A 72089-nucleotide genomic window follows, 5' to 3' on the forward strand; every position below is an offset into this window, starting at 1 on the left:
ACCTGTCATTGTTCCCCTCGTCAGAGTTTAGTGTTAGTTCATCCTTCATTTGTTCCCCAGCGTTTGGATTCTCCTGTTTTTTTTTATGTTTCCTGTAAAGACCAAAAGAGTTTGAGTTTTCCCTTCATCTGCATATTGTTATATTTCGCTGTTTGGAGTTTACTCACCTGCTGTTCGTGTCATACCTGTGTCTGGATTGCCTCACCTGTCTGTTACTCCTCTTGTCCATTCCCTTGCGATTGAGTCCATCCTTCTGCCTCCGTGAGTTTCTCCGTGACTTTGAGAGACCTGCATTCAGTTTCATTTGTTGCACTGCATCAAGCTTGTTTTTAGTCATAAACAATTGTAGTTCTGGAGAAGTTTATGTTGCAAAGAGGACTTCATGTGACTGTTACACTGTTTTCACCCATCAAATTTTCAACGATTAATACACCTAAACCAATGTTTTTTCCCTTTTGCTCTGGTGTGGTGAGGTGCCACCATGTTGTTAAGAATGTTGGCTATGATGCTTACATAAATACCCACTATTGCAACAAACTGACTTTGTAAAGGTCACCTCACTGGGCAAAGGACGGTATCTGATAGATTGGTGAAGATATCCGCACCTTCAACTTTTCTGGCACTTATATTTGAAGCGTCTTAATTTGGGTTAGTTTAGAATGAATGTTAGTCCATTATTCATTTAATCAATTATTATTGATAATTATTTCAGATTTTATCTAAATTTTGATACTTGATTATTTTAGTTAATTCTATACTTTAAATTGCACTGGTTCATCCCTAATCCTGTTGCTTAGGGTCTCGGCCGAGTACACATCAGTTTGAGTTTGTAGGTAAATGACTAATACCATTCAGAATGATTTCAACCTCAGCTTATCTATTTCTAAAGAGTAGTTTAACTTAGCTCTATAGATATGTATATACACTTAATGTAATATTATCTCTAGACAGAGGTAAACGACTAATGATATTTGGAAAAGCCTGACCAAAACATTAGTTTTATTGAGTTCTATAGTTTTCAATTACACTAAACTACAGTAATACTAGCATTAAACAGATGTCATGACCTATAATATTTGGATGGGTCAATCAACAGTATATTGTCCCAAATAGTACTTTCTTTAAGCCTTTACGGTCTATTACACTTTGATAAAGCCAAATGGTTAGCTAGGAAGCTAAGATCCCAGTTGATGTGCTCCATGCTCCATCAAATACTGCTTCTTAGTATGTACTAACTCTGACAGCAGTTTTGCGGTAACATGGATTTTATGTAATCTACTTAAGCCGATGGAAGTCCGAATAGAATCAAGTTTAACAATTTATTAGTTGGGTAAATATGTATCATGCCAATTACATCATTCATAAATTCATAAATAATCAATACACAACCTCCAACCCTTAAGAGTAAAATATGCATACTTGACGTACAATACACAGTGTTGTATGTTCGAAACACACAACATTATGGGGCAGGGCCGTGCAGAGACCTTTGGAGGGGCAGGTGCTCAAAGTATAAAAGGGGCACATGGAACAAGGCTTTAAATAGCGCGGTGCTCAAAATATCAATACAGTAATATATCGTAACACATTCCTTGCTGATTTGCGTATCGGTACGGATGATTCTGTATTGATACGGCAGCAAATGCTGTGATGCAGTTTTGGAAAAGAAACAGAACAGAAAAGACAATTTTAAGTTTAAAAATTAAAAAAATATTTTCTGTCCAGAATAATTAGAAACTGAAGTGTCTTAAGTTGTACCAACCTGATGGCTTTTTCTTCTCTGTTATACAGAATAATTAAGAACAGCCGTTATAGTAAAAACTATAGTAAACGTTATAGTAAAATCAACGTGGCCCATGTTTCGTACAGTATAGTTTTATTTAATGCCATGTCAGCATTTGTGGCTATTTTGATGGCAAAAACTGAATTACAAAAATACAAGAGTACCATTAATATAATAAAAACAAAAACAAAGCAAACAGAAAAAATACAGAAATTTTATTTTACAGCAAATACAACAGATCTTTTACATTAATGTGATACCTGTTCTGGTAAAATCTTACTAAATTCCTTGAGTATGCATGCTGCCTTTGCTGTTGTTGTTGCTGCTGCTAATACTGGAGTTGATCTGAGAGACTGTAGACATTAAAACAACAAACATATAGGAGATATATTAGCTGATTAAACAATTGTTATGTTACCATGACAAGATGTAAAGATTGCCGAGAGTGTTTGGAACTGGCTCACTGACCTGCCAAGGCTGACTGCTCCAAGAAAATAGGAGATGCTCACAGAGCTGCTGCACACAAGAGCTGCAGGTAGAAAATAAGATACCAGATTCAAGAAAGTAAATTATCTGAGAGAAAAAACATTAATGGGGATAGGATGGTGGCCATGGCAGGGGTGAGAGTAAGACACAAACATCTACATAGACAGAGGTGTGTGTGCGCTTGTGTGTCTACAGTACACAATACTGTGATCATGATTTCAAGTTGCATTGTGACTGAGATGTAGTTGGATTTTGATTATTTATATTTTTGATTAGACATAATCAAAGAAACTAAACGTTTGGTTACGTATGTAACCTCCGTTCCCCGAGGGAGGGAACGACACGTTGTGTCGGAGAAGCGACACTAGGGGTCTCTCTTGAGCGCCGATATTCACCTCTGATCTTATTGAAAAGGGCCAATGGGAGTCGGCAGTCAGTATTTGCATACCCCGCCCCCGGACATACGGGTATTTAAGCGGGGAAAATACAGGAGTTCATTCAGGATTTTTCTGAGGAGCCGGAAATGGTCCGGCCACAACAGTGGCTCGGTTCAGCGACATGGCGGAGGAAAGACACAACTTGTCATTCCCTCCCTTGGGGAACGGAGGTTACATACGTAACCAAACGTTCCCCTTCTGTCGCTCTCTCCACGTTGTGTCGGAGAAGCGACACTAGGGGACCCATTCCAATCTTGCCATGCGCTGAACCTTGTACGTGGACCGCCGATACAGAGGCAGGCAGGGATTTCATCCAGTGCCACGCATCATCTGTACCTGGCTGCACGTACCCTTCCCCAATGCCCCATAAGAACATCGGAGTCCTTCTAGTTACCCTGGGAGGGAACAAGGCGATGTTTGCCAACATGGGAACGGGCCAGCCTGGCTGGGCCTCTTTTCTCTCTATGTTTCTCGCATAGAGCAATCACGGCCGGGGCCCTTACACGCATATAGGGAAGGGGGTCTTACCCAGACCCTGCAGAGACCACACCTGCCCTTTTTCTTGGGGAGAAAAAGTGGTAGACACGTCACATGGCCGTCTTAGGGCTCGTGTGGAAAGTATGGTGCGGTGGTAGATCCAGCCTCGAAAGGGGGGAGTTGCTACAGCACAGCGACCGAGGGAGCTGTAACTGCCTAAGGGAGACACGGCGGTCCGCTCGTAAGGGGACAGAACCGTGGAATTACACACAGGGGGAGTCCGAACAGGAGGCCTTCTTATTTTACCTGTGGAGCCCCTATACCAGTACGGGGTGGCCATCAGGGTACCCTCAGTGGCTTGGGTCGGCGAGTTCCTCCGCTGAACCGCGGACCCGGAGGGCTGGGGAGGAATCGACCAGGGGCCCGACTCGGAGTGGGGCGCCCTGGGAAGAAGGCGCACTACTTTACCTTGACGTCAGGAAAAGGGCTGGGTGCAAGCGATCCACCCGGCTGGTTGGTCTCACGTGTTACCCGAGTTCTCACGGGCTCGGACCTGAGAAAACACGAGACGCAACCGACTCAACGCGGAGGTTGTAAAACCTCGCAAAGGTGTTGGGTGTTGCCCAACCCGCGGCTCTACAGATGTCTGCTAGGGAGGTGCCCTTGGCCAGTGCCCACGAGTACGCAACACCCCTTGTTGAGTGAGTTCGGACCCGTAAGGGTAGGGGCACGGCCTGGGTGTGATAAGCCAGTGTGATGGCATCGACAACCCAGTGGGCGAGCCTCTGTTTGGAGACGGCATTTCCTTTCTGCCGTCCCCCAAAGCAGACAAAGAGCTGCTCAGAGCGTCTGGTGCTCTGTGTGCGGTCCAGGTAAATGCGCAGGGCGTGCACTGGACACAGCAACGAAAGGGCTGGGTCTGCCTCCTCCCGGGGCAGCGCTTGCAGGTTCACTACCTGATCTCGGAATGGTGTGGTAGGAACCTTGGGCACATAGCCCGGTCGCGGTCTTAGGATCACACACGTATCTGCCGGACTGAACTCCAGGCAAGTGTCGCTGACAGAGAACGCTTGCAGGTCCCCGACCCTCTTAATGGAGGCGAGCGCGATCAGCAGGGCCATCTTAAGAGAGAGGGCCCTGAGTCCAATTGATTCGAGCAGCTCAAAGGGAGGTCTCTGGAGTCCTGCCAAGACTACCGAGAGATCCCAGGAGGGAACTAGGCCTGGTCGGGAGGGATTCAACCTCCGGGCGCCCCTCAGGAACCTGATGATCAGGTCGTGCTTACCCAAAGACTTGCCGTCTACAGGATCGTGGTGGGCGGCGATAGCGGCAACATACACCTTGAGGGTGGATGGGGACAGCCTCCTGTCCAGCCTCTCCTGTAGGAACAGAAGCACTGACCTAATCGCGCATCTCTGCGGGTCTTCGGCTCGGGAAGAACACCAATCTGCGAACAAGCGCCACTTCAGGGCGTAAAGGTGCCTGGTAGAGGGAGCTCTGGCTTGGTTGATGGTATTCACAACGGTCGCCGGTAAGCCGGCTAGCTCTTCCGCGTCCTGTCCAGGGACCAGACGTGGAGGTTCCAGAGGTCTGGGCACGGGTGCCAGAGCATGCCCCGTCCCTGAGAGAGGAGGTCCTTTCTCAGGGGAATTCGCCAGGGAGGAGCTGTCGTGAGAAGCCTGAGTTCCGAGAACCAAGTCCGAGTGGGCCAGTAGGGGGCCACCAATGTGACTTGCTCCTCGTCCTCCCTGACCTTGCACAGCACCGGTGCAAGAAGGCTCACTCGGGGAAATGCATATTTGCGCAGCCCCGAGGGCCAGCTGTGTGCCAGTGCGTCTGTCCCGAGGGGAGCCTCTGTTAGGGCGTACCAGAGCGGGCAGTGGGAGGTTTCCTGGGCGGCGAACAGGTCTACCTGGGCCTTGCCAAACCGTTCCCAAATCAGCTGGACCGACTGGGGGTGAAGCCTCCACTCCCCACCGGGCAGGCGTTGTCGTGATAGCGCGTCCACTACGACGTTGAGCTTGCTGGGGATGTGAGTGGCACGCAGACTTGAGTCGCTGCTGGCTCCATAGGAGGAGACGGCGGGCGAGTTGTGACATGTGGCGGGAGCGTACGCCGCCTTGGCGATTTATGTACGCCACCACCGTGGTGCTGTCCGATCTCACGAGGACATGTTTGTCCCGAACTAACGGGAGGAACTTCCTGAGAGCAAGAAGGATGGTCAGCAACTCCAGGCAATTGATGTGCCAACGCAGCGGGGCCCCTTTCCAATGGCCCACTGCTGCGTGCCCGCTGCACACGGCACCCCACCCGGACCGGGAGGCATCGGTTGTGACCAGGACGCGTCGGGACACCTGCTGCAGGGGCACTCCTGCCCGTAAAAAGCAGAGGTCTGTCCAGGGTCGGAGTGTTTTGAGGCAGGCGGGGGTGATCCTTACCCAATGCGTGCCGCGGTGCCATGCTTGTCTCGGGACTCGAGTCTGGAGCCAGTGCTGGAGTGGTCTCATATGCATCAACCCCAGTGGCGAGACCCCCCCGGAGGACGCCATATGCCCCAGGAGCCTCTGGAAAAGTTTTAGAGGGACCACTGTGCCTGGCTTGAAGGAAGCGAGGCAGTCCAGCACCGACTGAGCACGCTCGCTCGTGAGACGTGCTGTCATTGAGACTGAGTCTAACTCCAACCCGAGAAAAGAGATGCTCTGAACCGGAGTGAGCTTGCTCTTTTCCCAGTTGACCTGAAGCCCCAAGCGGCTGAGGTGCCGGAGCACCTGGTCTCTGTGTGTGCATAGTAACTCTCGAGAGTGTGCTAGGATGAGCCAGTCGTCGAGGTAGTTGAGAATGCGGATGCCGGCTACTCGTAGCGGGGCAAGGGCCGCCTCTGCGACTTTCGTGAAGACGCGAGGGGACAGAGACAGGCCGAAGGGGAGGACTTTGTACTGAAACGCCTGGCCGTCAAACGCGAATTGTAGGAAGGGTCGGTGTCATGGCAGAATTGAGACGTGGAAGTACATGTCCTTCAGGTCCACCGCTGCGAACCAATCTAGATGCTGAACGCCAGCCAGAATATTTCTCTGCGTAAGCATTTTGAACGGGAGTTTTAACAAGGCCCGATTGAAAACTCGCAAGTCCAGGATTGGTCGTAAGCCGCCGCCTTTCTTGGGTACAGTGAAGTAAGGGCTGTAGAAACCCTTCCTCATTTCGGTTGGAGGGACGGGCTCTACCGCGCCCTTGGCTAAGAGGGTCGTGATTTCCGTGCGCAGGGAACTGGCGTGCTCGCCATGTACTGCATAAAAGCGGACGCCCCTGAAGGGGGGTGGGAACCGGGCAAACTGAATTGCGTAACCGAGTCGAATGGTCCGGTGCAGCCAGCGTAATGCGTTGGGAAGCGAAAGCCACGCTTCCCAGCTCTGCGCTAGGGGCACCAAAGGGCCGAGTATTTTGGACGTACCGGCGGGGCCTCGCAGCTGGGCGGAACAGGTAATGCAGCGTCGGGCGGCCGTTGCGGCCTGAGGCTGAGGTGCTGAGAATAGACTCAAAGCACTTACCTTGCTCAGCGCCCGGCAGGGGTGGGTTCTTGACTGAGGAGGAGGTCTGATGTTGGCGTCCTCTGGACTCGTCTGAACCGGCCGGCCGGGGACAGTCGTGGGCAGGCGGAAGGCGGGATCGCCGCGTCCGGTGTACCGGGACTGTTGTGATCTGAAAGCACATTGCCGTGAAAGCGGCATTTGCGAGCCAGGTGACCCAGAGGCAAAGGAAATAGCTCTTTTATTGAGAATGTGGGTACCACAGCCCCGTCAGGGGTGTGGCAAATGAAAAAACAAAGGATTCTCCTCCCGGCCCTCCACCGGGGGCGGAGCGGTCTTACCACCTCGGAGCTAACGTCTTCGGCTCGGGTCGGCTGTCTCAGGAACGCTTGGGAGCCTTCCAGGTCCTGGAGGGGTTCGTGAGACAGGAGGCGTCGCCGCCTCGTGAGTGCTCAACGCTGGGGCTGAGAGCTGGGCCCGGGTTGAGGCGGAGCAGGAGCTGGTTTCTCGCAGGGGGACGCCCTCGGCGAGCAGACGGGGCAGGGCCCGTAGCGGCAGGTCTGGCGGCGGGGCATGATGTGCTGAAATGGCCTCCGTCTGCTTCTTCACCACGGAGAACTGTTGGGCGAAGTCCTCGACGGTGTCACCGAAAAGGCCAATCTGGGAGACAGGTGCATCCAGGAAGCGGTTTTTGTCAGCCTCACGCATCTCGACCAGGTTGAGCCAAAGATGGCGTTCCTGGACCACTAGGGTGGCCATCGTCTGTCCGAGTGCCTGCGCTGAGGCCTTCGTCGCTCTCAGGGTGAGGTCGGTCGCTGAGCGCAGTTCCTGCAGCACATCAGGATCAGGTCCACCCCCGTGCATGTTTCTGAGAGCTTTGGCCTGGTGGACTTGCAGGAGGGCCATCGCATGCAGGGCGGAAGCAGCGCGTCCAGCCGTAGTGTAGGTGATGTTGTCCTACAGGGCTTGGATGGGAGTACGGGGCGACCCCGCCAGGAGGTAGGGCTACCGGGGCATAGATGGTGCGCAACTGCCCTATCAACCTGGGGAATCGCGTCGTACCCGTGGCGCTCTCCGCCGTCGAGGGCGGAGAGAGTGGAGCGGGTGGCACCTAGACGAGCGGAGAGCGGGTCTCTCCACGTAGACGTCAGCTCATCATGCACCTCCGGGAAGAAAGGGACCAGGGGATGCGAGGCCGCGAACAGCGCGCTGCCCCCAGGAACCAATCATCCAACCGAGAAGGCTGTGGGGAGGATGGAGGGTTCCAGTCCAACCCCACGCTCAAGGCGGCCCGAAAGCGGCAGTCCAGGGGAGTCCTCGGCATCAGACACCGCACTCTCCGATGCAGCGGCGAGCTCATCTGCTTCGGAGCTGGGCCGTGAGGCGAGCCGCTATCGCCGCGAGCGTGGACGGAGACCAGCGAGCGTGTCGGGGAACGGGAGGTTCGCGGGGGGCTACCCGGCGAAACTGCACCCACTGCCGCCCCCAAAACGCCCCCAGCGCCAACCACACTGTCCTTAATCCCGTGAGAAGGAGGAGCAATGCGGGGTGCAGCTGGGGTGGCTTGCTTTCTGTTGAAAGCGAGCCGCGACCGCAACGTGGTCATGGTCATGTTCTCGCAGTGAGAACATGAACCATCCACAAACGCCGCCTCGGTGTGATCGCGGCCCAAACACACGAGACAGAACCTGTGGCCGTCTGAAGCAGAGAGCACTCTACCGCATCCAGGAACGACACAGGGGCGGAAAGGCATCTTGAAAAAGACGCGTCCTTAAAAGGACGTTCAACGCCGCTGTGTTTGCTCTTTTAGAGAAAATTACTCTTTTAGTAAAAACTCTTTTAATACACAGTGTGTGTGTATGCGTGTCTGCGCTGTCGAGCGCTCAGGGGCAACAATGCACGCCGTGCACTGAGAAGGAGAAAGCCGCTGTTGTGCGCCGTCAAGATCCAACAGCATGCAGATCGTCAGAGGAAAACAAGAACGTTTAAGTGCCGTGTAACTCGCAGCAAACTGCAGACAGACCATCGGCTCCGAAGAAATTTTCTGAATGAACTCCCGTATTTGCCCCGCTTAAATACCCGTATGTCCGGGGGCGGGGTATGCAAATACTGACTGCCAACTCCCATTGGCCCTTTTCAATAAGATCAGAGGTGAATATTGGCGCTCAAGAGAGAGACCCCTAGTGTCGCTTAGTGTCGCTTCTCCGACACAGCGTGGAGAGAGCGACAGAAGGGGAAATGTGTATGTGTGTTCATTCTGTTGGCACCTACTAAAAATCACAGTGTAGCATTAGTATACCAATAAGTGGAGGATGAGTTGTTGTAGACTTTTATAACAGAAATTTCCTGTTGGCCATGTCCCTAAAAATGTTAATTACATTACTGTCATTTATTGGAATGTCCCTCTCAATGGCCAACAGAAGAAGGTCAGACAATCTCTCCTCTTTGCAAAGGCTGCGAAGTTTGGTTTTCACAAGCTTCAGTTTTGAGAAGGAACTTATTCTTACCTGTTGTGCTCTTCATAAACCAGCTGGATAGGGATCCACTGCCTTTTGCTGACTCAAGCAGCTCCTTCTTTTTTTGTTTTTTTATCCTCTCCTTGCGAGGCATCTTTGCACTGCAGAACACACACACAAACACAAAAGGAGATTTCATACCTTTTCCTGAAATCTATAGGGTCACATCTCCTTCACACTGCACTTTGATGTCAGGTCAGGTATATTATTCATTTTATATGGACATTGATATTTTTACATGTATTTCCACAGAGATATTATTGAGTTTACAGGCTATAGTGGTCTTTGCTGTTGTAGAAAGAAAATATTTTTGTCATTTAAAATATAATTATATTTTAATCCTGTTCTGAATTGTTTTATTTTTATAATGATAATTCAGAGAATGAGAAAATCAGTAAGCCTCATCAGTGTTGTTGTGATAATTATTTTAAGGCACTCTACATTTTTTTTACAATAAATACTGAAATAATAATAATAATTTAGTCAAAAGGCATAAAAAAGACAAGACCCCTCGACGCCTGTGACTGTGAGTGAAACTTTTCTCCCTCAAACAGCAAGCTAACGTAACGTTACTTCTACAGGCTACACACAGCAATATATACAACATATCTGCATGCTCTCTTCACATCGTTCTTGTAAAATAATAATAATAAGTAAATAAACATCAAAATCACTTCACTGGGAATGAATCCCCACTTACCAGCTGCCGCGGTCGCGGTGTTGAAAATATCTTCCGGTAATTAAAAAATGCGCGTGCTGCGGCCGTGAGGCGTGAGGAATAGTCCCGGTCGGATGAGGACGTCGTCGTCAGGTGAAAGGTCATCATCTGGATCATTTTATTTAAGGCTAAATTATTAATCATACATTTTACTAATATTTAGATTTGGCATAGGCAGGCATTCACAAAAGGGCCTTTAATAAATAAAAAAAATTAGAGGAATTTTTTCTTTGACAAAAGGGCACTTTGGGCACCAAGGGGCAAAGGGGCAGGTGCTCATGTCCAAATAAACAAACAGATAAGTCATCTAATCCGCAAATAATCGAGCAACACGTTGGGAAAAATAATGTTCTTGTTCCTGCTGTTGAAACAGCACCTAAAGAAAACACTGATGTAGGCTTAAGAGACGTAGAAAATCATGATACGGGTGAGGAGATTGTAAATCTAGCAAGTGTAGAAAAATCCACTCTGACTATAAATGAAGAGGACAAACAATCAGAAAGAGAGCAAACAGTTATAGAAGATGATAAAGCAGAAAATGAAAGAGAGGAAGAAAGTTATACCCAGATGTCCATTGTGAGTTCAGGATATGCTATTTCTGAAAATGATTCAGATCAGGATCTTGAGAGTATAGATAGCCTTTCTGATGAAGATGATGCTGAAAGATCAGAGTCTTTTGGCTCTAGATTGTACACAGTAAAGCAAATCAATGACTTTCTAGATAGTACTAAGGGAGCTCGCAAACCACAAATTGAGACGTTTTTCCCTGATTTGAAGCAATTTTTGGTGTCATGTAAAATGGCAATGAACAAAGCAACCTTTGAAGAACTAAGTAGACAGAAGCGTTATCGCCTTAAGAAAATAATAACAAAGGTAAAAAATACGGTAAACCGTAATGTAAAGAAGGTTTGAAAATTATTTTTATTAATAGTCAGCATTATAGCATCCTTAAACTTTGGATCTTTGAATGTTAATGGGTGTCGTGGTACTGAAAAAAGGTGTGCTTTGTTTGATTTTTTTAATTGGAAAAAATCAGGTATAGTTTTTCTGCAAGAAACACACACAGATTTGAATAATCAGGTGCAATGGCTAAGTGAGTGGAAAGGTAAAACTTTCCTTAGCCACGGTTCAAATGTTAGTGCCGGTGTAGCAGTTCTTATTTCTGCAGATGTACAAGTACATGATAGCAGAGCTGAAGAAGTTATACCTGGCAGAATGCAAATTATAGAATTTAAGTTATATGAGTTATATTTTTCTCTTATTAACATTTATGCTCCTAATGATGGTGTAAAAAGACTTTATTTTTTCAAAAAATTAAAAAATGTTATTTCAAAAATTCCAAATAATAGAATAATAATTTTAGCTGGCGATTTTAATCGTACTCTTGATTATACTATGGATCGGAATCATGTTGAACCTAATCGCAGTTCGTCTGAAACTCTCAAAACTGTTATTCAGTTTCACAATCTTGTAGATGTTTGGAGAGAAGCCTTCCCTAGAGATATACAATATACATGGTTGAAAATTAATTCTAACACAGTCTCTGGTGCTAGACTTGATAGATTTTATGTTCAAAAGAATAATAGAGGAAGGTTTTTTAATAGTAAAATTGTGCCAACATCATTTTCTGATCATCATTATATTGCGGTAACTATGACCATAACACAGAGCTCTTCCTACCACCATATTTGGCGTTTTAACAATAGATTATTGCAAGATAAGTCCTTTGTACAATTTTTTACTCTGTTTTGGAGAGAGTGGAGAGAGAGAAAGTCACAGTATAAAAGTTTAGGCCAGTGGTGGGATACTGGAAAAGTACAGATCCAGCTCTTTTGTCAGCAGTATACAAGAAGCCGTACGATGGAACTGAAAGAAAAGGTCCTGTTCTTAGAAGAGCAAATTCTCCAGTTAAGCAGCTCCATCAGTGATGGTGAAGAGACAGAAACTGCAAACATGCTTAAAGAGTACAATTTGATTTTAAAGAATTTGTATGAAGAAAAAAGTCGTTGTGCATCTATACGGGGAAAATATCTTCAGCTAAACAGCATGGATTCTTCAACAACTTTCTTTTTTTCATTGGAGAAGAATATTAGAGAGAAGAACAATATAAATTATCTTAAATCGCCAAATGGAAAAGAAATAATTGAAAAGAAAGAAATTATTTCACAAACTTTACTTTTTTATGAAGATTTATATACAGCACAACCTTGAAGCAACAAACCAGCTTTTAGATGGACTTCCACATCTTAAAAAAGAAGATAAAGCTGAATTAGACAAAGCCTTTTCTTTTCACGAGCTAACTGAGGCTGTTCAGCAGCAATCTTCAGGAAAATCTCCAGGGTTAGATGGTTTGACTTCTGATTTCCACAAAGCCTTCTGGTCCCTCATCGGACAGGATCTGTATGCTGTATTTTGTGAAAGTTTTGAATCAAAAATCTTACCCCTGAGTTGCAGAAGAGCTGTAATCACCTTACCCAAGAAAGGAGATCTTGGCCTATTAAAAAACTGCCGACCAGTTTCTCTTTTGGGAACCGATTATAAAATATTATCTAAAGCTCTGACAAATCGTCTCAAGGAATTTTTAGCATCCATTATTCACGAAGATCAGTCCTATTGTGTACCAAAGCGGTCTATATTTGACAATCTTTTTCTTGTACGGGACATGTTGTATTTAACCGAACTGCATAAGTTTGATCTTGGTCTTGTTTGTTTGGACCAGGAGAAGGCCTTCGATAAAGTTGACCATGAATATCTGTTCAAAATACTTGAAGGCTTTGGCTTTGGAAAGCAGTTTACTTCATGGATAAGACTTCTGTATGAAGATGTCTATAGCATGTTGAAAATTAATGGAATTCTGACAAGACCTTTTTCTGTACAAAGAGGAGTGAGACAAGGTTGTAGTTTATCTGGTCTCTTGTACACAATTTCCATTGAACCAATGTTGAGGATGTTGAGAGAGAAGCTGCAAGGATTGACAGTTCCATCATCTTGCCTCTCGAATACTCCATCAGTTAAACTAACAGCTTATGCTGACGACATCACAGTGATCATTAGATCTGAAGATGACGTTAAACATCTAATCTCATGCCTCAACATCTATTAGAGTGCTTCTTCGGCACGTGTCAATTGGGAAAAAACGGACACTTTATTATCAGGTCTTTGGTTGAATCAGAATCCACCGCAACTTCCACATCAGCGCCTTTGGAATAAAGAAGGTGTAAAGATACTTGGACTGTTCTTTGGGACTGAACAGTATATGAAAAAGAATTGGGAAGGTCTTCTAGAAAAAGTGACAGGCAAGCTCCAGAGATGGAAATGGATTCAAGCCCAGCTTTCTTACAGAGGCAGAGTGTTAGTAGTGAACAATCTAGCCGCCTCAATGCTATGGCATCGTCTAACAGTGTTGGACCCTCCGAAAGAGCTTTTATAGCAACTTCAAAAAGCCTTTGTTGACTTCTTTTGGGGAGGCCATTATTGGCTCCCTCCAGGGGTTCTGTGTCTTCCAGTTATTGAGGGTGGTCAAGGACTAATTCATCTAGCCTCTAAGGTGAAAACCATGAGATTACAGACTGCCCAAAAACTGCTTTATTCTTCAGACTCTGTACCGTGGATCAGTTTTGGTCTTGCCATTTTACGAGAGAAAAACAAGATCGGGTTTTATAAACAAATGTTTCTGAGCTCAGAAAATGTTGTAAAGGACATGTTTGAGATCAAGTTCTATGGATCTGTGTTTGAAGCTTGGAGTTATTTTAAGCCAGAGCGAAAAGAACATTTTGGCTTTAATGAACCACTTTTTCACAATCCTTGGTTTTCCCATACTTTTATTATGTCGAGCACTGATATTTCTAGCTTTGGTTTAGCTGGTGTAACTAAAGTTGGAGATTTGATTGATTTGACTGATAGAGAGTGGGTTTCAGTACAACTTTTAACCACAAAGATTGGAGGTAGATCAGAGAGAATTGTTGGAAATATATTGAAAAATTTGAAAACATCTTTTCCTACAATTTTGTGGGAATATATAACCAATTTTATGTTTGGTAATATTTATTCAGAAGTTCTTTTTGCTGAAGTGTATATAACACCACAGGTAGACCAACATGAGAATAATGACGATAGTGTGAACTTGCTTCTCTCTTTTAAAGGTTTACAAAGCCTTCCTTTTTCTGTAGTGAGCAAACAAAATTTATATAATGTTTGTGTAAAGTCTTTCTTTGCTGGACAGTTAAGAGAGAGGAGAGATACAAAATGGAGATCTCATCTCTCAGTGACAGAGAATAAATCACCTTCATGGCGGTTACTGTATAAAAACCCCCTACCAAAAAGGTCTGGTGATTTACAGTGGCGGATTTTGCATTGTGCTTTACCAACAAGAGTTTTTTTGTTTAAATGTGAATATTCAGATTCTTCTTTTGTACTTTGTGTAATGAACTTGACACAGTCTTTCATGTTTTCTGTGAATGTTGTAAATTATCTCCACTTTTTAATGTTTTGGATAGATTTTTGAGTAGTTTAGGGATAATTTTTTCAAAAACAGTGTTTATTTTTGGTTGTAAGTATCCTCGCGATAAGTGGGAAATTTGTACTTTTTCTAATTTTTTGGTTGGTCAAGCAAAATTAGCCATTTGGAAAGCTTATAGAATTGAATTGGAAGGACAAAAAGTTAATATGGTTAATTTATTCAAGGCCTTGGTTGAATCCAGGATAAGATTAGAATATGAATTTAATAAAATGAATGGTAATCTCCTAATGTTTGAGAAGAAATGGTGTGTAAACAAAAGTTAAATTTTTATAGAAGGTGATTTCCATTCTTTTTTAAATGGTGATGTTTTGATAAAAAAAAATATATATATATATATATATATATATATATATATATATATATATATATATATATGTTTTTTAGATGTTAAAAAGTTTTTTTTCTAAATGATGGAATAAATTGCTGTCAAAAGTCAAAAGTCTCTCTCTCTCTCTCTCTCTCTCTCTCTCTCTATCTCTCTCTCTCTCTCTCTCTCTCCTATCTATCATCCATCCATCCATCCATCCATCTATCTATCTATCTATCTCACTCTCTTACTGTCTCTCTCTCTCTCGTGCGCATGTGAGTCGAGTGTGAATTGGAGCGTGACTGTGGAGTCCTTTTCTATTTCAAAGGTCTGTTTACTTAAGTGTTGTTTCTCTCACTGCCTTATTTATTTATTTTTACTGTGTATGGTCACAAAGCACTGAAAATGTTGTGGTGAGAACGGGGAGGTTGTGTCAGTCAGTGACACTGCCATGGCGAGTGTGGAGATGGCGAGTTATGAGCAACTCACCCGGCAGCATGGAATAAAAGTGCCGGTTGGAGTCGAGTGCTCAGCTGAAGGAAGTGTGTTAGCGGTAGGAGAGGTGGTTGGTCACAGTAGCATTTGTTACGGAAAAATTCAGTATTATTATATTTATTTGTTCCCAAACTGTTAATTTCAGTTAATCATGTGTTTCTGTGAGGGCGTCCAGCAGCTGAAGCAGGACAGGAAAGAACAAACGTAATAAAACCAGATGGGCCAGGAAGATAGACACCTAGAGCCCGAGAAGTGACCTTTTCAGCAGAATACAGGGGGTCGTTTAGTAATAAAATGAAGTCCCATGCCCCCCTCCTGAGAGAAGCAGGAGGTAATTTAGGTCGTAAATGAAGGCCTTTTTGGCTTCTCAGGGACAAAGAATAGTTTGACCTGCCCTGGGGGGGTAGAAACCATCCCAAACCAGTTTAAAGATATGGGATATCTAGAAACTGGGTGGGAGGGGTTACAATGTCAGAGAACTGTATAAAATATCTATGTTTTGTTGAGTCTAACAGGCATTCTGTTTCGAAACTGGGTAGCTGCGGTTTGTGAAAAGAATCCTCAGAAGAATAAACCTTTTCTCTTTATTACAATTTGCCTCCTGAAAGTTTTCTTACTCTTTTGATGCTGTTTTTATTAACCTCTGAAAATTGCTATTACAATTGGTGTCAGAAGTGGGATCCCGTGCGGAATCTTCTTCTCCTGGTCCTGAGAACGGATCTGACGGAAGTGCACAACCCCGGCGGCACCAGGCGGCCGGTCTCATACCTCGACAGTTTGAGATAGAACTCAACAGGTTAAGGGAGAGAGAGCCAATACCCGCATTCAGGACCAAGGGAAGAACTCCCACCAGGATCAAAAAGAATCCGTGGCAATTACAGAAAAGCATCTCTGGGTAAGAAACGGCAAATGGTTTCATTGATGTTAAGTGTAATTTGATAATTGTGAGTGAACGTGAACCATATTGGCTGAATTTGTCTTTTTGGTACGAGCAGAGAAAGTTTTGAATAAAACTAACTCTTAGGTGGGCGGAAGTACCACAGTTGCTCGTTAAAGCGGACGGAAGAGCCGCAGCGGACGGAAGAGCCGCAGTGGACGGAAGCGCCACACAGTGAACGGAAGAGTCACACAGTGAACGGAAGAGTCACGACTGATTAATTGGTTTACTCAAAATCTTTAACTGTAACCTGAGAAAGTCTCGTTAAAATGGACGGAAGAGCCTTTGGCCTGATTAATTAGGTGAACCAGAATGAGAATTTTTGAGTAAACCATAATTAACAGAGCATATTTGCTAAAACCCGGCCGATTTTGGGTAAAGAAAGTCGGATCTGTCGAAGACGTTTGACAGATTAGTAGGACGCGCGTCAAAAGTAAAAATCCAAGAAGGGAGATTCAGCCAAGATGGGGTCACCTAACAGTAAATTAGACCATTTTTACACACCTACTTTCTGTCAAATGAGAAATAATTATGGGGGTAAATGTATGGTTGACATACAAAAACTGATCAAATATCACGGTTTCCCTGAGGGGGGAACCTTGAGTAAGATAAGACTTAATGTCGTAAAAGAATCAATAGAAAAGAACGAGGAAATACAGAATGGTTGCTGCGTGTATGTTAAACATGTATGCAAGGGATGTGAACAAACTATAATGTTGTGGGTAGAAGAGGCTGACAGGCGAGAACGAAAACAGATACAAAAAGAACTACTAGGTAACAGCGAGAAAGATGTAAAGAATGTTGTATGTGTGAAAACAGTTCCACTGGAACAGAATGCTACTAATGAACCGAATGTATGTGTTTCCCCACATGTGACCGAGATGGCAACGGCTCCGCCGCCTGCCTACAACACAAATCATTATCCCGTAGCAGAGATAATGGCCCTCAAGCTGGACCTCGATCTGGACCGCTCTCCACCACCCCTGAGAACCATACAAGAACTGGAGCAGGACAGACAACAAATTGAATTAACACTGACAGTCCAAAGAGCAGCGCAGGCAGAGGCAGATGCAAGAGCAGCGCGAGCGAAGGCAGAAGCCGCAGAACGAGTGGCAAAAAGACTAACAGAACAGCTTCGAGCACAACTACCAACACCGCCAGTACGGCAGGGGGAGACAGACTCCTCAACACGGGTCGCGACAAGCAGCGAAGAAGACGAGGGAGGACCGGGACCAAGCAGGCAGCAAATGTTGACAAGATCACAAGTCATGCCAGAAAAGGTCAGTTTTACAGCCGCAAAAGTCAAAATGTCGAATGTGACGGCTCCGATGGTTGAAGTTGCTGGCACGGACGGGCCAATACTAGTCTTCAGAGCCTGGACATTGTCTGATATGAAGGACGCTATGGCACATCTACCAGACCCACAAGACGCGGGTGAACAGTTTGCAAGTGAACTGCTTGCAATATGCAGAGAATTCAGCCCGACCACACAAGAATTGAAACGACTGCTTGCTGTAAAAATGGGCGCTGTGAAGTGGGGCAGAGTGGCCGGAAAGCTGGCAAAAACAGACGTGAGAAGGGTGCACGCAGACTGGGACCATGAAAGCAACAACTCATACAAGAAAGAAGTGGAAAATTTCTCCACCGATAGGGGAACGAAAACAAGTACTTGGGAGAGTCATTTGATGGGATATTTTCTGCGAGGACTGAGACCCGAAGTCAAGAGAGGGACAAAGTCAAGTTATGTGGAGTGGAAGAACGGCCGTTTGACTTCAGTGCTGCAGCACGCTATTCACGCTGAAGAGGAGCTAGAGGAAAAGAAAGAAAAGAAAAACCCCCTCACAATGGTAGTTGTGCAACAACAACAACAACAACCTAACAAACCTGCGTTTTTCCATTCAAACCATGCTAATCGAAAAGGACAGAGAGGAAAAGCTGCTGGAGGACAATGGAACTGTTATGTTTGCTCGACAAATGCACACGCGCTCCGAGACTGTACAAAATGCAGAGTGTGCAGGAAGGACGGACACTGGAGCAGCGCGTGTCCGAACATAAAGTCTGATTGAACCGAGAGGGCAGGAGAGCGGGACGGAGGGGGTTCAGCTCTGGGAAGTCAATCTCTGGCTACAGCAAAGGGAAGTGAAAATATTTTTTACTAACACACACAAACACGACGCACAAAAAAACACATACACTGATTTACTTTCTGCTACCTGCAATGAAGAATCTGCTTGCAAATCTTTGTGTGTTCTGAGAAATGTTGTGAATGATGAAAATTTTAGCAATGTTTGAAAATGTACAAAAGCACAGGGTTTTCTGAAATGCCAATTTATCCGATATTAGTCAATGGGGTAGTAATCGATTTTCTTGTGGATTCAGGAGCCTGTCAGTCCACGTTACGACCATGTGATTTACCATGTGTTCCGAAGTTAACCGGAAAAGTGTATGAAAGCACGTCAGCCTCGGGACATTTGATCTCTGACCGGTTAACAGAACCATTAGAGTGCGAGACAGAAAGCGGTCGCTTTTTCAACCACGAGTTCGTGTGGTCCCCTAACTGTCCAGCACCTCTGATGGCTCGTGATTTAATGTGCAAATTAAATTTGTCCCTCTGTGCTGATCCCTATGGGATCAACATTCAGGAAACACCACAAATTACTTGTTCTAAATTTGAGCCGAAATGGGCATATGAGTGGCAGGTAACAGATGTTGATTGGGCAGAGAAGATTTTGAAATTGGCAAAAAGTCGAACAAACCCAGTCAACACAGAGTTTATGACAAAGGATAAAATGCATTGTACATCACATGTCGTGACAGAGCGAGATTCAGACTTTGAAAAGATGTGGTTTAATTCTGTGGAGAATGAAAGAGTGAAATTTGACAAGATTTTCTGGAAAGAAAATGTGTGTGCGCTGTCTGCAGTGTTGAATGAGAGTCAGAAAGATTGTTATCTCATGACAGAGAACACGGTATGCCATTTATCTGTGTCAAAGACCATAAGCCAGCAGTGGAGAGATGTGGGCCTTTTTGTGAAAGAATGTTTATCAGCCACAGACTGGGTGAAAGTTGATTCACAGACAACAGAAAGTGAGAGTGTGAGGGCATATAAATCAAACTGTGACCTTGAGGTTGGGGTCCTGAGAAATGTGACTGCTATTGGGAGAAACGTGACAGCACAGGGGGATATTTCTGCTTCAGAAATTGATATTTCTTTGGCACAAATATCACCGAAATTGTGGGCAAAAAACAAATATGATGTGGGGCTTATAAAAGGATGTGAGCCAGTGGTAATCATACCAAAATCTGATTTCAGACCATGTAAAGCACAATACCCCCTGAAACGTGAAGCATTAGAGGGCATAAAACCAGTGTTCGATGCTTTATTGAAGGAGGGAATAATTATACCATGCAATAATTCACCAGTACGCACACCAATTTTCCCTGTAAAGAAGATCAGAGATAAGGGTCAGCCAACAGAGTGGCGATTTGTGCAGGATTTACAGGCTGTAAATTCAGCTGTCATTGCCAGGGCAGCACGAGTGCCAAACCCTTATACTATTTTGTCACAAATTCCGCAAGATGCAACGTATTTCACTGTGGTGGATTTGGCTAATGCATTCTTTAGCGTCCCAGTGGAAGAGAAAAGCCAATTTTGGTTTGCGTTTGATTTCAATAATAGAGGTTATACATTTACGAGATTGTGTCAGGGATACTGTGAATCCCCAACTATTTATAACGAGGCCCTTCGGAGAAGTATTGAGCCTCTGACTTTGATGGCTGGAACGGCTTTATTACAATACGTTGATGATTTATTAATTTGTGCCAAAGATAAAACTACCTGCATTTCTGACACTGTGACTCTCCTGAAGCATTTGGAGCAGGAGGGGCACAGAGTCAGTCTTTCAAAGCTGCAGTTTGTGAAACAGGAAGTGACATTCCTGGCATGTTATCAAACCTAATAGCAAAGCACTGTCTGAGAAACGGGTGCGGGCCATAAAAGAGGTGCCAAAACCAGTTACAAAGAAACAAATGCTGTCATTCTTGGGGATGTGCGCTTACTGCCGTACGTTCATTCCTAATTATGCCATTTTTGAACAGCCCTTGCGAGCCCTAACGACAGGGAAAGGGCTGAGGTCATGTGACAAACTTGTTTGGACAAGTGAGGCTGAGAAAGCGTTTGATAACATGAAAGTGCAATTGACTATGGCTCCAACGTTAGGCCTTCCTGTCATAAACCGCCCGTTTGTACAGATGGTCGATGAAAAGAATAATTTTATGACTTCTGTTCTCTTGCAGACTCATGGTGACAGACTGCGACCTGTGGGTTATTTCTCAACAAAACTTGATCCGGTAGCTGCAGGACTTCCGCATTGCCTCAGGGCAGTGGCAGCAGCTGAGCTGGCTGTGATGGCCTCCAGAGAATTTGTAGGATATTCTGATTTAACTTTAATGGTACCACACGCAGTCTCCATGATTCTGCAAGAGCAGAGAACATCATATTTGTCTACAGCCCGATGGCTGAGGTATCATACAATTTTGTTGGACATGCCAAACATAACTGTGAAAAGATGCACAACTTTGAACCCTGCCACCCTCCTGCCCACACAGGAGGACGGCGAGGAACATCATTGTTGTCTATCAGCGCTCGAACAGGTGTGCACACCACGTCCAGACCTTCTAGACGTACCGTTAGATAATTGCGACAATGTCCTGTTTGTTGATGGATCTGCGTCAAAAGATCAACAAACGGGACAGAATAACGTAGGCTACGCTGTAATGACTGAATTTGAAACTATGAAATCTGGCAAATTACCATGTCATTACTCCGCACAGGCAGCTGAATTAGTTGCTTTGACTGAAGCATGTAAACTGATGACGGATAAGTGTGTGACGATTTACACAGACTCGCGTTATGCTTTTGGAGTCACGCATGACTTTGGTGCTTTGTGGAAGCACAGACAATTTTTAAAGTCAGACGGACGACCAATACTGAACGCTTCATTGGTATCTGACCTTTTAGAGGCCATTTTGCTACCAGGCAAGATTGCAATTTGTAAATGCGCAGCGCATACTAATGATAAAAGTTCCATATCAACAGGCAACGCCAGAGCTGATATGGCTGCGAAAGCAGCGGCAGCAAAGCAGACTGAAGCTCATAACAGTGGCGCCACTTGCGCACAAGTTGACATTAACCTTAACAATGACATTTCTCCTTGTTTGCAGAGCATGCAGTCTTTTTCCACAGGAGCTGAGAAAAACAAATGGAAGGCGTCAGGCTGCAGCCTTGTTGATGGTGTATGGAGATCTGTCGATGGAAAGCCATGTTTGCCTAGCCATTTTTTCCCGCATTATGCTAAATTAATGCACGGGTTGGACCATGCATCAAAAGGAGGAATGATTATGTACATGAGAGAATTGTGGTTTACCAAAGGTTTCACAATATACGCTGAGAATTTTTGCAAAAGATGTGTGATTTGCACCACATATAACATTGCACGAGGCATTAAAACACCACTGGCAAGTCAGCCAGCCCCAGAGGGGCCATTTGAATATTTAATGATCGATTTCATTGAATTAACCCCGCGTGGGAAGCAAAAATATTGTTTGGTAATGGTAGACATGTGGTCGAAATGGGTCGAGGCCTTCCCAACCTCGAAACAAGACGCCGCAGCAGTAGCCAAAGCTCTGCTAACCGAGATTGTTCCTAGATGGGGAATTCCAAGAAAAATCAGTTCTGACAACGGAACACACTTTGTCAATGAGACAATCAAACAGGTGGGTCAGTTCTTAGGAATTGATATGAGAACACATTGTGCATACCACGCTGATAGCGGGGCGCTATTGAGCGTGAAAACCAGACAGTAAAGAACAAATTGGCAAAATGCTGTGAGGAAACTGGACTTTCGTGGGTAAAAGCACTCCCCACCGTGTTGATGTACATGAGAATGAGAAAAGAGTCAAAACAAATTTGAGCCCATTTGAAATTCTCTTTGGTAGACCACCATTTATGGGTATACAAGGGGAAAAAAGGAGGCTTCCATCGACAGATGTGTGTGAAAATGAAATGTTGAATTATTGCAAAGAAATGTCGTGTCTGTTATCCAACATTTCTGTGCAGGTCAAAGCTGCACAGGGGAAGGTTGCTGAGACATTCCTGCATAAGATCAGGCCTGGTGATTACGTGGTGATCCGTGACATCAGGAGAAAGAACTGGAGGGCAAAACGGTGGCTAGGACCGTTCCAAGTCTTGTTGATCACGCATACGGCGGTGAAGGTCGGAGAACGAGCCACGTGGGTGCATGCCAATCACTGCAGGAGAGTTCCACCCATATCGGAAGAGCAACAGGAGGAGGAGCCCCAAGGACGACGACAAGCTCAACAATAAGCCTGAAAAGAAAGAACGCCAAGTGCAGGTGCAAAGTCACTCACGGGGAGTGGTGAGACCAGTGTGCAGACAGCAGTGACGAGCAGAGTGAAAATACGAGCTGAAGAGAGGAAGCTGGGAAAAGAAGACAGTTCCGATTGCACGATCAGTGTCAGGCTATACACTGTATATCAACAAACACTGACAAAACTCTGAGCGTTTCAAAAAAGGTATTCTCTGGCACAACACAGTTGCAGTACTGTACAAGATGGATCATTCAAAGCCATGGCATCTATCCAGACTATCAGGAATGTGTGAACTTTGTAAGACTACATCCATTTTAACCTTGATATCAGTGACTATTTATTTGATAAATGTGTGCTCCACTGAGGGCTTGAAAGTATGGCCCGCAAAAAACCACACCAACCGGACTGAAACATCTGTGCTGAACAGCACCATCAGACAACGTGATAAAAGAGACACATTCACGGAAGTGGAGCCGGTGAGAGGACTGCACGGAAGCATCATCACGATAGAGGAAGGATCAAGTGTGATTTTTAAGTGCAACCCATTCGAAAAGAACTGTCTCGGGTGCAATGGACATACTGAAGAACACGCACATTTCTATTTCTGCGAAAGCCCATGTAAGTGGACCGACGTAAAAGCATACGCTTATCACCACAAGACGGAATACGATGAAAGATTTCAGGTGCAAGCTGAAGATGAAATGAGTAACAACAGATACGGGATGAGAGTAAAATTGAAACATGCGACACGTGCGGACCAAGGCAGGTATTACTGTGCCCTGGACTTGACTGAAACTGACTGGTATGAGACAATAGATATTATGGTAATCGAGGCAACCAGACCACGAACAGCAACGACGACGACACCTTTCTTGTCACCTGTGCCACCCGAGGTCAAACAGGCTACTGAGGAGGAACTGGCCTGGATGGGAAACGGAGACATAAGCAAAGGTCAAATAAATCCTGAAGTGCGGAAAGCCATGATGAAATGCCAAGGGAACAAAGCCTGCGCACTGGCAATGCTACAGAAAGAGGAACTGGAGATCAAAACGAGTTGCTGGATGTATCTGCAAATATCTCATGCCTGGAAAGCTGTCCCTCTGACGACAACAACAATCAACGAAACTAAGTGTCTTATTCCTCAACAAATGACTGATGTGCTAAAAACTGTTGTGGACCTGGAAGAAGGAAGAACACCAACGAAACAGCCTGCTGACAACTGTGAACATATACGGCAGTACAACAACACTGACATAGCAATTCCACCTTTAAGAGTAACGCATGTCCAGGGTGACGCTTATGCCTGTTTCAACAGACCAAGACTGTTAAGGACTGGATGGTCTGACTGCAGGATCAAAATCAACGTACATGACAGAACAATGGACAATTGTACAGCGGTCATCAATAACAAAGAAATCAACTTCACATGCCCATTCAACAAACCGAACGAAAGTTCACCAGCTGCGGTGTGGGTGTGTGGCGACAGAGCTTATCACCGTTTGCCAAAAAAAGACTGGTCAGGTTGCTGTTATCCAGCTTTAATGAATGTGGGAACTTCTGTGTATTTGCCAAACAAAGTAGGTAAAAGGGAGAAACGAGATGTTAAGATCTTGCCTGAGGCTTTGCCAAATCATTATGCGGGGTATACATTAACTGACCCATGGACAACACCGGGAGCAAATATAGGTTGGTCAATTTTCTTAGGGGTGGGTACAGCGGTAACGATTAACAAAATTAATGGGTTAGCATGGACAGTATTAGCGATAGCCAATAGCACAGAAAATGCTTTGACATTAATAAGCGAGGAAATGCGTCAACTGAGAGAATCAGTTATTCAAAACCGCTTAGTCTTAGATACTCTTACGGCAGAAAGGGGCGGAGTCTGTAAAATGCTGGGGGTATCATGTTGTTTTAACATTCCTGATTACAGTGATAACATAACCAATATCATTGATCACATGAGAGAAGCCGTAAAGGAGCCCTCCCCAGCTACTGGTAGTCAGTGGGAGGGGTGGCTGATATCTATGTGGTCAGGCTGGTTCTACCGGATAATTCAAACTCTCTTGCCAATTGCTGGTATGGGGTTATTAATTCTGTTCTGTTTACCATGTATTATGAAGTGCATTTCCAGCTCAGTACAGAGACTGATCAGGGCGGGGACAGTTAGCAGAATAACGTCAGTTCAAGCAGTGAAACTGACCAGGTACCAAGCAACTGATGAAGAGCAGTGTGATGATTATGACAGCGATGACATATACACAGAGATGTGATAAACTCTCTCCTTGCCTTTCTGAGGAACATGAAAGGGATTTTCTAAACTTTGTTTGATTGTTTACATTTTGCTAATATTGATTTACTGTTTTTATTTACTGTTTCTTTTTATTTATTTATTTTTATTATTTTTTTTTTTATTATTTTTATTTTTTTAGGTTGTTGAATCAACCGTGGGGTGATGAATTGATATGTTTTTTCCTACTAATGTGATCTATAAAAATGTATTTGCTTGCTAAGTAATTAAGGGCCTATCCTTACGAAAACAGCCTAAGTTTTTCCTTCTAAATTTTTCAATAAAGTCCAAGTAAAATGATCAGCTATACGAAAATCAGACATGAAGGGTATAACTGTGATGTAAAGACTTGAATTAATTCTATTCTTAAGATTTAACAGTACAATGGGTTTGACTAAAATTAGGAAAACAAGGCTGAATTTTTATATATATATAGTTTATCAAGTGAAATGATAAAGAAGAGGAAACTTACGGAAAAATTCAGTATTATTATATTTATTTGTTCCCAAACTGTTAATTTCAGTTAATCATGTGTTTCTGTGAGGGCGTCCAGCAGCTGAAGCAGGACAGGAAAGAACAAACGTAATAAAACCAGATGGGCCAGGAAGATAGACACCTAGAGCCCGAGAAGTGACCTTTTCAGCAGAATACAGGGGGTCGTTTAGTAATAAAATGAAGTCCCATGCCCCCTCCTGAGAGAAGCAGGAGGTAATTTAGGTCGTAAATGAAGGCCTTTTGGCTTCTCAGGGACAAAGAATAGTTTGACCTGCCCTGGGGGTAGAAACCATCCCAAACCAGTTTAAAGATATGGGATATCTAGAAACTGGGTGGGAGGGGTTACAATGTCAGAGAACTGTATAAAATATCTATGTTTTGTTGAGTCTAACAGGCATTCTGTTTCGAAACTGGGTAGCTGCGGTTTGTGAAAAGAATCCTCAGAAGAATAAACCTTTTCTCTTTATTACAATTTGCCTCCTGAAAGTTTTCTTACTCTTTTGATGCTGTTTTTATTAACCTCTGAAAATTGCTATTACACATTCGTTCGGCGTCGCGAATGAACGGTGCTGTGGTGTTATTCTTGGATAAAGTGAACGTTATAGTTGAAAATGGGATAGTTCTCAATAATAGTTTGATTAAAGTTTTTCCACTTGTTAATCCAGCGAGAAAGGTTTTGATTTCTAACGTGCCCCCATTTATTAGTGATGAAGCGTTGCAACGCAAATTATCTTGTTATGGACAGTTGGATTCTGCGATTATGAAAATCCCTCTAGGATGCAAATCCCTGTTGTTGAAGCACGTTGTGTCTTTCAGAAGACAAGTACATATGGTTTTGAGGAGTGATATTGATGAACTGAATATTACTTTTAAATTCAAAGTCGATAGCTTTGATTATGTAATCTTTGCAACAACTGAGAGCATGAAATGCTTTGGATGTGGGAAAGTGGGGCACTTGGTACGTGCTTGTCCTGATACAAGTACTTCAAATGGTACAGAAGATGAACGCCTGTCTCAAAGTCACAATGAAGAGAGGTATAAGACAAGGCTGTCCATTATCAGGACAGTTGTACTCTATAGCAATTGAACCTTTACTTTACCAACTGAGGAAGAAATTGAAGGGGTTTCTAGTTGAGGGTTTTGAAAATAGTCCAATCACTCTCTCGGCCTATGCTGATGATGTTACTGTTTTTATAAGAAGCGATAAAGATGTTTTGAATTTAATACAATTTTTAAATATTTATGAAAAGGCTTCATCAGCTAAAGTAAATTGGGAGAAAAGTGAAGGATATTTAATAGGTGATTGGCAGAGGAGGACCCCTCCAGTGCTCCCAGAGGGAGTGGAATGGGGAAGAGAGGGTTTGAAGATGTTGGGAGTGTTTTTAGGAACGGAGCAATTCAGACAGAAAAACTGGGAGTGTATGGTGGAGAAATTGTGTGACCGGTTGTCTTGATGGTCATGGGTGCTACCTCAGCTATCTTATAGGGGTAGGGTATTGGTCACAAACAATCTGGCTGCCTCTGCATTATGGCATAAAATTAATGTTCTGGAACCCCCAGATAGTGTTGTTCAAGAACTACAAAGAAAGTTAATTGATTTTTTCTGGGCTGGACAGCATTGGATAAAATCTGCTGTACTCTTCCTGCCTATTCAAGAGGGAGGACAAGGACTCATGGACATTAAAAACAGAATAAAGACTTTTAGACTTCAAGAAGCACAGAAATTGCTGTATTCAGAACCGTGCTGGGCTGACACAGCTTGTGCTTTGTTGAGAAAAATTTATGTTTTCAAATATGATGTGCAATTGATTTTGATTAAACTGACTAACATGGACTTGAGCGATGTTTCCCCATTCTATAAAGCAATATTGAGAGCATGGTTTTCAGTTCTTAAAGGTAAGAGGAACCTCTCAAACCTCGGACTTTGGACAGAAAATGAACCTCTTTTTAATAACCCGTTGATACAAGCACAGGTACTGGAGCCCGGAAGTACACAAAATTTAATGGTAAGAGCGGGGTATATGAAAATTGCTGACCTAAAGAATGGTGCTAATTGGAATAGTCCAGAGGACATGTGCAACTCAACTGTCATCAAATCTATAAGGGTAATGAAGAGAATAATTGAGAGAATCGTCTCCGCTTTACCTTCTGTCTTCAGACAAGGCCCAAAGGAAATTGAAATTCCTGGACAGATCACAGGGAGTCAAAAAAGTTTCCCCCAAGTAGAGATTTCAGCAGCGGTGGAGGTAGAGCCTGAGGAAGGTTCACTCCTGAACTTCAGGACACCTGAGTTGGATAGTTTTGAGAATGCTTCAAAAAAAGGCACTATACATCATTTGTGTGAAAATATCTCACTGCAACATACTCAAAGACTGTAAGGAGTCAAAGTCGTCAGATTTGTTTGGGCCAGACTCATCCCCTAAAGGCTATTGGAGGTCCCAGGGCAAACTTCCTATAGAGAAACACACTGCGGATCTCCAGTGGAGGGTTGTTCACTGGGCGACAGCTACAAACAGACATGTGGCACACATTGACCCCACTGTAGGGAAGGAATGTCCTTTTTGCGGTTCTGAAGAGTCAATAGATCATTTGTTTTTAAATTGTCTCAGGTTAAGAGAATTGTTTCAGATCTTAGAGGGGTGGGTTAGAGAATTGGGTTTAGGCTTTAACAAAGAGTTGTTTATTTTTGGACCCAAATATGTTGCATCAGATAGGAAAAAAATCTTGTTAATCAATTTTGTAGTGGGAGAAGCAAAGCTGGCAATACAGAAAAGGAAATTGAATGTAGAGGGTATAGTAAACCCTCAGACGGTTTTAAAGGCTCTTATTGCAGCTAGGATTAGGGCAGAGTTTGGGTATTTTAAACTGACATAACTGTAATTGTCAAAAATAAGATTTGTAAAATGTTATTTATTTATTAATGTATTTTTTAACCGTTTATTGTGTTTTTTAATGTGTGTGTAAATGCATTCTCCATATAAACATATGTATATGTTTAAAGGGTTCTTTTTTACAGTTAGGAAAAAATTATGTAAATCAGTAAAATGTAAATAAAGGTGTGTTAAAGGTCTCTCTCTCTCTCTCTCTCTCTCTCTCTCTCTCTCTCTCTCTCTCTCTCTCTCTCTATTTTAAATTGTTTTGTGGTTGGTATATATTTAACTGTTTTGTAAATATTAATTATTATTCAGTTATTTTATTTATTTGTATATTGATATAGTTTTGTATGTGATGATGTTGTTAATTGCAAAATAATGTTTTAGAGGGGAAAAAACTATTTGTTTAAATAAAGAGGTATAAACGTCAAAACATCTCTCTCTCTCTCTCTCTCTCTCTCTCTCTCTCTCTCTATCTATCTATCTATCTATCTATCTCTCACACACACACACACACACACACATTCTGACACAAATAATATCATCACGATTCTCTACATGAATCATTTTTATTTAATGGAAGGTGTTTGTACATGATGTTTATTAATATATTGCATCCTAAAGTGTGATTTCATGAGTTCTGCAGCAGTTAAAATGTTTAATCATATTCATCGTTCTGTTGTGATATCTACTGGGATGTGGAGTTGGGGTGGGGTGGAAATTAGTTGTCGTCTTAGCGCAAATGATACAAAATATAAAATATTATATAATAATAATAATAACAATCATCATAATAACAATGTCCATTTGTTTGAACTAATCCTTTACCATTCAACATCATAACCACACAATAACATCAAGTACAAGAGGCAGGGTCATGGGATGAGATGGCGTAGTCGATGGCATTGACGTCCAGGAGGCGGGGTTTAGATAATGCCATATTTGGCCAGATCGCTGAGCTCCATATCACCAAATGCCTCCCATGGGCAAACCACAGTGATATCTGTGACGGGACGAACAAACATAGTATGTGTGAGTGAGTGAGTGTGTGTGTGTGTGTGTGTGTGTGTGTGTGTGTGTGTGTGTGAGAGAGAGAGTGTGTGTGTGTGTGTGTGTGTGTGTGTGTATGTGTGGGCATGTTTATGTGGTTTACGAGGACAATTTTTTAGGTTACAAACTGGTAATTACAAGGGTATTATACTATAAATGTGGTTTATGAGGACAATTCTAGTATCCCCATAATTTAAATAGCTTAAAAAACATATTAAACAGTGTTTTATTGAAAATTTTTGAAAGAAAGTAATAATGTAAGAAAGTTTTAGGTTAGATTTAGGGTGTGTGTTGGGTTTAGGGGTTGTGTTGGGTTCAGGGGATGTGTTGGGTTTAGGGGATGTGTTGGGTTTAGGGAATGTGTTGGGTTTAGGGGATGTGTTGGGTTTAGGGGTTGTGTTGGGTTTAGGGGTTGTGTTGGGTTTAGGGGATGTGTTGGGTTTAGGGGTTGTGTTGGGTTTAGGGAATGTGTTGGGTTTAGGGGTTGGGTTGGGTTTAGGGGTTGTGTTGGGTTTAGGGGTTGTGTTAGGTTTAGGGGATGTGTTGGGTTTAGCGGATGTGTTGGGTTTAGCGGATGTGTTGGGTTTAGGGGTTGTGTTGGGTTTAGGGGATGTGTTGGGTTTAGGGGTTGTGTTGGGTTTAGGGGTTGTGTTGGGTTTAGGGGTTGTGTTAGGTTTAGGATTGTGTTAGGTTTAGGGGTTGTGTTGGGTTTAGGGGATGTGTTGGGTTTAGGAGATGTGTTGGGTTTAGGGGGTGTGTTGGGTTTAGGAGATGTGTTGGGTTTAGGGGATGTGTTGGGTTTAGGAGATGTGTTGGGTTTAGGGGATGTGTTGGTTTTAGGGGTTGTGTTGGGTTTAGGGGTTGTGTTGGGTTTAGGGGGTGTGTTGGGTTTAGGGGATGTGTTGGGTTTAGGGGTTGTGTTAGGTTTAGGGGATGTGTTGGGTTTAGGGGTTGGGTTGGGTTTAGGGGATGTGTTGGGTTTAGGGGTTGTGTTAGGTTTAGGGGTTGTGTTGGGTTCAGGGGATGTGTTGGGTTTAGGGAATGTGTTGGGTTTAGGGGTTGTGTTGGGTTTAGGGGATGAGTTGGGTTTAGGGGACGTGTTGGGTTTAGGGGATGAGTTGGGTTTAGGGGTTGTGTTGGGTTTAGGGGATGTGTTTGGTTTAGGGGTTGTGTTAGGTTTAGGGGATGTGTTGGGTTTAAGGGTTGTGTTGGGTTTAGGGGATGAGTTGGGTTTAGGGGATGTGTTGGGTTTAGGGGTTGGGTTGGTTTAGGGGTTGTGTTGGGTTCAGGGGATGTGTTGGGTTTAGGAAATGTGTTGGGTTTAGGGGTTGTGTTGGGTTTTGGGGTTGTGCTGGGTTTAGGGGATGTGTTAGGTTTAGGGGTTGTGTTGGGTTTAGGGGTTGTGTTAGGTTTAGGGGTTGTGTTGGGTTTAGGGGTTGTGTTAGGTTTAGGGGATGTGTTGGGTTTAAGTGTTGTGTTGAGTTTAAGGGTTGTGTGAGGTTTAGGGGATGTGTTGGGTTTAAGGGTTGTGTTAGGTTTAGGGGTTGTGTTGGGTTTAGGGGTTGTGTTGAGTTTAGGGGTTGTGTTGGGTTTAAGGGTTGTGTTAGGTTTAGGGGTTGTGTTGGGTTTAGGGGTTGTGTTGGGTTTAGGGGTTGTGTTAGGTTTAGGGGTTGTGTTGGGTTTAAGGGTTGTGTTAGGATTAGGGGTTGTGTTAGGTTCAGGGGTTGTGTTGGGTTCAGGGGTTGTGCTGGGTTTAGGGGTTGTGTTGGGTTTAGGGGATGTGTTGGGTTTAAGGGTTGTGTTAGGTTTAGGGGTTGTGTTGGGTTTAGGGGATGTGTTGGGTTTAAGGGTTGTGTTAGGTTTAGGGGATGTGTTAGGTTTAAGGGTTGTGTTAGGTTTAGGGGTTGTGTTGGGTTTAGGGGATGTGTTGGGTTTAAGGGTTGTGTTAGGTTTAGGGGATGTGTTAGGTTTAAGGGTTGTGTTAGGTTTAGGGGATGTGTTTGATTTAAGGGTTGTGTTAGGTTTAGGGGATGTGTTGGGTTTAAGGGTTGTGTTAGGTTTAGGGGTTGTGTTGGGTTTAGGGCTTGTGTTGGGTTTAAGGGTTGTGTTAGGTTTAGGGGATGTGTTGGGTTTAGTGGATGTGTTAGGTTTAAGGGTTGTGTTAGGTTTAGGGGTTGAGTTGGGTTTAGGGGTTGTGTTAGGTTTAGGGGTTGTGTTGGGTTTAGTGGATGTGTTAGGTTTAAGGGTTGTGTTAGGTTTAGGGGTTGTTTTGGGTTTAGGGGTTGTGTGAGGTTTAGGGGTTGTGTTGGGTTTAGGGGTTGTGTTGGGTTTAGGGGTTATGTTGGGTTTAGGGGATGTGTGAGGTTTAGGGGTTGAGTTGGGTTTAGGGGTTGTGTTGGGTTTAGGGGATGTGTTGGGTTTAGGGGTTGTGTTGGGTTTAGGGGTGTGTTGGGTTTAGGGGTGTGTTGGGTTTAGGGGTTGTGTTGGGTTTAGGGGGTGTGTTGGGTTTAGGGGTTGTGTTGGGTTTAGGGGTTGTGTTGGGTTTAGGGGATGAGTTGGGTTTAGGGGTTGTGTTGGGTTTAGGGGTTGTGTTGGGTTTAGGGGTGTGTTGGGTTTAGGGGTTGTGTTGGGTTTAGGGGTTGTGTTGGGTTTAGGGGTTGTGTTGGGTTTAGGGGATGAGTTGGGTTTAGGGGATGTGTTGGGTTTAGGGGATGAGTTGGATTTAGGGTGTGTGTTGGGTTTAGGGGATGTGTTGGGTTTAGGGGATGAGTTGGGTTTAGGGGATGTGCTGGGTTTAGGGGATGAGTTGGGTTTAGGGTGTGTGTTGGGTTTAGGGGGTGTGTTGGGTTTAGGGGCTGTGTTGGGTTTAGGGGATGTGTTGGGTTTAGAGGTTATGTTAGGTTTAGGGAATGTGTGAGGTTTAGGGGTTGTGTGAGGTTTAGGGGTTGTGTTAGGGTTTAGGGGTTGTGTTAGGGTTCAGGGGGTGTGTTCGGGTTTAGGGAATAGAATCTATAGTTTGTACAGTATAAAAGTAATTATGTCTGTGGAAAGTCCTCATTATGATAGGTAGACCAACGTGTGTGTGTATGTGTGTGTGTGTGTGTAACCCATTACAGTTACACATTTGATTGTATTATTGTTTAACACATCGTGGACTCATTTAATAACTGAACTGAATTAAACTGACCTGTGCCGAGACCCTCCATACCAGGAATATCATCACCGAACCTGAACACAAGACATAAACAATTCACTAAGTCAGTGTGTGTGCGTGTGTGTGTGTGTAAATGTGTGTATGTGTGTGAGTGTGTGTGTGTGTGTACCCTTTCTGTCCAGGTTTGGGTGCTTTGCTCTTGAATGTACGTGTCTGTCTTTGTTTGAATTTGGGCGGTCCCTTCTTGGGCGTGGTGGGACCTGCAGCGCCGGCGGGCGTGGCCAGAGCACTTCCTGCTGGAGGAGCATCGTTCATGTCTGCGTTTCCCTGGAACACACACACAGGAAGAGACGTGATGTTTATTATTTGCTCATCTGAGCAATTTACGATAATCTCAGATTATCAGATTAAACTGTCACTCACTGGATTTAACTTCCTCACAATCCAGAGATTTCCACAGCGCACTTTTATTCTGATGTTTCATTGTTTGTGTCGATATCACAGATCATTATAACACGTGTGTAATTGTGTAGTGGTTTACTATAACTCTCTTCTCACATAATAACATAATTTACACGCAAATCTATATTTCATGACCATTTATTAATATATTTCAAAAGTGTGATCATATACAGTCAGCTGCTCATTTACGTTTAGTTATTTAGCAGAATAAGGAACAGAACAAGTCATTTGTCACTCAAAAGTCAACACATTTTCATTCTCACACAATAGTGATTTTAAATGATGTGTGTGTGTGTGATCAGATTATAATTTCACACATCAAACTCTGTTGTTCATGTTTCCTTCATCTGCTAATCTCATTAACATAGGGGATTTATGAGATTTCCCGCCATCCAGAAGATTATATAACACATGCTGCACAGATTTTAAACAACAACCTGTCTCTCTTTGGTCTGTCTGTCTCTATATGTCTCTCTCTCTCTCTCTCTCTCTCTCTCTCTCTCTCTCTCTCTCTCTCTCTCTTTGGTGATAGTGAATCTCTGACCAAACATCTTCATTATTTAATAAATTAAATGCTGATCTGATATTGTATACTTGATCATCTGATTTTCAAACCAGATCATAAAGACTTTAGAATTTAAATTGTTTTAAGCACCAGACCACACAACAGAAATAGTGTAGAACATAACCCAGAATAAACAAAACCACAATAAACTAATCATAAACTGTCTGTAACAGACAGTGTGTCATGATATTATTTGTTAACTGAAACAATACACAGAGATTAATAAAATAAAACTCACAATGTGACTGTAGATGAGTAAAAGAGTGAAATGTTTACCTGTGTGTTTGTTGCGTGAGTGGTCTCTCTCTCTCTCTCTACAGTAGTATGTCAGTAGTATGAGTCTGTCTCTCTCTCTCTACGGCTCATTTATAGTCTCACTGAAGGTCACTCCACCAATCAGCTGTCAGCATTCCGATAGGGAAAATTTTTTTATTTAAGACTCTGTACAGTTCATTTAGTGTTTGTGTGTGTGTGTGTGTGTGTGTGGTCTGGACACTTTAATCTCAAGGATCTCGTTTGCTGAACATGTGAGAAGATGGAGAATCTCTTTGTATACACACACACACACACACACACACACACACACACACACACACACACACACACAAACAATAATGTTTTAGCAAAATCTTCTTTTCCACATTTCTGTGACTGTCTTCTATTATAAATATTGTCTTCATGATCTTTGAATGATCAGGTGGAGTTAATACTGAGACAGTATTGAGACTGCGTTGAGACAACAATCTGACCAGACATGTTGTGTAATCACAACCCTCCATGTGTCTCAACATGAATGCACTTACAGTTCCCATTGTCCCATTGTGATTCATTACAATCATAATCACTAACATTTCTTATACAAAATGTAAGAAACAATTTTTTAATTAAAAAATCACATCTCGGTTTTCTGTTGAAGATGTTGATGTCTTTGTTGTTGTGTAGAAGTGACAAATTTTAGATTGACACACAGGCACACAAGAGAAGATCCAAGAGCGGAGGTACAGTTTGAATAGTTCATATACAAGATAAGGAATAAACCAGGGTAACAGATTACTGGAGTGTAACCCGACACAGACTGCAGCGGGAGAAGAGTGCATAAAATGTGGTTAATGACTTCAACTGCTGCCTCCCTCGCTGAAGGCTATTCGGGGAGGGGGATGAAATGAGCCGCCTTTTTGAACAGGTTCACTATGTTCATAATGACCGTGTTGTCATGTGATGGGGAGACCTGTAGCAAAATCCATGACTCTGTGAGACCAGGGTCTCGAAGGGTCTGACAGCTGAAGGAGCCCTGCTTGGGGCTGACTTGGAGGTCTTACTTGAGGCACAAATGGGACAAGCGGCAACGAGCGCTAATACGCTAACGAGCACCTGGGTGCGAGCTGCGCTAGGGTGACAGCCAAGATTGGAGAAGTGACCCCATTTTAGGATGTGTGTTCGAAACGATTGCAGAATGAACAATCCAGGAACATCGGGGGATAGTTATATTATGCAATGCTGAACAGACTTTGGACTCTACCTCCCAGGGATACCATGCCCACCACCCTAGGATGGTGTCTGGTGGGACCGTGGTGGTCTTAACTTCAAACCGTCGAGATAAGGCATCGGGCTTGATATTCTTAGAGCCTGGATGGTACGAGAGAGCAAAGTAAAAACGAGAAAAGAAAAGTGCCCAGTGAGCCTGTCTAGAATATAACCATTTGGTCCTGTGGATATATTCAGGGATCTAGACAGTGGGGTGGCTGTGGCTCAGGTGGTAGAGCGGGTCAGCTGCTAATCGCAGGGTTGGTGGTTCGAATCCTGGCCCACATGACTCCACTGCCGAAGTGTCCTTGGGCAAGACAATGAACCCCAAGTTGCTCCCAATGGTAGGTTAGCGCCTTGCATGGCAGCTCTGCCACCATTGGTGTATGAATGTGTGTGTGAATGGGTGATTGGGACACAGTGTAAAGCGCTTTGGTAACCTCTGAGGTTAGAAAAAAGCGCTATATAAGTGCAGACCATGCAGACCATTTATGATTGGTCCAAACCACGATATGTACCCTGAACCCTCTAACCAATAACACCACTCCCCCGAAGCCAGCCTGTAAGCCAGCAGCCCTCTGTTACACCCGTCAAAATTTTGTTCCAAAGGAGTGGGGATAAAAAGGCGCAAGGACGCATGTTTTCATCTGAGGGAGAGTGCTGAGACAAAACCACACTGACCTCTGCTGCATCCACTTCCACCACGAACTGATGAGAAGGGTCAGGAGTATCCAGAAATAGGGCAGTAGTAAACCTTTTCTTAAACTTGAGAAAGTGGCTTGAGCCCACAGGGACCAACAAAACTAAGTGCAAGAGGATGTGAGATACATCAGCGATGCAGCGTGTTGGCTATAGTTGCAGATAAAACAGTGGTACAAATTGGGGAATCCCAGAAACCTCTGCAAAGACTTACAGGAGTCTGGGGTTGGCCAATCCGAGACAGCGCTAACCTTAGCAGGGTCCATGCGAATCCCCTCGGATGAAAGGATGAACTCATCCTCATGAACGGAACCAATTGTGCATGGATACACACTTCTCCGCCTTGACATACAGCTGTTGGAGCACCCTCCTGATGTGCTGGACATGGTCTTGGATATTCTGGGAGAAAATCAGAATGTTGTCAAGATAGACAAAGACAAACATCATTAACAAGCCCCTGGAAGACAGCCAGGTCATTGACCAGCTCGAAGGACGTGACCAAGTACTCAAAGTGCCCCTAGAGGTCTTCCAATCATCCCCCTCCCTTATCCAGACAAGGTGGTAAATGTTGTCTTGGTCCAGCTTTGTAAAGATAGTCATTACCTGCAAGAGTTCGAAAGCTGAAGACCTCAATGGCGAAGGATAACGATTCATTACTGTGATGTCGTTCAGCCCTGATAATCTATACAAGGTTGCAGTGAACCATCTTTCTTCTCCACAAAGAAGAACCTGAGCCTGGCCACCAGAGAATTATTGATATAATTATCCATAGCCTCCTTCTCAGGGGCAGATTGTGAGAAGAGCTGATCCTCAGGTAGAGAAGTGCCAGGTAGTAAGTCAATGGCACAGAAATATGGGCGATGAGGAGGGAGGGTCATGCATGGGACTGACTGAACATGGCTCTAAGGTCATGGTAAGACACAGGAACTCTGGACAAATTCACTGGCTTATCCTGTAACACAAAACAATAACTGAAAGGGGAAACAGCAGAAGTTAGACATTGGCCAGTCTATGTGGGAGTTATGCATTACAACCCACATGTGCCCCAGCACTATCAGAGAAGATGGAAACTTGAAGATGTAGAATGAGGTATGTTCCGAGTGATTTCCAGAGGTGAAGGGCATGGGCTGGGTAGAGTGGGTGATGATGGCTAGCAGGGTGCCACTCAGGGTGCATGTGGTGATGGGCTCCTCCAATCGGATGGTTGGAATGTGCCAAGTGGAGGCAAGTTCACTATCATCACCGGAAAAGTTGAGCGGGGATGTACCACCCTGGGCTGTGGTGATCAGCAGTGATTGTCTTTGGCAAAGGGAGAGCCGGTTGTTCACGTGTATAGCTTGGTCCATCGGGTCATCGAACAGTGCCAGGAGGTCAAGGGTGTTGATCTCATCCTTGATGTAATTGGACAACCCATTCAGTAACCAGTCCCACTGCGCTCAGTCGTTTCATTCACAGGATGTGGCAAGGGTGCAGAACTCAAAGGAGGAGTTGGAGCAATCACCTTGCAATAAACCAAACAGGACCTTCGCCGCACCTCGACACTAGACCGAGCGGTTGAACACCTTGCAAAGCGAGAAGGACTGAAAGGACGAGCAGCAAGGATGTTTGTTGTAGCAAATGTTGCTTTCCCACTCATGAGCCCTCCTTGTCAGAAGGGTGAAGAAGAATTCAACCTTAGTATTCACGGAAAGAGTGGCATCTATCTGATTCACCAGAGTATGGAGCAGGAGGGTTATGTCATGGCTCTGACCTCACTGCTCTACTGGGAACTGCCAGAGGTGGTGTAGAAGGTTTTGGGAGGACGGACATGCCATTGGAGCAGTGTTGTGAGTACAGCCATCTGAGTCGGCAACATCTCCAGAGCCCTGTTGGAAGCGGAAATCTGTTCTTATGACGCCCCAGGAATACTGAGCGAGAGCCGACCGAATCCATTGTGGCTGGATTGTCCTGACACGCACGCACACAAGATAAGAGTGTAGGTACAGTTCAAATTGTTTATTCATAAGAGAAGGAATAAACCAGGGTAACAGTTTACTGAAGCATGACCCGACACAGACTGCAGCGGGAGAAGAGCCGAAGAGTAATCCAGAACACAGAGGCACCCGGGCGTGGAGAGTCAGGTAGGTAATGGCTGATGACACAAATATGAACACACACACACAAATACACAAACACATACACACATGAACCCACACAGACACGCATACACACATGTACACATAAACACACACACAAAAACACAGACACACACAAACACATACATTAACACGCATATAAACACACACATACACTCTCCCTCTCACACACAGACACACACAGACACACAAACACACAAAGACACACACACACTCTCTATCTCTCACACATACACACACACACATTTACATTTTACATTTACATTTATTCATTTGGCAGACGCTTTTATCCAAAGCGACTTACAAAAGAGGAAGAACATCAGCGAATCATCTTAGGGAGACAGTGGTACAAAAAGTGCCATATTACAAAGTTTCACTATCATCAGAATAGTACACCAAACAGATTTAAGTGCAACAAGAAATGTAAATAATTTATTTATTTATTTATTTATTTTTTTCTTTTCTTTTTTTTTTTAGTGACCGGTTAAGTGCTTTTGGAAAAGATGTGTTTTTAGCCGTTTTTTGAAGATAGAGAGTGAGTTAGCTTCCCGGATTGAGTTGGGAAGGTCATTCCACCACCGTGGTATGATGAAACTGAAAGTCCGGGAAAGTGTTTTGGTGCCTCTTTGTTTTGGTACGACAAGGCGACGTTCCTTAGCCGACCGCAGGCTTCTGGTGGGAACGTAGCTCTGCATAAATGTTTTAGGTATGCTGGAGCAGACCCAGTGACTGTTTTATATGCCAGCATCAGGGCCTTGAATTGAATACGTGCATGAACCGGCAGCCAGTGGAGAGAGACAAAGAGTGGTGTAACATGTGCTCTCTTAGGCTCATTAAAGACCAGACGTGCTGCTGCATTCTGGATCATTTGCAGGGGTCTAATAGCACATGCAGGAAGGCCTGCAATGAGAGCGTTACAGTAGTCCAGTCTAGTTATGACAAGGGACTGAACGAGCAGTTGTGTGGCATGTACAGAGAGGAAGGGTCTTATCTTCCTGATATTGTAGAGTGTAAATCTACATGATCTTGCAGTTTTTGAAATGTGGTCTGTGAAATTTAGACCATCATCAATGGTTACCCCTAGATTTCTGACCGTTTTGGAAGGCGCAACTGTAGTTGGACCCAGCTGCACGGTGATGTTGTGTTCAACAGCCGGGTTGGCTGGAAAGACAAGGAGTTCGGTCTTGGCAGGGTTGAGTTGAAGGTGGTGTTCCTTCATCCAGGCTGAGATGTCTGCCAGACTGGCAGCAATTTGAGCGGTCACTGTGGTGTCGTTGGGCTGGAAAGACAAGTAGAGTTGCATGTCATCAGCGTAGCAGTGGTAAGAGAAACCATGTGACTGAATGATGGGTCCCAGTGATGTTGTGTATATGGAGAAGAGAAGTGGCCCAAGCACTGATCCCTGAGGTACCCCAGTAAGTAACTGGTGTGGCTTGGATACTTCCCCTCTCCATGCTACCTCAAAGGACCTTTCTGAGAGATAAGAGTTGAACCAGTCAAGCACAGTTCCAGTGATACCCAGTTTAGAGAGGGTGGAGAGTAGGATCTGATGGTTGACTGTGTCAAAGGCTGCAGAAAGGTCCAGCAGAATCAGAACGGATGATCTGGATTCAGCTTTAGCCTGTCTCAGCGACTCGATGACAGACAGCAGGGCAGTCTCAGTGGAGTGTCCACTTTTGAAGCCTGACTGATTGTCATCCAGCAGCTTGTTCTGTGAGAGATAGGCGGAGATCTGATTGAAAACTGCCCTTTCAAGTGTTTTTGCCATGAATGGGATGAGAGAGACTGGTCTGTAGTGTTCTATCTGTGTGGGGTTAAGTGCAGGTTTTTTCAGCAGTGGGGTTACTCGAGCCTGCTTAAATGTAGTGGGAAAAGTGCCTGCGAGAAGGGATGTGTTAATTATGTGTGTAAGTGCCGGTAGGATGGACGGAGAGATGGCCTGGAGAAGGTGTGATGGAATGGGGTCAAGGGAACAGGTTGTGGGGTGGTTGGAGAGGAGGAGTTTAGAGACCTCAGTGTCAGTTAAAGGCGAGAACATAGGGAAAGAAGGGTTGCATACAGGAGCCAGGTGTTTGACAGGGTGTGGTGCTGTGAATGTATTGCTGATGGCTGTAACCTTATCAGTAAAAAATGTGGCGAATATATCTGCTGTCAGTGATGTGTCAGGTGGTGAAGGGGGAGGGCAGAGAAGTGTGTTAAATGTTCTAAACAAGCTACGAGTGTCTGTGGTGCTGTTGATCTTGGTCTGGTAATATGAAGTTTTTGCAGTTTTAATGTTAATTGAAAAAGTTGCAAGCAGAAGCTGATATTTACCTAGATCAGCTGGATCTTTAGATTTCCTCCATCTCCTCTCAGCTGCCCTGAGATCAGTCCGATGTTCACGAAGGACGTCAGACAGCCAGGGGCTGGGTGGTGTAGTCCGTGCTGGTCTAGAGGAGAGAGGACAGATGTTGTCTAGACAGGTTGTTAAAGTAGAGCTAAGTGTGTCTGTGGCAGTGTTTACATCAAGCATGGAAAATACATTTATTGTGGGAAGAGAGGCAGAGACATCAGTGGAAAGCGAGAGGGTGAGAGGGAACGGAGGTTACGGCGAAAGGAAACCAAAGGTGGGGTCGGTTTTACAATGGATGGGAGAATCATGTTGAATTGAACAAAGTAGTGATCAGAGACATGTAAAGGTGTAACAAGAATATTAGAGGTGGTACAGTTACGTGTAAAAATGAGGTCCAGCTGGTTGCCCGACCTGTGACTTGCTGTGGTGTGTAGTCTTTCCAAGTCAAATGAGGCCAGAAGAGTATTCAGTTCAATGGCCTGGGGTTTGTCTTGGTGTATGTTGAAATCACCAAGAACCACAAGTGGCCTGCCATCCTCTGGCAAGGAGGACAGCAGGACATCCAATTCACATACACACACACACACTCCATAGACTTCCATGCATTTTATGGATACATTTTCTATCCCCTAAACCTAACCTCACAGAAACCATTTTGCATTTTTACATTTACAAAAAAACATAGTTTAGAATGTCTAATAAACCATTTCCCTCATGGGTACCGCTGGCTGGTCCCCACAAGGTAGGTTTTCTCAGGTTTTAATATCCTTGTGGGGACATTTGGTCACCACAATGTAGTATAAACATGGTTACAAAAACACACACACACATACACAAACAAATACACAAAGACACAGACACACACAGGCACACGCTCTCTCACATACAAACACACAAAGACACACACACACACACACACACACACACACACACACACACACTCACTCTCTTAGCTGTCCATCGTGTCCAATGATGATGCTTGCTTCAGGGAATGGGTAGGTTTCAGGGAGGGCATCAGCGAGGTTGACCCTGCATGTGGCTGTGGAGGCCAATCCGAGAACCGCACACTCTGTTGCAAGTGGGGCAGGAGAAGCCAGATGCTTGGGCAGTGCCAGCAGCCCATCTGTGGCATTGAGAATGACTTTCATTCCTCTGCTGTTGTATGGCTTGATGCAATTTTTTAGTCCCACTGGCACAAGAAGCATACCAGATGGACCTGTCGAAAGCCAGGGTCTTAACATGAGTGTGAACAACACCATAGCATTTCAGGATGTTTTTGCTGCTGTCCTTAAAATACTTCTTATACCCACCAACAGCAAGTTTTGCTGTAGGGATTTGGCCAGTGTTCCGGCATGCAGATGATATGCCCAAGCCAGCGAAGATGACATCTGTCCAGCATTGCTTCCATGCAGAGGGTGTTAGTGTTGGCCAGTATCTCTGTATGGGGTGTCCGATCCTCCCTGTACAGACCAAGGATTTTTTAAGATATTGTACATAGAAGGCCTCCAAGAGCACAATATGGTGTCTGTATGGTGTCCATGTCTCTGTCCCATAGAGGAGAGCGGAAACACATACCACGTTATAAACGGCAACCTTGGTGGCTATTCTCAGATTTTTGTTCTAAAAGACCCTCACAATTAGCCGACCAAAGGTTCTGGAGGCTTTGTTAATGTGGCCTTTTATTTCATGAGAAAAGGAGCAATCTGAGGAGAGCGTGGAGCCAAGATAGGTGAATCTGTCCACCACTTTCAATGGAACACCATTGGTGTGAAAACTCGGAAATATGGCTGAGAACTGTGCAATAACTTCTGTTTTCTGAATATTGACTTGGAGACCAAAGGACTCTTAGATACTGGAGATTATATTGAGGGCATGCTGCATGGATTGAGGGGTATTGGCTATGACTGTCTATGGCTTGGCTATGACTTGGGGGTTTCCATCCAAAAAGTATTGGATATAAACACAATCTGCATCTGATTTTTTACGAACAGCAAGGCATTTTTTTCAGTCCCGTTTTCCAGCGGCACCTTCTTTCATTGCAAATCTAAAATAGGATGCTTTTTTAAACTCCCTCACCCCTTGGTCGTCACGGTTCAGCATTTTAAGTAGATGAGACAGCCTGGTGGCTATGTAGGTCCATTCAACATTGGGAACCCCAAGACCTCCCAACTGGTGACTCTGGAAAATTATGTCTCGATTGGAATGCAAATTCAGGCCAAGCCATTTCCTTACAACATGAACAGTTCTATTATTAATTTCTATCAGAATTTTACTTGGGATATGAGTGTTACCTCTCTCATTTTCACAGGTAAAGGAGACATTTCTATTTTGTCAAGTCTTAGATATATTATCATTGGATCATAACTATCTGTTCCTTCCATTCTCCTGCTACGTTAAAGTTATACCTCCACTGTGCCTCTCATGAAACATTGCAGACTTGGAGCTCTTAACCTCCAGCCTAGACCAGACCAGAAATGAATCTGTGCAAGACAGCATGTTCTTTATGACCTCTTCATTTCTTGATGCTAGTAAGACATTATCTGCATAGCCTTGTTCTGGGTTGGGGGAGATACCAGAACAGAAAACGTTTTACAGTATTGCTTACAGTGAACAAAATATCCATGAAACACACAAGAGCATTCTGAACAAAAAAACAACAGCATAAAGCCCAGATAAAAAGGGGGGGAACTAAAAAAAGCTGATGCCCTCCCTCTCACTGCATCTCTCACTGCATCTCTCACTGCTCCTGCACCTCTCACTGCTCCTGCACCTCTCACTGCATCTCTCACTGCATCTGCTCCTCTCACTGCATCTCTCACTGCTCCTCTCACTGCACCACTCACTGCATCTCTTACTGCTCCAGCTCCTCTCACTGCATCTCTCACTGCTCCTCTCACTGCACCACTCACTGCATCTCTCACTGCTCCTGCACCTCTCACTGCATCTCTCACTGCTCCTGCTCCTCTCACTGCATCTCTCACTGCTACTGCACCTCTCACTGCATCTTTCATGGCATCTCTCACTGCATCTCTCACTGCTCCTGCACCTCTCACTGCATCTTTCTCCGCACCTCTCACTGCTCCTGCTCCTCTCACTAAATCTCTCACTGCTCCTGCATCTCTCACTGCATCTCTCACTGCATCTCTCACTGCTCCTGCATCTCTCACTGCTCCTGCATCCCTCACTGCACCTCTCACTGTATCTCTCACCGCTCCTGCACCTCTCACTGCACCTCTCACTGTATCTCTCACTGCTCCTGCATCTCTCACTGCTCCTCTCACTGCATCTCTCACTGCTCCTGCATCTCTCACTGCACCTCTCACTGCACCTCTCACTGCATCTCTCACTGCTCCTCTCACTGCATCTCTCACTGCTCCTGCACCTCTCAATGCATCTCACTGCATCTCTCACTGCATCTCTCACTGCACCTCTCACTGCATCTCTCACTGGACCTGCTCTTCTCCCTGGGCCCCTTGCTCTTACTCTTCCTCATCTAGACATTACAGTGTTTGTCTTTTTCTGTTTCTGTTTCCAAAAACATCACTCCTCAAAGTTCTCCTTTTACTGTATAAGTGTCAATGTAATAGAAAAAAATAACCCCTGCCACTGAGTTTAAGCCAGACTGGAATCAGCTGTGGTTGGCCAAATTTACCCAACATAAATCAGCTGTGTGTCAATTATTCAATTGTTTGTTTATTATCAGCTGAGATATATTGTTTTTGAACTGATATCATTGCATAAGCAGAGGTTTTTATACTGTATCTAAGGTTTGGAATATTGGTTTTGCTATTGTGGGATGGTGTGTGTTAACATTTGTAAATACTACAAAAACAATCTATCATTTTGTTGGGAGGTATAGCTTGTCTGTTAAGAAAATGTAAGCATTGTGGAAATGTGTTCAATGACTGCATATTGTGTGAAAACGACATGAAATGTGTGAATGGTATGGCCACAAAAGACCGATGCTGTGCTAATTGTGTTTAGAGTTTTGAAAATGTGACAACTGGTTGGACAAACGCTTGTTAGCGACTGAAAAAAACTGTAATTCAGTCAGTTTTGATTCACTAAAAAAGAACTGGTTCAAAAGAGTCATTTGTTAAGGACTTGTTGTAATCTAATAGTTCAGTGTGTCTCATGGTGTAGATACAGAAGCACTCAGTGTTACTGCGGCACTTAACGGTGTTCCAGGAAACATCGGGAATATTTATTCTGGTTTTCTGTTCGTATCACTGGAAAAAAATACATGTTCAAAAACGAAACTGATTGTCATGAAAGTCATTATTATTCAATCATTACCAGAGAATTGTATGTGTAGTTGTGGGTAATTAAAACGCACTTCCAAACCCACTAGAATGTTCTTCCCTTTTCTTCCCAATAACATTAACGCTCCTGAACTTCATATTCTAGATTAACCCTAACCGAGACTATCGGTGAGCAGCAGGACTAGTTACGTTATAACAACCGTTCTTTACAAACAGCTTGAGGACAAATCTGGAACATGTTACATTATTTTACAAGCTGACACAAACTGACTGGAGAGTGCATCTGTGACGCTGCGAAATTCACCTGCCAAATAGAAAATGTTCCGGTATTTGGAGACCAGAATTGAAAACCGGCTCGCGTTCTGAATCATAGAACACTTTCAGGAAAAATTTGGATTTTACCGTTTAATCTGCTTGTCCGCATTAGCACAACTCCACCAGCGCTCTCAAAACACGTACGCACAATCAAACAATGAAGAAATATAAAGTGTTGAACGAGATTGTTGTCTTGTGATTGACAGATCAGAACACTGAAATGAAGATAGCGATTCAATTGGAAACAGTGTTGTTACTGAGAATGTGATTAACGTGTTCATCTGATGATGTTTATAAATTAACTTTCATTATATTCTCCGTTTCTCTGCAGAACTCAAACACAGACGGACGTGAAGAGATGAGAGCGCTTTAATCTGGTTTACAGATTTACATGTTGGATTGACCTGCAGAAGATCACACCGCATGACTCCAGAGGGGGGTTGTGGGTAATTGGATGTAACTAAACGGGGCCTGATGTCACAGTAAGACATGACGCACGCATCACATAACATTCTTAATGTGTAAACAACACAACAGTCTGACCCATTTCCCTTCACAAGAAGAACTTTATGTCACAGTTCACATTCATCATTTATGTTTAATATATCTGAAGAATCTCTCTTTCTATAATCAATATTTCATTTGATGGCATTTTAGATACAGTAAACTACTGATGTGATTATTGCTGACTGCTGATCCACTCAACAGATTAGAACAGATTACAGTTTAAACTGATGAGATGATGTCATGACTTGAATTCATACTCTTAAATCTGCAGTGAACTCAGAACATCTCAAGGACCGTCTCAATCACAAAATCAATCCAGTGCACTGAAACATCCCACAATGCACTGTAAAAGACTTACCGTCCTCATGTCTTCTAAAGTCACTCAAGTCATTAGGAGTGTAAAACGAGAGTCAAAGCCTTATTTTCTCTTTAAAAGAGATGTTGTTTATAATGTCTTTCAATCATAATTACATGAAAGAGAAACAATTTTATAGATATTTGAGTTGTTAAAAGAAGGTTTATAATACACTCCTTTATATCGTTATATATTTATTATTGTACGTTATCTTTTAAAATAACACTTTACGTTATCTACCAAGAAAACGTCATGGTTACTGTTGTAACATCCGTTCCCGATGGAAGGAACGAGACATTGTCTCGATTGTAGTGATACAAGGGGTCTCTTCTGAGAGCCTCATGTACCTCTACACAATATACACTATACATTACACACTATACTCTATACACTATAAAATATACACTATAAAATATACACTATACAATATACACTATACAATATACACTATACACTATAAATTACACACTATACTCTATACACCATACAATATACACTATACAATATACACTATAAATTACACACTATACTCTATACACTATAAATTACACACTATACTCTATACACTATACAATATACACTATAAATTACACACTATACTCTATACACCATACAATATACACTATACAATATACACTATAAATTACACACTATACTCTATACACTATAAATTACACACTATACTCTATACACTATACAATATATACTATAAATTACACACTATACTCTATACACCATACAATATACACTATACAATATACACTATAAATTACACACTATACTCTATAAACTATAAATTACACACTATACTCTATACACTATACAATATACACTATAAATTACACACTATACTCTATACACTATACAATATACACTATACAATATACACTATAAATTACACACTATACTCTATACACCATACAATATACACTATACAATATACACTATAAATTACACACTATACTCTATACACTATAAATTACACACTATACTCTATACACTATACAATATACACTATAAATTACACACTATACTCTATACACCATACAATATACACTATACAATATACACTATAAATTACACACTATACTCTATACACTATAAATTACACACTATACTCTATACACTATACAATATACACTATAAATTACACACTATACTCTATACACTATACAATATAAACTATAAATTACACACTATACTCTATACACTATAAAATATACACTATAAAATATACACTATACAATATACACTATACAATATACACTATACTATAATTACACATACTATACACATACATATACACTATAAATTACACACTATACTCTATACACTATACAATATACACTATAAATTACACACTATACTCTATACACCATACAATATACACTATAAATTACACACTATACTCTATACACTATAAATTACACACTATACTCTATACACTATACAATATACACTATAAATTACACACTATACTCTATACACCATACAATATACACTATAAATTACACACTATACTCTATACACTATAAATTACACACTATACTCTATACACTATACAATATACACTATAAATTACACACTATACTCTATACACCATACAATATACACTATAAATTACACACTATACTCTATACACTATAAATTACACACTATACTCTATACACTATACAATATACACTATACAATATACACTATAAATTACACACTATACTCTATACACTATAAATTACACACTATACTCTATACACTATACAATATACACTATAAATTACACACTATACTCTATACACCATACAATATACACTATACAATATACACTATAAATTACACACTATACTCTATACACCATACAATATACACTATACAATATACACTATAAATTACACACTATACTCTATACACTATACAATATACACTATAAATTACACACTATACTCTATACACCATACAATATACACTATAAATTACACACTATACTCTATACACTATACAATATACACTATAAATTACACACTATACTCTATACACTATACAATATACACTATAAATTACACACTATACTCTATACACTATACAATATACACTATAAATTACACACTATACTCTATACACTATAAATTACACACTATACTCTATACACTATACAATATACACTATAAATTACACACTATACTCTATACACTATACAATATACACTATAAATTACACACTATACTCTATACACTATACAATATACACTATAAATTACACACTATACTCTATACACTATACAATATACACTATAAATTACACACTATACTCTATACACTATACAATATACACTATACAATATACACTATAAATTACACACTATACTCTATACACCATACAATATACACTATACAATATACACTATAAATTACACACTATACTCTATACACTATAAATTACACACTATACTCTATACACTATACAATATACACTATAAATTACACACTATACTCTATACACCATACAATATACACTATAAATTACACACTATACTCTATACACTATACAATATACACTATAAATTACACACTATACTCTATACACTATAAATTACACACTATACTCTATACACTATACAATATACACTATAAATTACACACTATACTCTATACACTATAAATTACACACTATACTCTATACACTATACAATATACACTATAAATTACACACTATACTCTATACACTATAAAATATACACTATAAAATATACACTATACAATATACACTATACAATATACACTATACACTATAAATTACACACTATACTCTATACACCATACAATATACACTATACTCTATACACTATACAATATACACTATAAATTACACACTATACTCTATACACCATACAATATACACTATACAATATACACTATAAATTACACACTATACTCTATACACAATAAATTACACACTATACTCTATACACTATACAATATACACTATAAATTACACACTATACTCTATACACTATAAATTACACACTATACTCTATACACTATACAATATACACTATAAATTACACACTATACTCTATACACCATACAATATACACTATACAATATACACTATAAATTACACACTATACTCTATACACTATAAATTACACACTATACTCTATACACTATACAATATACACTATAAATTACACACTATACTCTATACACTATACAATATACACTATAAATTACACACTATACTCTATACACTATACAATATACACTATAAATTACACACTATACTCTATACACTATACAATATACACTATACAATATACACTATAAATTACACACTATACTCTATACACTATACAATATACACTATACAATATACACTATACAATATACACTATAAATTACACACTATACTCTATACACTATACAATATACACTATACAATATACACTATAAATTACACACTATAAAATATACACTATAAATTACACACTATACAATATACACTATACAATATACACTATACATTACACACTATACAATATACACTATACAATATACACTATACAATATACACTATAAATTACACACTATACAATATACACTATAAATTACACACTATACAATATACACTATACATTATACACTACACACTATACTCTATATATTATACACTGTACATTATACATACACATATACTGTACACTATACACTATACACTATACACTATACACTATACATTATACACTACACACTATACTCTATACATTATACACTATACATTATACATACACATATACTGTACACTATACACTATACAATATACACTATAAATTACACACTAAACACTATACATTATACACTATAAATTACACACTATACAATATACACTATACATTATACACTACACACTATACTCTATACATTATACATACACATATACTGTACACTATACACTATACACTATACACTATACAATATACACTTTACATTATACACTACACACTATACACTATACACTACACACTATACACTACACACTATACATTATACACTACACACTATACATTATACATTCACATATACTGTACACTATACACTACACACTATACAATATACACTATAAGTTACACACTATACATTATACAATACACACTATACACTATACATTATACATACACATATACTGTACACAATACAATATACACTATAAATTACACACTATACATTATACTCTACACACTACACACTATACGTAATACACTATACATTATACATACACATATACAGTACACTACACACTATACAATATACACTATAAATTACACACTATACACAATACATTATACACTATACATTATACATACACATATACTGTACACTATACACTATACACTATACAATATACACTATAAATTACACACTATACTCTATACACTATAAAATATACACTATACAATATACACAATAAAATATAAACTATACAATATACACTATAAATTACACACTATACATTATACTCTACACACTACACACTATACGTAATACACTATACATTATACATACACATATACTGTACACTACACACTATACAATATACACTATAAATTACACACTATACACAATACATTATACACTATACATTATACATACACATATACTGTACACTATACACTATACACTATAAAATATACACTATACAATATACACTATAAAATATACACTATACAATATACACTATAAAATATACACTATACAATATACACTATAAATTACACACTATACTCTATACACTATACAATATACACTATACAATATACACTATAAATTACACACTATACAATATACACTATACAATATACACTATACAATATACACTATAAATTACACACTATACAATATACACTATACAATATACACTATAAATTACACATTATACAATATACACTATACATTATACACTACACACTATACTCTATACATTATACACTATACATTATACATACACATACAGTATACTGTACACTATACACTATACACTATACATTACACACTATACAATATACACTTTACATTATACACTACACACTATACACTATACATTATACACTACACACTATACTCTATACATTATACATACACATACAGTATACTGTACACTGTACACTATACACTATACACTATACAATATACACTATAAATTACACACTAAACACTATACACTTTACATTATACACTACACACTATACACTATACACTAAACACTATACACTACACACTATACATTATACACTACACACTATACATTATACACTATACATTATACATTCACATATACTGTACACTATACACTACACACTATACAATATACACTATAAGTAACACTATACATTATACAATACACACTATACACTATACATTATACATACACATATACTGTACACTATACAATATACACTATAAATTACACACTATACATTATACTCTACACACTACACACTATACGTAATACACTATACATTATACATACACATATACTGTACACTACACACTATACAATATACACTATAAATTACACACTATACACAATACATTATACACTATACATTATACATACACATATACTGTACACTATACACTATACAATATACACTATAAATTACACACTATACTCTATACACTATAAAATATACACTATACAATATACACTATAAAATATACACTATACAATATACACTATAAATTACACACTATACTCTATACACTATACAATATACACTATACAATATACACTATACAATATACACTATAAATTACACACTATACAATATACACTATACAATATACACTATAAATTACACACTATACAATATACACTATACAGTATACACTATAAATTACACATTATACAATATACACTATACATTATACACTACACACTATACATTATACACTATACATTATACACTACACACTATACACTATACACTATACAATATACACTATAAATTACACACTAAACACTATACACTTTACATTATACACTACACACTATACACTTTACATTATACACTACACACTATACACTATTCATTATACACTACACAGTATACTCTATACATTATACACTATACATTATACATACACATATACTGTACACTATACACTATACACTATACACTATACAATATACACTATAAATTACACACTAAACACTATACATTATACACTATAAATTACACACTATACAATATACACTATACATTATACACTACACACTATACTCTATACATTATACATACACATATACTGTACACTATACACTATACAATATACACTATAAATTACACACTAAACACTATACACTTTACATTATACACTACACACTATACACTATACATTATACACTACACACTATAATGTATACATTATACACTACACATTATACATACACATATACTGTACACTATACCCTATACACTACACACTATACACTACACACTATACATTATACACTATACACTATACATTATACACTACACACTATACATTCACATATACTGTACACTATACACTACACTCTATACAATGTACACTATAATGTACACACTATACATTATACAATACACACTATACACTATACATTATACATACACATATACTGTACACTATACAATATACACTATAAATTGCACACTATACATTATACTCTACACACTATACACTATACGTAATACACTATACATTATACATACACATATACTGTACACTACACACTATACAATATACACTATAAATTACACACTATACACAATACATTATACACTATACATTATACATACACATATACTGTACACTATACACTATACACTATACAATATACACTATAAATTACACACTATACTCTATACACTATAAAATATACACTATACAATATACACTATAAAATATACACTACACACTATACTCTATACACTATACAATATACACTATACAATATACACTATAAATTACACACTATACAATATACACTATACAATATACACTATAAATTACACATTATACAATATACACTATACATTATACACTACACACTATACTCTATACATTATACACTATACATTATACATACACATACAGTATACTGTACACTATACACTATACACTATACATTACACACTATACAATATACACTATAAATTACACACTAAACACTATACATTATACACTATAAATTACACACTATACAATATACACTATACATTATACACTACACACTATACTCTATACATTATACATACACATATACTGTACACTATACACTATACAATATACACTATAAATTACACACTAAACACTATACACTTTACATTATACACTACACACTATACACTATACATTATACACTACACACTATAATCTATACATTATACACTACACATTATACATACACATATACTGTACACTATACCCTGTACACTACACACTATACACTACACACTATACATTATACACTACACACTATACATTATACACTACACACTATACATTCACATATACTGTACACTATACACTACACTCTATACAATGTACACTATAATGTACACACTATACATTATACAATACACACTATACACTATACATTATACATACACATATACTGTACACTATACAATATACACTATAAATTGCACACTATACATTATACTCTACACACTATACACTATACGTAATACACTATACATTATACATACACATATAGTGTACACTATAAATTACACACTATACACAATACATTATACACTATACATTATACATACACATATACTGTACACTATACACTATACAATATACACTATAAATTACACACTATACTCTATACACTATAAAATATACACTATACAATATACACTATAAATTACACACTAAACACTATACATTATACACTATAAATTACACACTATACAATATACACTATACATTATACACTACACACTATACTCTATACATTATACATACACATATACTGTACACTATACACTATACAATATACACTATAAATTACACACTAAACACTATACACTTTACATTATACACTACACACTATACACTATATATTATACACTACACACTATAATCTATACATTATACACTATACATTATACATACACATATACTGTACACTATACACTATACACTACACACTATACACTACACACTATACATTATACACTACACACTATACATTCACATATACTGTACACTACACACTATACAATATACACTATAATTTACACACTATACATTATACAATACACACTATACACTATACATTATACATACACATATACTGTACACTATACAATATACACTATAAATTGCACACTATACATTATACTCTACACACTATACACTATACGTAATACACTATACATTATACATACACATATACTGTACACTACACACTATACAATATACACTATAAATTACACACTATACATTATACAATACACACTATACACAATACATTATACACTATACATTATACATACACATATACTGTACACTATACACTATACAATATACACTATAAATTACACACTATACTCTATACACTATACAATATACACTATACAATATACACTATAAATTACACACTATACAATATACACTATAAATTACACATTATACAATATACACTATACATTATACATACACTTACAGTATACTGAACACTATACACTATACAATATACACTATAAATTACACACTAAACACTTTACACTTTATATTATACACTACACACTATACACTATACATTATACACTACACACTATACTCTATACATTATACACTATACATTATACATACACATATACTGTACACTATACACTATACACTATACACTATACACTACACACTATACACTATACATTATACACTATACATTATAAATTACACACTATACACTATACATTATACACTATACATTATACACTACATACTATACACTATACATTATACACTATACATTTTACATTCACATATACTGTACACTATACACCACACACTATACAATATACACTATAAATTACACACTATACATTATACAATACACACTATACGCTATACACTACACACTATACAATATACATTATAAATTACACACTATACATTATAAACTACACACTATACACTATACACTACACACTATACAATATACATTATAAATTACACACTATACATTATACAATACACACTATACACAATATATTATATACTATACATTATACATACACATATACTGTACACTATACACTATACAATATACACTATACATTATACACTACACACTATACTCTATACATTATACACTATACATTATACATACACATATACTGTACACTGTACACTATACACTACACAATATACACTATACATTATACACTACACACTATACTCTATAGATTATACACTATACATTATACATACACATATACTGTACACTATACACTATACACTACACAATATACACTATACATTATACACTACACACTATACTCTATACATTATACACTATACATTATACATACACATATACTGTACACTATACACTATACATTATACATTAAACATACACATATACTGTACACTATACACTATACATTATACATTAAACATACACATATACTGTACACTATACACTACACATTATACAATATACACTGTAAATTACACACTATACATTATACACTTTACACTACACACTGTACAATATACACAATAAATTACACACTATACACTATACATTATACACTATACATTATACACTATACATACACATACTGTACACTATACACTACACATTATACAATATACACTATATATTACACACTATACACTATACATTATACACTACACATTGTACATACACTTATACTGTACACTATACAGTACACACTGTATAATATAAAATATATATATATATATATATATATATATATATATATATATATATATATATATACATACACATTTCTTGTTGCACTTAAATCTATTTTGAATGCTATTTTGATGATAGTGAAACTTTGTAATATTGTACTTTTTGTACCATTGTCTCCCTAAGATGATTCGCTGATGTTTTTTCCTCTTTTGTAAGTCGCTTTGGATAAAAGCGTCTGCCAAATGAATAAATGTAAATGTAAAAATACACTATAAATTACACACTATACACTATACATTATACACTATACATTATACATACACATATACTGTACACTATACACTATACACTATACAATATACACTATAAATTACACACTATACTCTATACACTATAAAATATACACTATACAATATACACTATAAAATATACACTACACACTATACTCTATACACTATACAATATACACTATACAATATACACTATAAATTACACACTATACAATATACACTATACAATATACACTATAAATTACACATTATACAATATACACTATACATTATACACTACACACTATACTCTATACATTATACACTATACATTATACATACACATACAGTATACTGTACACTATACACTATACACTATACATTACACACTATACAATATACACTATAAATTACACACTAAACACTATACATTATACACTATAAATTACACACTATACAATATACACTATACATTATACACTACACACTATACTCTATACATTATACATACACATATACTGTACACTATACACTATACAATATACACTATAAATTACACACTAAACACTATACACTTTACATTATACACTACACACTATACACTATACATTATACACTACACACTATAATCTATACATTATACACTACACATTATACATACACATATACTGTACACTATACCCTGTACACTACACACTATACACTACACACTATACATTATACACTACACACTATACATTCACATATACTGTACACTATACACTACACTCTATACAATGTACACTATAATGTACACACTATACATTATACAATACACACTATACACTATACATTATACATACACATATACTGTACACTATACAATATACACTATAAATTGCACACTATACATTATACTCTACACACTATACACTATACGTAATACACTATACATTATACATACACATATAGTGTACACTATAAATTACACACTATACACAATACATTATACACTATACATTATACATACACATATACTGTACACTATACACTATACAATATACACTATAAATTACACACTATACTCTATACACTATAAAATATACACTATACAATATACACTATAAATTACACACTAAACACTATACATTATACACTATAAATTACACACTATACAATATACACTATACATTATACACTACACACTATACTCTATACATTATACATACACATATACTGTACACTATACACTATACAATATACACTATAAATTACACACTAAACACTATACACTTTACATTATACACTACACACTATACACTATATATTATACACTACACACTATAATCTATACATTATACACTATACATTATACATACACATATACTGTACACTATACACTATACACTATACACTACACACTATACACACTACACACTATACATTACATATACTGTACACTACAATATACACTATAATACACACTATACATTATACAATACACACTATACACTATACATTATACATACACATATACTGTACACTATACAATATACACTATAAATTGCACACTATACATTATACTCTACACACTATACACTATAATGTAATACACTATACATTATACATACACATATACTGTACACTACACACTATACAATATACACTATAAATTACACACTATACATTATACAATACACACTATACACAATACATTATACACTATACATTATACATACACATATACTGTACACTATACACTATACAATATACACTATAAATTACACACTATACTCTATACACTATACAATATACACTATACAATATACACTATAAATTACACACTATACAATATACACTATAAATTACACATTATACAATATACACTATACATTATACATACACTTACAGTATACTGAACACTATACACTATACAATATACACTATAAATTACACACTAAACACTTTACACTTTATATTATACACTACACACTATACACTATACATTATACACTACACACTATACTCTATACATTATACACTATACATTATACATACACATATACTGTACACTATACACTATACACTATACACTATACACTACACACTATACACTATACATTATACACTATACATTATAAATTACACTATACACTATACATTATACACTATACATTATACTACATACTATACACTATACATTATACACTATACATTTTACATTCACATATACTGTACACTATACACCACACACTATACAATATACACTATAAATTACACACTATACATTATACAATACACACTATACGCTATACACTACACACTATACAATATACATTATAAATTACACACTATACATTATAAACTACACACTATACACTATACACTACACACTATACAATATACATTATAAATTACACACTATACATTATACAATACACACTATACACAATATATTATATACTATACATTATACATACACATATACTGTACACTATACACTATACAATATACACTATACATTATACACTACACACTATACTCTATACATTATACACTATACATTATACATACACATATACTGTACACTGTACACTATACACTACACAATATACACTATACATTATACACTACACACTATACTCTATACATTATACACTATACATTATACATACACATATACTGTACACTATACACTATACACTACACAATATACACTATACATTATACACTACACACTATACTCTATACATTATACACTATACATTATACATACACATATACTGTACACTATACACTATACATTATACATTATACATTAAACATACACATATACTGTACACTATACACTATACATTATACATTAAACATACACATATACTGTACACTATACACTACACATTATACAATATACACTGTAAATTACACACTATACATTATACACTTTACACTACACACTGTACAATATACACTATAAATTACACACTATACACTATACATTATACACTATACATTATACACTATACATACACATACTGTACACTATACACTACACATTATACAATATACACTATATATTACACACTATACACTATACATTATACACTACACATTGTACATACACTTATACTGTACACTATACAGTACACACTGTATAATATAAAATTATATATATATATATATATATATACACATTTCTTGTTGCACTTAAATCTGTTTTGAATGCTATTTTGATGATAGTGAAACTTTGTAATATTGTACTTTTTGTACCATTGTCTCCCTAAGATGATTCGCTGATGTTTTTTCCTCTTTTGTAAGTCACTTTGGATAAAAGCGTCTGCCAAATGAATAAATGTAAATGTAAAAATACACTATAAATTACACACTATACACTATACATTATACACTATACATTATTCATACACATATACTGTACACTATACACTACACATTATACAATATACACTATAAATTACACACTATACACTATACATTACACACTATTGTAACGATTGAGGACTGAGGCTGACAAAGGTTGAGGATCCAAGTGCAGTTAACTTTATTTAAACGAATGGAAACAAACAGAGATGAACAAACAAAACTACCACGATGGGCAAAAATGAAAACAAAAGATGAAAACACTGGAACTGGGAACACAGGCAACAAAACACGAAAACACTGGAACTGGGAACACAGGCATGGGAACGAACATCACCTACATACAACCACGTTCACAAACAATCAACGAAAGACAGGGACTGAACCAAAAACCAGGGTATATATACATGAACATAGAACTAAGGGGCCAATGAACAAACAGAACACCAAACAAGATAACAAGATGACAAACAGAAGCAAATGGCAAACTTAACGAGGGCAGGTGAAAACAATGAACAGTGAACACGAGGGCTGCCAGGAAGACTAAGGAATAACAAAAGTGACAAAATGACAAACAAAGGGCAATAGTGAGACAAGACAGGGTAACCGTTACATAGCCCCCCTCCAAGGATCGGATACCAGACGATCAACAAAAAAAAAACGGGAAGAACAAATGACCAATGACTGGGGGCACAAAGGGCAGACAGGCAGTCCAGGGGGGCAACGAGGGGCAGACAGGCAGTCCAGGGGGCAACGAGGGGCAGACAGACAGTACAGGGAGCAACGAGGGGCAGACAGGCAGTCCACGGGGGGCACGAGGGACACGGAGACAGACCAAGGAGGGCGAGAGGGCAGATAAGCAGTCTCTGGGGGTGTGTGCTGGGAACCAGTTCGGGTGGCCTGGGGAGCTTCCACCGGGTAGGGGCGGGTTTAGGTGGACTGAGAGATGGCCGCAGAGCAGGGGCCGGTTCAGGGCACCTGGGAGGTGGCCACAGGACAGAGGCCGGTTTAGATGGCCCGGGAGCTGGCCACTTGGCAAGGACAGGGACCGGGTCAGGGGGCCTGGGAGGAGGCCACTGGACAGGGACTGGGTCAGGGGGCCCGGGAAGAGGCCACAGTACTGGGACCGGGTCAGGGGCCCTGGGAGAAGGCCACACTAAGGGGACAGGTTTGAGTGGCCCGGGAGCTGGCCACAAGGCAAGGGCCGGTTCAGGGAACCTGGGAGGTGGCCACAGGACAGGGACAGGTCTAGGAGGCCTGGGAGGCAGCCTCAGGACAGGGACAGGTCCCGGAGGCGGAGCTGAGAGGGGCTCTGGAGACGGAGCTGAGGGGGGCTCTGGAGGCTCAGGAGGCGGAGCTGAGGGGGGCTCTGGAGGCTCAGCCGTAGGAGGCTCAGGAGACGGAGCTGAGGAAGGCTCAGGAGACGGAGCAGAGGAAGGCCTAGGAGGTGGAGCCAAGGATGGCTCAGGAGGTGGAGCCGAGGGCGGTGGCGCTGTAGGCAGTTCTAGAGGCAGAGGCCTGGAAGGCTCCGGGGACGGAGCTGAGGAAGGCTCAGGAGGCGGAGCCGAGGAAGGCTCAGGAGACGGAGCCGCAGGAGGCTCTGGAGGCGGAGCCGCAGGAGGCTCGGGGAGAAGAGCCGTAGGAGGCTCGGGAGGTGGAGCCGCAGAAGGCTCTGGAGGCGGAGCCGCAGGAGGCTCTGGAGGTGGAGCCGTAGGAGGCTCTGGAGGCGGAGCCGCAGGAGGCTGTAGAGGCGGAGCCGTAGAAGGCTCGAGAGGTGGAGCCCTAGGAGGCTCTGGAGGCGGAGCCGTAGGAGGCTCTGGAGGAGGCTCGGAAGGCAGAGCCGTAGGAGGCTCTGGAGGAGGCTCGGAAGGCAGAGCCGTGGATGGTTCGAGAGACTTGAGGGGCAGAGCCCTGGGAGGCTCGAGAGGCTTGAGGGGCGGAGCCCTGGAAGGCTCGAGAGGCTTGAGGGGCGGAGCCCTGGAAGGCTCGAGGGGCTTGAGGGGCGGAGCCCTGGAAGGCTTGAGGGGCTTGAGGGGCGGAGCCCTGGAAGGCTCGAGGGGCTTGAGGGGCGGAGCCCTGGAAGGCTTGAGGGGCTTGAGGGGCGGAGCCCTGGAAGGCTCGAGAGGCGAAGCCCTGGAAGGCTCGAGAGGCTTGAGGGGCGGAGCCCTGGTAGGCTCGAGAGGCTTGAGGGGCGGAGCCCTGGAAGGCTCGAGAGGCTTGAGAGGCGGAGCCCTGGAAGGCTCGAGAGGCTTGAAAGGCGGAGCTCTGGGAAGCTCGGAGGGCGGAGCTCTGGAAAGCTCGGGAGGCGGAGCTCTGGAAGGCTCAGGAAGCTCGGAAGGCGGGGCTCTGGAAAGCCCAGAAGGTGGAGCTCTGGAAAGCTCGGAAGGCGGAGCTCTGGAAGGCTCAAGAAGCTCGGAAGGCGGGGCTCTGGAAGGCTCAGGAAGCTCGGAAGGCGGGACTCTGGAAAGCCCGGAAGGTGGAGCTCTGGAAAGCTCGGAAGGCGGAGCTCTGGAAGGCTCAAGAAGCTCGGAAGGCGGGGCTCTGGAAAGCCCGGAAGGCAGAGCTCTGGAAAGCTCGCAAGGCGGAGCTCTGGAAAGCTCAGGAAGCTCGGAAGGCGGGGCTCTGTAAAGCCCGGAAGGCAGAGCTCTGGAAAGCTCGGAAGGCAGAGCTCTGGAAAGCTCAGGAAGCTCGGAAGGCAGGGCTCTGGAAAGCCCGGAAGGCGGAGCTCTGGAAAGCTCGGAAGGCGGAGCTCTGGAAAGCTCGGGAAACTCGGAAGGCGGAGCTCTGGAAAGCTCAGGAAACTCGGAAGGCGGAGCTCTGGAAAGCGCGGGAAACTTGGAAGGCGGAGCTCTGGAAAGCTCGGCGCTGGCTCTAGGATGGGCCTGACCACTGGCGCTGGCTCTTGGACGGTCACGGCTACTGGCGCTGGCTCTTGGATGGTCGAGGCTTCAGGCGCTGGCTCTTGGACGGTCGAGGCTTCAGGCGCTGGCTCAGGGACGGTCGAGGCTTCAGGCGCTGGCTCAGGGACGGTCGAGGCTTCAGGCGCTGGCTCAGGGACGGTCGAGGCTTCAGGCGCTGGCTCAGGGACGGTCGAGGCTTCAGGCGCTGGCTCTTGGACGGTCGAGGCATCAGGCGCTGGCTCAGGGACGGTCGAGGCTCGCAGACCGGGGCAGGCGTGAACGGGGAGCCGCACAACAGCAAGGTTAACTCCAGGAAGTCGCGGAGAGTCCAGCCGCGTGATGCCGGCGGCAGCCGCTCCTTCAGCCAGCCACTCAGGTTTTCCCTGAAGAAGACCACCAGGGAGGAGTATGAGAAGTCCGCAACAGCCGCCAGTTTAAGGAAGTCGCGGACGTGGGCCTCAATAGGATGGTCCTCTTGCCTCAGGCAGAGCAGGTGGTATCTGGCGCGTAATACTGCTCGATCCATGGTGTGGTCTTTCGTTCTGTAATGATTGAGGACTGAGGCTGACAAAGGTTGAGGATCCAAGTGCAGTTAACTTTATTTAAACGAATGGAAACAAACAGAGATGAACAAACAAAACTACCACGATGGGCAAAAATGAAAACAAAAGACGAAAACACTGGAACTGGGAACACAGGCAACAAAACACGAAAACACTGGAACTGGGAACACAGGCATGGGAACGAACATCACCTACATACAACCACGTTCACAAACAATCAACGAAAGACAGGGACTGAACCAAAAACCAGGGTATATATATACATGAACATAGAACTAAGGGGCCAATGAACAAACAGAACACCAAACAAGATAACAAGATGACAAACAGAAGCAAATGGCAAACTTAACGAGGGCAGGTGAAAACAATGAACAGTGAACACGAGGGCTGACAGGAAGACTCTGGAGGTACAAGGGTGACAAAAGTGAAAACTAAGGAATAACAAAAGTGACAAAATGACAAACAAAGGGCAACAGTGAGACAAGACAGGGTAACCGTTACAACTATACACTATACATTATACACTATACATTATTCATACACATATACTGTACACTATACACTACACATTATACAATATACACTATAAATTACACTATACACTACACATTATACACTATACACTATACACTATACACTACACAATGTACAATATACACTATAAGCGCCATCTCGACATGTATACTGCATTATTTTAATTTCACATGTGTTACCCTGATGGTGTTTACTGTTTGTGTACGTGATGCCAAGCACCATCTCAACATGTTTACTGCAAGTCAAGTCAATTGTATTTGTATAGCGCCTTTCACAACACACATCTTTTCAAAGCAGCTTTACAGAAGATCAGGCATTAACAGACGATAAAACTGTAATGTCTATAATGTCGATGAATCATCATTGTGTAATTAAATAAAATACGATTGTTTATCGTGTTTAAATTCTCTACCTACTGACGTCACTGGGCATCCTGTTGCCGACGGCATGCTGCAGGAGAGTTTGTTTTTAGCCTGCTTAGGCTGCTTAGCATTGCTTATTCTTATTCTCAAACGTTCGTTATTTTCATCATTCATCGTTATATCCTTTGTCATTTTACCGCGTTTCAGGTTTTCATCTGCGTGTATTTTACCTGTTGTTGCTGGCACCTAGCTAGAGTCTGTGTTTGTAGCCTGCTAGTTTTTTTTAGCATCACTTATATATCTGTTTTCAGCCTGTAATCCTTAACATCTGCCATTTTTAAGCATGCATCGGGTTTTCCCTCGTATTATTGTCTTATCCCTTTAAAACATTTCCAGAAGCTCCTGGGGCATATGGCATCCTCCGTGGCGGTCGCGCCGCTGGGGTTGATGCATATGAGACCGCTTCAGCACTAGCTACAGACACGATCTGCCGCCAAACATTCAAACCCTGGACAGACCTCTGCTTTCTGCGGGCAAGAGTCCCCTTACAGCGGGTGTCCCGACGCGTCCTGGTCACGACCAACGCCTCCAGATTGGATTTGGACGCTTGCCCAGTGGAGAGTGGAGGCTTCACCCCCAGTCGGTCCAGCTGATTTGGGAACGGTTTGACAAGGCTCAGGTAGACCTGTTCGCCTCCCGAGAGACCTCCCACTGCCCGCTCTGGTATGCCCGAACAGACGCTCCCCTCAGGGCAGACGCACTGGCACACAGCTGGCCCACGGGGCTGAGCAGGTACGCATTTCCCCCAGTGAGCCTTCTTGCACAGGTGCTATGCAAGGTCAGGGAGGACGAGGAACAAGTCACTCTAGTGGCTCCCTATTGGCCCACCCGGGCTTGGTTCTCGGACCTCATACTCCTCGCGACAGCCCCTCCCTGGCAAATTCCCTTGAGGAAAGACCTTCTTTTTCAGGGATGGGGCACACTCTGGCATCCGCACCCAGACCTCTGGAACCTCCACGTCTGGCCCCTGGATGGGACGTGGAAGATATAGCTGATCTACCACCTACTGTCGTAGACACGAACAACCAAGCCAGAGCCCCTTCCACCAGGCAACTTTACGCCCTAAAGTCCTGCTTGTTCGCGAATTGGTGGTCTTCTCAGGGCGACGACCCACAAAGCTGCGCAGTCAGGTCAGTTCTCTCATTTGGAGGGGAGGCTGTCCCTGTCCACCTTGAAGGTGTATGTAGCTGCTATCGCAGCCCACCACGATGCAGTAGACGGCAAGTCTTTGGGTAAGCACGACTTGATTATCAGGTTCCTAAGAGGAGCCCAGCGGTTAAATCCCTCCCGGCCAAGCCTATTCCCCTCCTGGGATCTCTCAGTGGTCCTCTCGGGCCTTCAGAGACCACCCTTCGAGCCACTAGAATCAGTTGGACTCAGGGCCCTCTCCTTAAAAAAGGCCCTGCTGATCGCGCTCACCTCCATCAAGAGGGTCGGGGACCTGCAAGCGTTCTCTGTCAGTGACACTTGCCTGGAGTTCGGTCTGGCAGAAACACATGTGATCCTAAGACCGTGGCGGACTACGTGCCCAAGGTTCCTACCACGCCCTTCAGAGACCAGGTTGTGAACCTGCAAGTGCTGCCCCGGGAGGAAGCAGACCCAGCCCCTTCGTTGCTGTGTCTGGTACGTGCTTTGCGTACCTACTTGGACCACACGCAGAGCTTTAGACGCTCTGAGCAGCTCTTTGTCTGATTCGGTGGACAGCGGAAAGGGAACGCTGTCTCCAAACAGAGGCTCTCACATTGGGTGGTGGACGCCATTTCATTGGCCTATCGCACCCAGGCCGTGACCCCCCCCTTGCGGGTCCGAGCACACTCAACATGGAGTGTTGCGTCCACATGGAGCAACGGGGTTGGGCAACATCTATTACCTTTGCGAGATTCTACAATCTCAGGGTAGAGTCAGTCTCGTCCCGTTTTTTTCTCAGGTTCGAGCCGGTAGAACTCGGTAACACGCTGACGGATTGACCAGGTGAATCGCTTGCCCCTAGCAACTTTTCCATCGGCTGAGGTAATACCGTGTGCTTTTTCTCCCAGGGTAGCCCACTCACTCGGCTCCCTGGATGACTCCTCCGTAGCCCTATGTGTCCACAATTCGGTGGAGGAATTCACCGACCCAATCCACTGCGGGCACTCAAATCAACCCTGTACTGGAATTGGTGCTCCGCAAGTTAGGGCTCCTACGAGGATGTTCCGCCTGTGTGTATTTTCCGCGGTACGGTCTCCTTACGAGTGGACGCGAGTCTCTCTTGGGCAGTTCCCGCTGCCCCCCGATGCCATGTCTGTAGCAACTCCTCCCTCCGAAGAGGCAGGATCTACCACCGTGCCACTTCCCACATGTTACCTAAAAGCCCACGTGGTGTATTTCGCCACATTTACCTCTCCCTCTCTGGGCGGGTGTGGTCTCCGCAAGGTCTTTTCCCCCTGAAAGAATAGGAAACTGGGTAAGACCCCCTTCCCACGATGTGTGTAAGGGCCCCAGCCGTTTTGCTCTATGCGAGAAACATAGAGAGAAAAGAGGCCCGGCTAGGTTCGGCCCTTTCCCATGTTGGCAAGCGTCGCCTTGTTCCCCTGTAAGGGTTATAAGGGTTTCCGACAACTTTATGGGGCATTGGGGAAGGGTACGTGCAGTCTGATACAGCTGGTCGTTTTGGCACGTCAAGTACCTGCCTGCTCCTGTGTCAGCAGTACACGTACATGGCGTGATTTAAATTGGACCCTTCAGATGAGGCTCATGTTTATAACAATAACCTGGGGGAGTAGATTCCTTTAAACGAATATATTAATCCGGTTTAAGCCAGGTTTCAGTCAAACAGAGCGCATCCAATCTATGATCTGTAATCATTTAATTAACAAGTAGTGCTTTGGTTGAAAAAGATCATCTAGGTTACGGATGTAACCTCCATTCCCTGATGGAGGGAACGAGAAGTTGTGTCCTCCCGGCCACGTCGCTGAGCCGAGCCACTGTTGTGGCCAGAGCATTTCCGACTCCTCAGAAAAATCCTGAATGAAATAGACGCATTTCCCCACCTTTATACCCGTATATCCGGGGGCAGTACATGCAAATTCTGTCTGCCAACTTCTCATTGGCCTTTTTTTATAGATCAGAGGTATATTCGGCGCTCAAGAGAGACCCCTAGTGTTGCTTCTTCGACACAATGTCTCTTACCCTCCATCAGGGAACGGAGCTTACATCCGTAACCTAGACGATCTCTTTCAACCAAAGCACTAATTGTTAATTAAATGATTGCAGATCATAGATTTGATGCGCTCTGTTTGACTGAAACCTGCTTAAACCTGATGAATATATTAGTTTAAATGAATCTACTCCCCCAGGTTATTGTTATATACATGAGCCTCATCTGAAGGGTCGAAGAGGAGGTGTTGCTACAATTTACAGTGAAGTTTTTGGTGTTACTCAGAGGACAGGATATAAATGGAAGTCTTTTGAACTAATAATGCTTAATGTGACACTGTCAGATATAAATAAAAAATCTCTGTCGTCTTTGTCCTTGCTACAATGTATAGATCACCTGGGCCTTATTCTGATTTCCTTGGTGAATTTGCAAATTTTTTTATCAGATCTTGTAGTTACTGTAGACAGAGCTTTAATTGTTGGTGATTTCAACATTCACATAGATAATGAAAATGATACATTGGGATTAGCATTTATCGAAATTCTCAACTCTCTTGGAGTCAGTCAAAATGTAACAGGACCAACTCATCGCCATAATCATACGCTAGATTTAATTCTTTCATATGGAGTTGATGTTGATAATATAGAAATTCTGCAACAGAGTGATGACATCTCGGATCATTACCTCGTCTCTTATATGCTGCAATCAGCTAATGTTACTCAATCTACACCACGCTATCATTCAGGTAGAACTATTATTTTGACCACTAAAGATAGCTTCACTAATAATCTTCCAGATCTATCTCATATACTCAATAAACCCCAAAGCCCAGAAGAACTTGATGAAATAACAGAAAATATAAATTAAGTCTTCTCTAATACTCTTGATAGTTTTGCCCCCCTTCGATTAAAGAAAATTAAAGAAATAAGCCCTGCACCATGGTACAAAGATCACACTCATGCTCTCAAGAGAGCAGCTCGGAAAATGGAGCACATGTGGAAAAATATAAAATTAGAAGTATTTCGTGGTGCATGGAAGAATAGTGTCTGTAGATACAGACAGGCACTAAAAGCTGCCAGGTCAGCATATTTTAGTAAACTCATAGAAAATAACCACAACAATCCTAGATGTTTATTCAGTACTGTGGCTAAATTGGTTAGGAGTAAAGCCTCAACAGAACCAGATATTACGTCACAGCTCAAGAGTAATGACTTCATGAATTTCTTTACAGATAAAATATAAATAATCAGAAATAAAATTGAAATTATGCAATCATCTGTCATAGCACCTCAGAAAACAGTGACTAATAATTTTCCTCACGTGCAACTTCAATCCTTCGCTATCATAGGTCATGAAGAACAAAACTTATCGAAACATCAAAAGCCACAACATGTTTTGTTACGGCCCTTGGCCTGTTTCTGTTCGCTCTCCTGCCCCTCCTCTCTTTCAGACCTAATTGTTGACACCTGGGAAGCTGGTGTTTAAATAGGAGCTCCTCAGCTGCATTGGGAACCTGTTCCGGTTCGGGTCTACGCCTCGCTCAGGATGCCAGGATTTCTCACAGATGCACATTAAGTTTATGTTTTTTATTTTTACACTCAACACTTGCACCTACACACATAACACATTCATACATCTGCTTTACACTACTGATACTAACATTCACACGCTATTGTTGCTTCTGTTGTTTAAATTTGTGTTAGTTACACAATAAACTTATGATTTGCACTGTTTGCTCGTGGCATGGTCTCCTATCTTTTGTTATGGCCTTGAGTCAGTCATAACAAAGTGGGGGCTCGTCCGTTGATTTTTGCGCATTTTGTTGCTAGTTATTTGATTTGTTTAAAGCGCCTTGTGGTTTTATTTTAGTAATTTGTTTGTGAGCGCTTGAAGGGCACATGAGAATGAGCTTATAGTAGTTTCGTCTCTGAATGGTGTTTCTTTTTTTCTGTGCGTCTTGATTGGCTGTTAAGGGGGAGATCCTCTGACGTCATTGTCCTTATATGGTTAGTTGTTGCGCTCTGGGAGACGTGCCTGAGTTTGATTAGTTTTTGTTGTAATTTGTTTGCTGGCGTACTCGAGCGGGAGTGCTTAGTTGTGTATTTTTTGCAGTAGTGGATATTTTTGGAGATGTGAGAAGGTCAGTGTCAGTTTGCTAATGTGCACTCGTAAGATTTGGGCTGGCATTTTTCCTTGTAGGTTTAGCAGCATTTCCCAATAGGGGGTTCAGTGCACTATTGTTTTAGTGTGGAGGTACGGCGGGTAGAGCTTCCCATTCTCCTTTTCCCTACGTTGGCTTGGGAGCATTTCCGTGGTTTCAGGGGGGTTGCCAGCTTGCTGGTCGCCTTTTCCGAGCCATCGGGCTGTAAATGCATAAAAACCCACTGCTATGCCTCACGAAGACTAGGGTCCAGTGAGTTAGCTTTTGGGCTAGGTAGATAGCGGGGAAATGCCATCCTTAGGCTGTGGTTAAAAGCCTGTGTGTATTGGTAAATTTGTCACTTAAGCTTCTTGTCTCTATTGGTGAATTTGTTAGCCATGGATGAAGTGGTGGAAGATTTCATTGAATCGCCACATGAAAGTGGATTCGATTTTTGTACTAAGAAACAATTGATTAGGATTGCAGAGCATTATAAGGTTGATATAGGGGATGTCCGAAAGGCAAAGGATTATGTTAAGGGTAATTTGAAAGTGAAATTGTTGGAAAATGGTGTTTTGAGTCCGGGTAAAGTTGAGACTTCTATTGAATCGTCTTTGTCGGGGAGAGTAAGTCCAGTTGGTTTGTCATTTGAGCAGCAGAAAGAGTTGCTTTTGTTATGTGTTAAAGTTGAGCATGAGAAAGATCACGCTATGGAAAGAATGAGGCAGGATTTGGAGCGGGAGAAGTTAGACGTGGAGAGCCAAAGACTGGCGCTGATTAGAGAAGGTAAGCTGGGGAGTGAGGCACTTCGGGCTGACCACCCCGTGGTGACGCCGGTAAGCATGAAGCAAGATGACTTGAGTGATTTGAGATTAGTTCCCAGGTTTAATGAGGAAAACCCAGAGACATTTTTTTCCTTGTTTGAGCGTCTGGCAGAGACTCGAGGTTGGTCTGACTCCACGCGCATGTTAATGTTACAGTGTGTGTTAACGGGAAAAGCACAAAAGGCTTTTTCAGCTTTAAGCAGCACTGATTGTGGTAAATACTCTGTGGTAAAAACTGCTGTTCTAAAAATTGATGAACTTGTGCCAGAGGCGTACCGACTACGTTTTCGAGATTGGAGACGTGGAGACAAGTCACACCTAGAGTTTATGCATGATTTGGCTGTGCATTTTGACTGCTGGTGCTCAGCGGCCGGGGTTGATTCTTTTGAAAAACTTCGTGAATTAGTAATTTTGGAGCAGTTTAAAAACTCTGTGCCGGAGTGCATTGCCACTTATATTAGTAATTTTCTGGACCATTTTCTGTATTAAAAAAGCTCTCTACTCCAGCTCGTAGGACAAAGGCCAGGCTCTGCCATGTTAATCTTTTGAAGCCTTATGTTTCACGTGAGCCTTTTGGGAGTAACGGGGAGTTAAAGTTGTCCAATACTCATCCTGTTTGTTTGGCCATGCCATCGTCCCCAGTTGTGGTAGAAATGGAGGATTTAACAGGCCCTGATGAGGCTATAGTGTCTGGTCGGCTGAAAAATAAGGATGTTTTGGATAAATTGGAAAGTGTTTTGGGTCATCTAGAGTCATTTCAGCGGGCACAGCTAGTTAAGCTGATTAGAAGTGTTCCTTGCCTGTTTGGAGACACACCATCACGGACAACTTTACTAAAGCATGACATAGATGTGGGAGATGCGAAGCCAATTAGGCAAAGGTTCTATCGTGTACACCCAGAGAAGCGTAAAAGCCTAGAGGCTGAGGTTAAATACATGGTTCAAAATAAAATAGCAGTTCCCTCTGACTCTAGTTGGGTGTCACCCTGTCTCTTGGTCCCAAAGTCAGACAATACATTTAGGTTCTGTACGGATTTTCGCAAAGTGAATGCAGTCACCAAGCCTGACTCCTACCCTCTTCCTCGTATGAAGGATTGTGTTGATCAAGTGGGGGGCAAAGTTTGTGACTAAGCTGGATTTACTTAAAGGTTATTGGCAGGTACCACTAACAGACAGGGCAAGGGAAATTGCTTCTTTTATTACACCAGGGGGGTTGTACTCCTACAATGTTATGCCTTTTGGTTTAAGGAATGCTCCAGCAACTTTCCAGCGCCTAATGAACTTGGTGGTGCGTGACCTAGAAGGATGTGCAGTGTATTTGGATGATGAGGTGGTGTATGCTGACAACTGGGGGCAGCATCTGGAGCGTGTCAAAGCTTTGTTTGTGAGTCTAGCTCAGGCTGGTTTAACAGTGAACTTGGCAAAGTGTGAATTTGCTAAGGCCACGGTGGTCTACCTGGGTCTTGTTGTTGGACAGGGTTCGGTGAGACCAGTGCGTGCTAAAGTGAGTGCAATTGATGACTTCCCATCACCAACGACAAAGAAGGAACTCATGAGATTTCTTGGTATGTGGGCTACTATAGGTGTTTTTGTAGGAATTTCTCTACAGTGGTCGCACCTCTAACTGATCTTCTGAAAGGGAAGGTAAAGTATGTATGGTCTCCGGTATGCCAGCAGTCCTTCGAGAGGGTTAAAGCTCTAATCTCAAATGCTCCAGTTCTAGTGGCTCCACGGTGGGATCGTGAGTTTCATCTGGAGGTGGATGCCAGTATGGTTGGGGCTGGTGCAGTGTTGCTGCAGAAAGATGATGGGGGGTTCCAAGCCTGTGTGTTTCTTTTCTAAGAAAATGAATCGCCATCAGCTAAACTATTCAGTCATAGAAAAGGAAACGCTTGTGCTTATTTGGGCGTTACAGCACTTTAGTGTGTATCTGGGCTCTGGTCCGGTGGTAGTCTTCTCCGACCATAATCCTCTAACTTTCCTTAGCACTCTGCAGACTCCTAACCAATGGCTGATGCGATGGGCTCTCCACCTCCAGTCCTACACTTTGGACATTCGGCATATCAAGGGGCGGGACAATGTGGTGGCAGACGCATTGTCCCGGTCCCCAATATGTTAGGTAAGATATGCCTCCTCAAAATTTGTTAAAATTAGTATCATGGGATACTTGTAGCTCAAGGGTACACTTAGAGGTCCCTGTCTTGTTGGGGGGGTGTTACGGCCCTTGGCCTGTTTCTGTTCGCTCTCCTGCCCCTCCTCTCTTTCAGACCTAATTGTTGACACCTGGGAAGCTGGTGTTTAAATAGGAGCTCCTCAGCTGCATTGGGAACCTGTTCCGGTTCGGGTCTACGCCTCGCTCAGGATGCCAGGATTTCTCACAGATGGTAAACTCAAATTGGTAAATGGGA

At 41.6% G+C, this 72089-nt stretch overlaps 1 protein-coding gene across 1 annotated transcript; it reads right to left on the reverse strand.

The window, feature by feature from the left end:
- Window positions 1–28801: 28801 nt before the first annotated feature.
- On the reverse strand, window positions 28802–33866 carry LOC127653734 (retinal cone rhodopsin-sensitive cGMP 3',5'-cyclic phosphodiesterase subunit gamma-like). The gene is made up of 4 exons (XM_052140525.1): window positions 33752–33866; window positions 32618–32775; window positions 32482–32522; window positions 28802–29247 (listed from the first exon to the last, which is right to left on the reverse strand). Exons 2-4 carry the CDS (start codon window positions 32761–32763, stop codon window positions 29171–29173), a joined length of 264 nt encoding a protein of 87 aa, XP_051996485.1. The 5' UTR covers window positions 32764–32775; window positions 33752–33866; the 3' UTR covers window positions 28802–29170.
- Window positions 33867–72089: the final 38223 nt, after the last annotated feature.

The sequence above is a fragment of the Xyrauchen texanus genome, chromosome 2, assembly GCF_025860055.1.
Source record: "Xyrauchen texanus isolate HMW12.3.18 chromosome 2, RBS_HiC_50CHRs, whole genome shotgun sequence".
NCBI classification, from domain to species: Eukaryota; Metazoa; Chordata; class Actinopteri; order Cypriniformes; family Catostomidae; genus Xyrauchen; species Xyrauchen texanus.

Excerpts from the sequence above, each read along its gene's own strand:
- LOC127653734 (XM_052140525.1), bottom strand. The coding sequence starts at position 32,763 with ATGAACGATGCTCCTCCAGCAGGAAGTGCTCTGGCCACGCCCGCCGGC. Across the intron at positions 32,523-32,617 it reads CCCAAACCTGGACAGAAAGG|GTTCGGTGATGATATTCCTG; the intron begins GTACACACACAC and ends TCTTGTGTTCAG. Across the intron at positions 29,248-32,481 it reads TATGGAGGGTCTCGGCACAG|ATATCACTGTGGTTTGCCCA; the intron begins GTCAGTTTAATT and ends GTCCCGTCACAG.